The 72,089-nt window shown below is 39.0% G+C and overlaps 3 protein-coding genes across 6 annotated transcripts; all 3 read right to left on the bottom strand.

Annotated features, from left to right (window-relative positions):
- Positions 1-18,052: 18,052 nt before the first annotated feature.
- Positions 18,053-34,838, bottom strand: flvcr2b (FLVCR heme transporter 2b). Of its 3 annotated transcripts, none has more exons than XM_041976040.1 (11): positions 31,464-32,279; positions 30,887-31,028; positions 27,036-27,176; positions 25,942-26,009; positions 25,538-25,641; positions 24,386-24,496; positions 22,905-23,010; positions 22,455-22,566; positions 21,125-21,180; positions 19,877-20,019; positions 18,054-18,595 (listed from the first exon to the last, which is right to left on the bottom strand). In XM_041976040.1, the coding sequence occupies exons 1-10, from the start codon at positions 32,109-32,111 to the stop codon at positions 19,939-19,941; spliced, it is 1,569 nt and encodes a 522-aa protein (XP_041831974.1). In that variant the 5' UTR covers positions 32,112-32,279; the 3' UTR covers positions 18,054-18,595; positions 19,877-19,938. The 3 variants fall into 3 exon arrangements, with proteins under 3 accessions (XP_041831975.1, XP_041831974.1, XP_041831976.1); XM_041976042.1 differs by lacking the exon at positions 31,464-32,279 and adding an exon at positions 33,820-34,838 and having other exon boundaries at positions 18,055-18,595; XM_041976041.1 differs by lacking the exon at positions 19,877-20,019 and having other exon boundaries at positions 18,053-18,595; positions 31,464-32,281.
- A 225-nt stretch (positions 34,839-35,063) lies between these two features.
- On the bottom strand, positions 35,064-40,293 carry batf (basic leucine zipper transcription factor, ATF-like). The gene is made up of 3 exons (XM_041975080.1): positions 40,018-40,293; positions 39,014-39,118; positions 35,064-36,159 (listed from the first exon to the last, which is right to left on the bottom strand). The coding sequence occupies exons 1-3, from the start codon at positions 40,078-40,080 to the stop codon at positions 35,956-35,958; spliced, it is 372 nt and encodes a 123-aa protein (XP_041831014.1). The 5' UTR covers positions 40,081-40,293; the 3' UTR covers positions 35,064-35,955.
- A 6,465-nt stretch (positions 40,294-46,758) lies between these two features.
- Positions 46,759-51,695, bottom strand: zc3h14 (zinc finger CCCH-type containing 14). Of its 2 annotated transcripts, none has more exons than XM_041976613.1 (17): positions 51,537-51,695; positions 51,158-51,200; positions 50,956-51,070; positions 50,794-50,834; positions 50,498-50,666; positions 50,092-50,413; positions 49,816-49,976; positions 49,527-49,627; positions 49,264-49,422; positions 49,069-49,137; positions 48,747-48,885; positions 48,418-48,620; positions 48,162-48,300; positions 47,931-48,070; positions 47,470-47,549; positions 47,272-47,378; positions 46,759-46,990 (listed from the first exon to the last, which is right to left on the bottom strand). In XM_041976613.1, exons 1-17 carry the CDS (start codon positions 51,570-51,572, stop codon positions 46,987-46,989), a joined length of 2,028 nt encoding a protein of 675 aa, XP_041832547.1. In that variant the 5' UTR covers positions 51,573-51,695; the 3' UTR covers positions 46,759-46,986. The 2 variants fall into 2 exon arrangements, with proteins under 2 accessions (XP_041832547.1, XP_041832548.1); XM_041976614.1 differs by having other exon boundaries at positions 47,470-47,546.
- Between the last annotated feature and the right edge of the window lie 20,394 nt (positions 51,696-72,089).

Raw genomic sequence — 72,089 nt, 5'->3', positions numbered from 1 at the left:
GTAAATTGGTGGTCTGTTAGTTTACAACAACAAATGTAATGATGTTTGGGCCAAGTGAATACTGTGTTTGTCCTTATAAACATATTAAATCACTATCAAATTAATTTATTAAGTGAGACTAAGGGAAAACTGCAGCTGCGTGGCATTTTTTGATTAATGTAGCCTCTGTTTATGCTCTATGCTCTAACGGAAATTAGCGCGTGAAATTAGTGCTAGCATGGCAAAGCATAGCAACTTACTGTGTGTGTGAATCATCTTCGCTCCTCATCATGATGTTTGCTGGTGCTAGGTTCTCCGTCCTTCATAGACTGTATAAAAGAACCGTCCACTCACAAACCGGCAACCTACGTAAAAAAGGGGGGAAGAACGCTCTCCGTGTTTTTCTCTTTCGACTGCAGTTCTGATTTGAAACACTAGGTGTCAATGTTACTTACTTTGCCTTAATAGGGTTCTTTTCTATTGGGAGGTAGGGATAATTTGACGTTGAAGCTTCTAACACATCAGATAATGCCAAGAATCATTGGCAATTATTGTCATGATAATAAACCGATATTGTTTGACCAAAATCATGTAAATATTCTGAATCTGGTGATCCAGGTTAGAAATATAAGGGGTTTTGGATGGGCTGTTGGGTTTTGTGGGTTTCTCAGTGACCCTATGACTTGGCTGAGGGCTGCGCTCTGAGTGCTTCTTTGTTTTGTTTTCTTCTTCTAGCTCACGTTTTCTGACAGTTTTTTATATTAAAAACTTGCTTCTTACTGACCAGTAATTTGCGTTTCCTTAACCACCTTTCCCTGGCTTAGCTTGGGTTGTTATAGTTGGCTTGTTCATGAGCAGATTTAGTTTTTTTCTTTATCTGCTCTTCCTTGGGTAGAACCAACTGCACCGGCAGTAAAAGTTTCTCAATAATGAGGCAATGGGATGTAGTTATTAAAAATCTATGAAAACAAAATTGGTTTTCATGTCTGTTTAATGTATTTCTAACCAACCAGTCCTTCAGTCCTTCTTGTTTTGATGTCCATATTCTTTTGTCATTTTATAAGCTGCTTTACCATCTGCTGAACCTCATCCATGCTTGATAGATTTCCCACCATATTATATACAAGTAATACTGAACAAACACAGAATCTGTGCCCCTCTGAACTGTTTCAGCATGTGATTGTGTTATTTGGCATCACTTATACTTCCGTGGGAGCTATTAGTGGGCTGAAATGTTGCAGTGAGGGAACAATTATTTGGTCTCCTCGGCCCACGAGATGATGTAATTAATTGCAATTTTATTCTTGTGATCTCTGCAATGTCATAGAGCTGCAGTAGAGTAAGTTTTACATGGTGATCAAATACTGCATGGATAGAAGAAAACAAGAAAGCTTAGAAATGGAAAGGTGATAGCAGTTTTTCACAGATTCGCTGACATTTCAGGGTTTGAGTTTTCTCAAGGATGAGAAGAATGTGGAAGAGATAGTCTCTCAGATGGTTATGGCGACCCTGGTTTATGTTTTGATGGCCTTTCCAATGAAAGGAAATTTTTTTACACAAATCATTTCATTTTCTTGTTGCTCTGTTGGAGGCAATGACATACAGCCTGACTGTAAACAAAGCTGGAAAAGCAATACTTCATAAGAAAAATATGTCGCTAGTGTAATCTCTCACTTAATCAAAACAAATGTGTCCAGCAAAGTTTTAACATCTTTCATCTTGTTAGCTTGGAACCACAAAATCCATAAAAAAAAAAAGATGACTGGTTTGCTTAATTAATATCTTCCGAGCCTTTATCTGAAAGGCTTCCATTTGTCTTCATTCATTCCAGTTCAAGTACATCACTCCTCAGATGCTCAGTGAAAAACTGTGCTTTTTAAATGTGAGCATCTGACAATGCAGGAGAAGATAAAACACCTAGTGCTGCAGTCATCCAGCTGTTCTCTGTCCCAGGCATGGAATGTGCTGCCATGTGAAGCTCAAGAAAAAGACATTCATTGAAGGATTAGCACCCACACTTTGTACTGACACATGAATGAGGGCAGCTGAAAGGAAAGGAATGAAATGATCAAAATGATATTCAAGCACCATTTTGCACATGAGTGGAGATGCTGGCGGTGTAAGTAGCGGCAATCAAAACAAAGGGCAAAGATCCTCCCTTTTCAGAGCCAGCGGCATGCTGGCAAAGATAACAACTGAGGTGGAATCCTGCCCTGACTAAGCCTCTTTAGTACACTTTTTCTTGTCTTGTTTTAAGGTGTCAAACAGGCTTAGATCAAAGAAGCCATGGCCACTTTGGGATTTCTTTAAATGGAGCAGGGATCAACAAACTCGATAAGCTGGGCTACATTCTTGTCTTCAGTAAGAAATTTAAAATATTAATTCAAAAACAGCTTACCTGTGCCATATTTCACATGAATGCTATAGATCTTCTGGAACCTTTGATTAAGACTGCATGTTTTTATGAGATGTTTGTTTCTTAAACAATTCATTCTTTGGTGTCCTAAAACTGGTCTTAAATTTGTTCAACTGTACTTCCAAACTAAACAAAGGCTTTATATTTCTTTGTTTGTTTATTAAAAGTATCAATAATAAGCAATTTGGCAGTGGCAGCAAGAGTCCTCCACTGAAAACCATAAAAGTGGCAGTATGTGTGGTCTGGTGCTGCTGCTGCAGTAAACTCCAAAGAAGAAGGAAGAGCAGGGCCAGTGTATTTCCTGTAGCATAACACATGCAAACAGCAAGCAGACATGGCAAACTGGACTCCCCTTGTTCTCACACTCTGTGCCAAATTAGAGGAAATTCTTCCAGTGGCAGTATCAATTACTCTCTTTAAACAAACATTCAAAGCTTTTGAATATCAACACGGTCTGTGCATGTCTCTCTTTAGGGCATCTGATACATGGGGACCACACACATGGGGTCACCTTTCAGCATCACCTTACTCCTCCCACTAACTTTTTTTCCACTCATACTCTAATTTATCCTTGTTCATTCTCAGACAAAACTTGAGCATGTTTTCCTTAATCAAGGTAAGAGGTGATGACATCAGCCTACAATCACAAAATCTGCATTTATTCCATGCTCTCCTAAAAGTCATACAGTTAAACACAATAACCACAAAATAAATTATATAGTGCTACCTGACACTGTGGAGTTGAGCTGACCCATGCCTATGATGAGCTGTGCAAAATGAAGCATCTGCAGGGAAAACTCATCCATCATTTTCATTTTAAAATGTCTAACTTGCAAATTGTATGTCAGTACAGTCTACAGCCATGAAGTATGCATCGCTTGGCTCAAAACCATCTGGTACAGATACTCAGGCAGCTTCAAATGGTCAGCTTCATCTGTCTGACCACATGGTCCTTGTGAAGCTGTGCGGATTAGATATTACAGTGTATGGTAGATGTGGGTAGATTTGCACAGCTTGTGGTGAAGAAAATTCACTCCGGACACATAAAATCTTCAAAGGCGGCAGCAACCTGCTGCTAATAATTTGAGGCTTTGGATGAGGAGAATTCATGAGACGATGAGGTCTTATTAGTTCTTGTGTGTGCAAGAACAATCTGCATGCACACAAGAACTCTGAAGCTGTATATTTGAGCATTTTCTGATGCATAATTTTGGCCATATTGTAGTCTGCACTAGTCTGCACCAACATTTTCTAATAATAAATTCAAGAGTTTGTCATGATATGAATACATGAATTAGCATAACATGACAATAGCATAAATAAACCCATGCATTTAGCATATTTCCAGTTCAACAACCAGCTGTTAGAAGTTGTCACTCCTGCTTAAGTTTATAAGTGGAGGTTTACCCTCTCTTTACAAAAGCTGTTTCTCAAATAGAGATTTGTCATTAGTAAATATTTACACTCAGTAGCTGTGTTGTATACTGCTACTGCAAACTGCAGCAGTTTAAAGTGAAAGCCTAGAAGTAATGGGACACAGTCTCTTTACTGACTTAAAACTAAAGTAAGCACATTTTGTGTTCAGTTGTCCAATCAATCTGTCAATAATATATCATATAAAGAGTGAAATATTCAAGTATTGCATGGTTTTTCATATTCTTACATGTTTTCCTTTTCTTTTGTGGGAAGAAAATAATCAGTGACAGTATATATTTTAAAAAAATAGCAATTTTCTTTGTATTTGAAGTGAAATTACATGAAGTACTTATAAGTAATCAATATTCGGCCTTGAGTCAGAGCACCCTCAGACTGGTGCATTGTGGAGGAAGGTGATGGAGGAGCAACACAACATAATGTTCCAGCCTTAGCCCATAAGAGCCTGACGTGACATATTTGTCACATAAAGTTTCTGAGACATTTTGCTTCAATTTATGGTATAAACTTTGCTCAAAATCCTGTTAAACACAATCTGATACTCGTCTTCTGGCCCCTAATAGATACCCAGAAGCAAGAAACCATATTATAATATTTTTAATATATCACATGGTAATAAATGGTAGATAGACAGCAGCTCAATTAGCATTGGTTGCAGTGGTCAACAAAAAATGAAAAATGTGTACATGAAATAGACAACAGAGATATCAAGGCTAAAGAAAAATGAAACATGGGAATATTTAATCATCTTAGTCATAACAGATCAAAAAAAAAACAAAAAAAGAAATGATCATGAGAATAATCTTTAATATAACATTTGCAGCCCAGCTGTGCTGGCCATGTTACAGATTTTTTTTTTCTCATTAATTCATTCAGAAAATACAAGCACACCAAGACTGTAGTGATTTTGTAAAAATAGGGATTATTTAAATGCATTTCTTTTCTAATTCAGAGATAGAAGGGATATGTCTTTGGAGTGTAGGCATTATCTTAACATGTTTATCTAAAAACAGTTTTGTTTGGTTACTTTAATGACAGCAGAGGTCTAGTTGTACAGGAAACATAGAGAATCACAACTGTAATACTGGTGATGCTAGATAGATAAAAAATTTTTCCTTCACTAAATAGACCAAATGTTTTTCTAACAGTGAAATAAAAAAGCCATGACAGCTGCAACATTGCTGAGAACAAGACTCAAAAAAAAAAAAAAAAGAAAAATGAAAGCAGTTGCTTAATAAATATTGGTTCCTTTCAGCATTGATCTTGAGAAGGTAATTCTCCACCCACTGCTTGTGTGTACAAGTGTGGGGGAGTCACTCTCTCTCTCGCTTAATAAATGAGGTGTAGAGATGTCCGACAGAATGTCAGAACAGACCTAAATTACATGTATCTTAAACACTTAGCGTGTGGCTTCTTTTTTCACCGATTGTGACTTACAAATGACGACATTATTAGGCATTTAATGTAACAGCATATATTTAAAGGCTTAAATGCCGAAGTTTAAACCAACAATCTTCTTGTTGTGAGGGAGCACATCATAGCTAAACAAATAGTGCAGAAATTGATATCAGCCTTTGGAAAACTGAAAATCTGGTTATTTTTGGTTTTAGATTTACTGAATGAGATCAGATTTTAAAGCAGATGTTTGTCAGCAACTGATTTATACTTTACTGAATGGTTTAAAAGCTGTGGTATTCCTCACACACCCAGTTTGGCTGTAGCTCAACTGGCTTAATGATAAATGTCTAAACTAGCTAGATTTTACTCCTCTCAACATTCAGTGTTGTTTTCTTCTGGATGAAAAGATACAGGAAAGATATAATTATAAGTACATTCTCAGTTTTGTTCAGAGTGAAAGCATCAGCTTTTAGACAGGATGAAAGTTTTAACATGTGGAAGTTAAAACTGATTCATGTCAGCAGCTCTGCATGTTTCAACATACAGTCTCCTACTTTAGGTATTCTGTTAGTGTGAAAACTATTGTGAAAAGAGTCAAAAGTCCACTACTCACCGGGAAATTAAAAACATAAGGGCGTTTTCACACAGGAAGGGAAAAAGAGGCTTTGATTTCTTCAAGTGTTGACAGAGCAAGGACACCTTATCCAGAAACCGCCCTCCCAATGGCTCCTTGAGCAGCACACAAAGCAACAAAGAGGTTGAAAAGAGCTGCGGGCCATTCATTTCAGTGGGAGAAAATGATGTAATTGCATTATTGATCATTTGCTCTAATGGGATTATAATTCTGACCTGAAGCAAAAGGGCAGTGGCTTAAATGAGCTCCAAAATCTCCATTTACTGTTGCAGTTAAATCACAAATGAAATCCAGGTGTCACCCTTTAACTATTGGCAGTTTAAATAAACTGCCGGTTTGTGCAAAGACAACTCTACAGCAAATCCAAAACAAATATGTTTTTTTTTTTTTTATGTGGTGTGTTGATCAGGGGCTGATTTGAGGCAGCCTACAGATGGGAGGCTGAAAAACTCACACAGTGAGAAAAGCTCTCAACCATGACACTTGGGATGAATCTGGGTTTTCATATCAAATTAATAAGAGTCATATGGTGAGAAAAAGGCACCAGCAGTCCACACCAGGGATTGATGTGGAGAATAGAGTGAGAGATCATGGCAGCACAGTGTTTTTCTAGTGCTGTTGCGAAAACAGACACCATGACTCGTAGACAAGTAGCAGCCACTCTGTAATGTGTGGTTTTGGAAGCAAATGAGCAACATAACCACCAGTGACTTTGAATGCAGACACCATGTATTAGTTTAGGGCTCAATATTCTGCACGCTATTATTCAGATCTAAATGATCAAAAATATATCATGCTGTAATATCTTACATTATCGGAAGATAGTCTTTTTAAAGCATATAGCCACTTCTTTATAGCAATGAGTTCATTACAGTGGACATAAAAATGGTCAGAGCTGCTGTCAGATTACTTTTCACTGGGAACAGTTTGCCGAAGTGCCCTGGAGGCTTCAAGCAAAACCCTCATTTCCTTGCAAATCCCATACATCAATATTGGTTTTAAACTAGCAAAGCATTTTACGTCATCTCAAGAGACGGATGGTGTGATATAAGTATAGGAAATAGGGTTACAGAAGGATTTCAAATTTGTGCTTGAAACCTTAAAACTAGTCCATGAATTTGTGATGACACAGAGCTCAAACTGAGTTTTACCACTATAATAATTTCCTGCATACATGCAGATATGTAGGCCTTTCATTTAGTTTCAGTCTTTTCTAAAATAACCGAGTGCACTGTTTATTTTTAAGTACTGGTATACAGTGTATGTCCTACCAATATGTAGTATTACTTCTACTGTTCAATGATACATAACTTATAGTAAAAATTATTTTACCTTAAATCTGAAGTGAATGGTCAATGAATGATACGGTAACTATAAAATAAGTGAGCCCCCTCTACTTCTTTTCTAAAACCAACAAAAAAACAAACACATAAAAAAAAGCAAAAAATGTCACTAAAATGAACATTTGTGGCTCTGTAAATACTCCTGAAGCTGCTGAAATAATAAACTCTTATTTTTCATCATATTTCACCCCAAGAGATATTTGTTTCAAGTGATCAAAAACTTAAAATGGTTCAAAATACATAATCTGACCTTATCTTAAATACATCCAAAATTTAGTTGGCTGCTGGTTACCAGTGTAGTTCAATTTCTACATGAACTAGTTCAAAGTTAGGTTCACACATTTTAAAATTAACTAGTTCAGTTCATAGTTCTTCATTCAAATTTTTAACTAAGTTCACAGTTCTAATAATGAACTAGTTCATTGTTCTTTTCTTTCCAATCTGTTGCTAGAGCTGTTACCCTCAAAATACTGGCGTTTTGCTATTGTTGCCACACATTCAATCCATGGTCATAGCCAGCTGCAACTTTCACTACTACAGTATAAAAACAAGAGGAAAAACTTACTTGAATTGTCTTTTTTTAATGAGGAATTATTAAACTACCTGAGGTAGGAACCAGGCTGATAGGAACCAAAGGATGTACCTCAAAGTGCAATATTTAAAGTGCAAAACATTTAAACATGATGTATCTTTTCATTAAGTCACTTTTCAATTTTTTTGTGAATGTATATTTTCTGAATTGTTTGTCCAAAGAAATGTTCTGGAACATGGGTCATAAAAGTGCAATAATCAGCCCAAATGAATAAATAAAAAACAAAACAAAAAAATACATGTAAGACCATATGTCTTGCATTTGTCAAGATTATGAAAGCTGAGGGTTCCTTTTTCCTCAAAGGCAGCAATATGCTGAAAAAGGTTTTCCAGCTGCACCTGGGAGATGTAGACAATAGAGCTGCTGCTACTGTACGCTGTTATTTAGTTTTGGGTGATAGAGGATGTGTTTTAGCACACCCTTGCCAAGTCTTCAGATTGTTTTAGTGACATTTAGTTGACATACCTTGGAAGGCTAGCTGGGTGCTTTATTTCAATCTGCTGTTTCAGGTTTAGTGCTGACATTGATGTCCGGAGTTGCATCTTGACACCTGGCAAGCAAAATTTACACAAAAAGGTAAGATTTCTCCCTCCTGGATCATCACTGACCTTTTCAAAGAATTATTTTATGTGATCATACGAAGATGCTGTAGTGATCAGTGGTGCTGCTGCCTTCATTGGATTTTGCCTCCATGATTTGCAATTTGATGACGCATGCGCGGTACTGCTCTGTGGTGGTGGTGTTTTTCGCCTATATATTAAGGCCTGTTTTACGATGTGTTTTAGCTGTTATTTTGCCTGGAAGGCTCCGTGGAAATCTGGCACTCTCTTGAACAAAGTTCAAATGTATATAAATTTATTTTATATTTCATATAAATTTACCAACATATTAGAACAAGCCACAAAATTAGTGGACTGGGGAAGATACAAAGGCCCAGTATTCAAATCCCCATGTTACCAAGTCCCACTTAACAAGAAAGTTATAATTTAGGCATGTGTTATGCTTTCAGGTAGTAATTAAAGTCAGAAAATGCTGGTTCAATTGCTTTCAATTTGCTTGGATTCTGACCACATGTCCTATTTTCTTTGTATTTTTTGTATAGTTTCACGTTATCAAGTTGAATTTCTGAGGTATATACAAATTCATTCAGTATTTTTTTCCAAAGGAAACATTAGCTACAGTATATTTATTTAGTTTTTAATGTAGTACATGCTTGGCTTCAGTTCAGGAAGTAAAGCAGGTCATCTGTTGGATCTACACCTCTCTCTTTTTTTTTTTTTTTCAGTCACAGTAAGCAAAAACTTAAAACTAAGTTGTGGTCTATTTGGTTTTTGCATGAGTGAATCAGGGGCACCAAAAGGCTTTAGCTTGCTAGAGAAGCTCAAATGCAGACCACTTCAAAATTATCTGTTTACTATACTCTTTTGCTATTTGCTGATGGAGCAACCAAAGTTCCCCTTAAAACCCAGAATACTAGCTTCTAAATAGTCTTGCTTACAGCAAGCTCAGCAACATGTGGGAAAACCCCAACAACTAAACGTTGCCTATGTGATGCATCATCAGCTTGTATTTCTCTAAGAAGAATATTTATTGCATCACTTCACATTTTTTTGTGTGATGTCCAACCTTTTGAAATGAATACAAAATACTAATATCAGTGTGGGATAAAACTTCATTAACTCCCTCTGCACTGAGAGGATATGCCACAGTGATTAAGCTCTACCTCTAAAACAACCTTTTTACTGCCAGGAGTCTGTATGATCATGTAAACTCTCATCCACTGTTGAGTGGTAGAAATGTAAGTATTCATGCAGGTAGTAATGTGTTACAAACGTGCTATGCTGCTATTTTAAATGTAAATACCACTGTGCATGCTGGTTAGCTAAACACTGGGTGAGTCAGGAATCTGTCTTTTTTGATAAATTCTTTGCGTAAATCCAAGGCTTTAGAAGCCTGGGGTTCAGTAGTTGACTTAACCAAGCCAAAGTCAGCTCTTGCTGTTGCTACACATTCATTGGGCTTTATGAAAGTCTTAGACTACGGCTGATCACAATTCACTAAGCTGACATACTGAAGCGCTGATGTAACTTCCCTTTTCAATCTAAGTGACCACATTCATAGTTGACCATCTCTAGTCAAAGAAGTTTTGCCAGAAAAATGAGTGTTTCTTTTTCTTTTTTTTTTTTTTTACTTCTCTAGGATTCAAACATGATGAGTATACATATTACGCAGCCAGTGGGATAACAAAGCAAAGAAAACAGGCAGATGATGCAGCAAACTGGCAATCTGTGTAATGATTCATACACCTGTTTCATCCAATAGCAAGATGAACAAATGTGAGTTAGTCAGAGAATTCTGGATCGTATTTAACTTGATAGGGCCAGAAAATGGCTCAACAGCAGATGGACGAACGCAAAAGCAAGTGCCTTAAAGGGTTATTACAATAAATCTTCTTTGTTGTTTTTTTCATTTACAGACTCCTTGCAAACAAAGGAAACATTTGCATGTTAATTAACTGGGTTTACAGACTGTAAACACCACAATATTAATGTTTTATCATTATATGATTTGAGTGGTAATGGTGAAACAAGACTGTGGCAAAATCAAAACAATGGCCTGTAAGTTGCTAAAATTCTGCACAGAACTGGAATCCATCGTTACTAAATTAACACACTGCAGACGATTTTAGTTGATCCCAGTTTAGAGACTGCATGTTGAAGCAACATACTTGTAGGACTTGTCAAATACTGTATTTATTTGTTAGTTTATCTTTGATTTTCTCATATCTTGTGCTTATGCATTTGAATTTTGTGCCTAAAGCTCTGTGTTTTTTTTTTTTTGTACATTGTCCTTGTGTGTTTTGAAAGGCACTTTTAAATTAAAAAAATGTATTATTAAGTGTGAAACTTACAGGACGGACATGTGAGTCGCCCTGTGTTTGCTTCATCATAGTGTCCCTGCAGCTTTATTTGCACCTTCTCAGAAATGTAACTTCCTGTACTTTATAAAATCAGATGATGACTTAATCGGTGGATAACTAGTTCTTAGTAAGTGGGAGCACAAAGATTGCAAAATTAAATAATGAAAAAGGACACACAGTCACTTTTCATCATTTTATTTCTTTTGTAATTCAAGTCATCTGTTCCATATCTCTTACTCATATTTTGTTTCTGATCCGACTTTTCCTGTTTTAGATTGTTTTTCAGTTTGATTTTGCTGGCTGACTTTCATTAACCTTTCATTTTTATACTCTGCTGTCATGTTTTCCTTTTAACCGTGTTGTTTTTAACTATTAATGTTATGAATATGCATCATTAAAATATTGTATATTAAAATATTGTATACTATATAAACCTTAAAATTGGGACAAGAAGAAATTGGAGGCTAGATAAGATCAGGTGGAGAGATGCTCTGTTATGAATGGTTGTTCCCTAGGTAACGAGAGAAGAAGTCTGTTGAAATTGTGTTATTTCATCTCTGTCAGTAGATTTTTATAAATTATAATAGATGGGTTCAAACTTGCATGAAACACTGATGCCTTCTATCACAATTTAAAAGTTCAAGAAACATTTAGATAAAAGCACTTAAAAAAAAAAAAAAAAAAAACAGCCACATAACTAAGTCAAGATGATATATTCAGCTGATTTGCAAAATTTTCAAGTGTAAACAGCATAAGTTACAGTTTTAAAGCAACACAATTAAACAAATCTTTGCACTTCACCACCCCTGACAAAGGCTAATTCACCATCTGTCTTGCATCCTGTCACTCCTCTGAGTTCTTTCCAAGTTAATGTGATGCTGAGTCTTGCCTTATCTCTTGCTTGACATTTGCTCTCTTTCACAATTAATAACATCTTGCATTTCTTTGCTCAATCAGTCACGGTACAGATTTAAAATGCCCAGTGTTTTGATATCCAGTTTCTGGTGTGTGATGTGGTGCTATAAAAGAAATCACAGCTATCATGTGATGTCCTGGACTGAACAAAAAGTGCGGTTTCTCAGCCTCAGAACACAGTAGGGCAATGATGGCTCCAGGATTGTGCATAAAGAATATCAGTTTGCCAAAAATGAATCAGAGGCATAGACTTTTAAAGTTAGAAACTTTGGGTGCATTCACACCAGCACTTTTAATTAGAATCCTAGTTCACTTTGTGTGGGGAATTGTGAATGCACAAACAATCTCTGATTCGGATCAACAGATGGGGGTCTTGGTCTGCTTCAACTAAACCAAACACAGGAGGCAGACTACAAAGCAAAGTGGGTTGTGGGATCAGTGCAGGGCATTGTGGCGAGAAGTGGAATACGTTATTTAAAAGGCCCAGTTTTTTTTATGTGGTGCATCTTGAAAGCAAACTTGGTCCAGGACCCAAGTGAACCACATCCCCAATCATACCTAGTTTAGTGGACGGTTGGTGTGAAAACACGCTCAGTATTGATTTATTGTAAAGGTGTTAATACATATCAGGTAATAAAGTGTAGGTTTTCTTTTTGTGAATATTGCCTCAGTTTGCATGTTGGTGTTGAAGTTACTATCAACTAACAAACACAACCCCTGCTCACCAAAATAAAAAAAAAAATTTAAAAAATGAAAGGGCATAGTTCTGTGTATCACCACTAGTGTTGAGCTTCATGCCATTGGCTGGTCAGTATATCTGCACACTGAAGAGCACTTTGGCTTTATGCACTTTGCTATTGGATTTACCTGCAAGCAAAATGGAACAATGACAGTTTGTACCATGATAGACATCTGTAAGCTATTTCCAACATAACACTCTTTGTAGTTTAGTGAATGCATCAGTGAATGCAGATTGTTTTAGTGCCCTGCTCTCTGGTCTTTCCAAAAAGAGTATTTCCACCCTACATTTGCTTCAGAACTCAGCGGCACAGGTTCTGACGAGGACCAAGAAGGAACACATTACACCAGTTTTGAAATCTGTGCATTGGCTCCCCGTGTGTTTTAGGATTGATTTTAAGGTTCTTTTAGTCATTTATAAATTTCTTATTTATCTGACCTTCTTTTAAGAGTGGAGGGATGGAGGTGTACTCGCGTGTGTGTGTCTGTGTGCGCATGTGTGACTGTATGAAAGAGAAACTAGAATAATTTGAAATTGCTTTGTTATACTTTGTTGTGGCTTGTTTTTTCTTTTTTATTATGCATATATGTTATTAAGTAAAGCACGTTGTGTTGTTTTTTGGCATGAAAAGCACTTTATAAATAAAGTTTAATTTGATTTGATTTGTCAAGAACACATTGTGTCTTTTTGATACAGTCCTTGGTAGAGAGATCAAGGGTCACATTGGTGCATATTGATAGTAGTTTTCTTACTTCAGACTAAGGACAAATGCCACAGAAGGTGATTAAATCCAGGCCCTATGCTTGGACACTTCTGGGGCGGGTTTTCCGAGAGCAAGGGAGCTGGCGCCGGGGATCCTGTGTATTTTCCACCCTGATCTCTGCTTGGCAGTAGCCTAAATAATAAAGCTCTTTTTACAGAGCTGCCTGGGGTTCCCTGTGTACAAACACAAGCCCCCCCTCCATCTCCTTGTCTCTGCTGTTTTAACATGACCTACCGCCATGGGGTTCACCTCACACCCCACTAAGCTGCTGTCCTGCAGTTGTCTGAAACTCAGCCCCCACTCTGTCCCAGACTCACTCTCGCTGGGGTCAAACTAATTTAGTCTTGAGGTAATTTTACCAGGGCATAAGTACACAATGCTGGGATTGATGACTGAACACTGCAAGCAGCTAACAACTGATAACCATCTCAAATTAAACTTGAGCAGAAAAAGTCATGGAAAGTGCTCCAAGCGTGAGGTCATTTGGTGACTTTTCAGACTACAATGTATGTGTACTAATACCTCTGCGCTACTCAGTATTCCACATATGTTTTTGTGTTTCAACTGTTATTTTTAATTGCATCATGGAGTGCAGGAGTGTGTTACTCCAGTGTAATCACGGAAACGTAGCAAGCGGTGATGAAACGTCCATTCATGCGGCCATGCATGGATGTGTGTTTATTTAACTACTGTGTAGGTTAATCTGGGTCCTCAAAGCCTGGTGCTGTGTGTTGGTGCCAAGGCTCACAAACCTTATGCACTCTGATCAGCCTGCCAGCTTTGAAACCTGAAGCAGCCAGAGAAACCTCCTGCAAAAGCTATGGCCCAGACCTCTCATGCCTCCAGAAATAAATTTAAATCAGGTAAATCAAAGAGTTGTTTTTTTTTTTTTTTTTTTTACAAACGATTTCATGAATACCTCTCTTGTCGTAAAAGTGTGTGCTTTACAGTAGAAAATGTTCCACTGAAAGGATTTGGTAGCACCTTTACCTCCACATGCCCGCAAACATGAGGCATTTAATGGAGATCCAGGCTCTGACCGGCTGTGTAGGCGGAGGAGTGTGCCATAAAAGCCAAAACAGTAGCTCGGTTCTAGTGAGGGAAAATTAAGTGATTTTTCCATTTTTGCCCGCTGAGCCATTTTTCCCATGAACAATAAAATGAAAACAACACAAAAGTCTCAGGAAACACTGGAAGAAATTTGTCTCCAACAGCAGCAGCTAATCAACACAGCCGCAACACACACTGTGACACCCTGTTTTGTTGCTGTATTCTCAGCAGGCCAAATTACTCACCATCATTTAAAGTCAGTAAAGTTTTTAGGTAATAGAGTTGTATGTTTAGTAAGATTGTGCATGTTACTGGACTCACTCCAGAAAGGATGACAGATGAGGAATGCTTTGATTAAACCATCCTTCTTAAACTGGGATGTTGTATCTAAAGTGACAAGAATACAACAAAAGCAAAATATAAGCTTTGTGCTTTTTGAAGAAAAAAGAACCAAGCATATTTATATACAGTGTGCTATTTCAAGTGCCCTTCATCAAACAGCTGAAGAAGACCTCACACACACTCACACACTAGAAGTGTGACAAAAAATCATTCATCTTTGTGTGATTTGCGGAATAAGAAAACTGTAGCACCAAGCATAGTTTCTCTGGCTCTGAGTCAGGGTTAAATATCAAGAATACGTCTTGATTTCACAGCAGCACCTCCTTTCTCTGCAGCCCATCTGTGACTGAGTTAGATTGCTCCAGCATGTGCATAGATGAGGTGCTCATTCAGTAGCCTCTCCAAAGTACACCATGCTGCCATCTGTGTATGACAGTCTTTACCACACTTACTTGGATTTCACTTTCAGCCCATTCACCTCCTTGAGATTACAAGGGTCTTTTTTCTGCTTGTCAGCTACAACTTATCACATTTTAGTGCTTCTCTTTCTGTTTTCCTCATCTCTATAAAGTCATTTGGCTTCATCCATCTCCCTTTTTTTCCACCCATGTAGCTGCAAAACTCCCTTTTTACGACTATGTCATACATGGTGAGGGTTATCATTCTCTGTTGCTGTTTGAACAACACAAATAAGAGGCATCATGCCAAGTTCTCTTCAGCCTTCTCCCTCCACATATCCCCTATATACTCCTACAGTTTCTGCTGGTGATATTGGCAAATTGATGGTTGACTTGTCACTTCTAACCAGTTGCAAGAAGGCCCTACAATCTAGTCCCCAAAACTCATTTGTAATAAACATTGCTCAACTGAATTACAGAATGCTAGAAAAGCTAAACATAGTCTTCATGGTTGGAGATGTGTATTTTTGGTTTGCGGGTGCAAGACAGGTCACAGTGTGGATAGATGATAATATGTAAGAAAAGCCAGGAAAAAAGATAGGATAACCACTCTCAGGAAATGGTGCACTTCACCATTATATTGCCATGGAGTCAGCTGCACCCATCCTGAGGTAATGCCGGGAATCTATGGCAAAATGATATTTTAAATGTCTACAGACAGTATATATATCATGAGGTGCAATTTATGTTGAGTTAGCTACTTCTTTTTTCTCTTCTTATCCTTTGTTTCCTTATTGAGATTCTATTGAGATAGAATTTGCATGTCAAACATAGAGGTGGACATGAAAAATAGCTTTTTACATAAATTTTACTTACCAGTGCTTCTTAAGCTTGAAAGTTAAGCAAATGTTTGGCTAACTTTCAAAGGTTCTGTGTTATCAGAAATTTGCAGACACATACATGAAGTCTATCAAGAAATTGTAAGACTTTGATACTTGGCATATGTGTGCAATAAATGTCATCATAATTCATTTTCATTTTAACATAATAGCTTGATATCCCGATGTTGCATTAAACTGTCATTTGTGGTTGGTTTAGAGAGAGTGGCTGCATTTGATGATCAGACATAATTTCCAAGAGCTCAACTACAGTTTTAAAAGTTGAACATTTAATTCTGCCCTACAGAATTCTACTCCCAAGACATTAACATTAATCCTTGATTTATGTATTTCTATTTTCCTTCAGCCTTTTTTTTTTTTTTTGGCTTTTTAATTTAAAGCTGTCAAATTGAATCACTTAAATGCTACAACGTTGCATGAAGTCCTTATCTTTATGCAACTCAATAGCCTTTATAAGGCTATGTATAACAGACCATTGAACCCACATAACTTCAAACACTGCTGGAAGAAACGCCACTCTGCTGCAAGTAATCAAGTGAAGTGTACCAGCCTACGTCTGACTGCTGTCCACTGACAGGAGGCCGATGAGATGAAGACTCTACAAGGAGTCAGAGACCTGATTTCACTACAACTTTATGGGTTGATGCTGGTAAGATAAGGAGATGGAGAGTATGTGTTTTACTGTGTTGTGTAATCATCAATAAAGTTAGTTTTGGAGCTTGAAACTGCAACCATGACCGTGCCAATTCTTTGGTTTTAGGATGTGCTAAATATAGTCTGTAGTTTTAGATACATGGTCAAAGGGATGTGTCTTTTTATAAAATGACATGGCTCGTACACACCAATGCAGTTTTTCTGTTTTCCACCTGTCAGCAATGTTAGGACATGCTAAGGACCTGTTGCTTCTTTACAACTCAAACAAGTTATCAATCAGTAATAAAATATATTTGGTAAAATGTTTTGTGAGGAAAAAAGTATTTTATTCTTTTCAACCTGTTTCCAACTTTACGTTGGAAACTTGCTGGGTTTCAGTGATGAAGGGAAGCAAAAATGCACTTTGTAAGAACCAAATAATTCAACATTTGAACATACAGCATGTTCTTCCAAGTCACTCTAAAATGTCATACATAAACAAGGGGCCTTATTCAAACATTTAATTCTACATTTGGGTAGGCATACACTCAGGAGTTTCCCCAACAAGCATGAGGTCACACACCCTGCTTGTCCTCTGAAAACCTTCCTGTGTACAGTCCACATATTCCCCCATAACAAAACTTAAATAAAGAAACTCGGGTGCTGATGAACCTGTAGTACTAGGAAAGAAGAAAAAAAAATGACAGAAAATTTTAAAACAATTGTGTGCCAAGGATCAGTCATAGACTAAATAGAGAACAATGAGATCATCAGAGAATCAGTCAACTGGGAGCTGCTCTTTCACTGCTGGCTTTAGGTCAGAATGATCTCATAACAGAACTGCTCAAAGGCAAATTTATCTTTTTATGCCAATGGGAACTTCTCTTGTATCTCTCTCAGGCAAATCTGCATCTTACATTTTCAAAGGTAAGATTAAAACAATAAATAGGTAATATGACATAACTACAAACAACAGAACCATACCTTGTTTTTCTTACAATCTGCAACTAACTTGACTCATGTGCCCTGAAATTCACAGCTCAGGCAGCAGCTTTTTATATAACAATGCTGCCACCATGTGGCTAAAGAGTATAATGCAGTTTGGTTTTTCTGCATATTTGAGATTTGAGACTGAGGATAACGTCAGAAAAATAGATGGTTTCTTTTATCATAGCAACCCGTTTTTGTTGCTGTTGTTTTTAATGTCTAACGTGACTAAAAATCATCCAAAATGTGTTTGCTGTTTCATTTGTTCATTTTGAAACAAGATAAGTAACAATAGCTCCAACCAAACTTGCAAACTACTTCATCTTTCCACCAACACTTCCAGCATGACTTCATGCAGTGGCTATGGAGAGATGCAGCTCCTTTCCGTGCTTATTGCATTTATCTCTGAACATGCCTCATATTGTAATTAGCGCCATCTGCACCCTGATAAGAGAATGATAGTGAGGTGCAGATATGCTAAATCTTAAGACTGGATGTGGTGGGCTTTGAGTTAGCAATACAATTGGTCTTGCCATAAAATAAAATACACAATGTAGGTGTGCATGATAAACAAAAATTACAACTCAAAAGTAGTTTTATTTCATGTTACATAAATAAATAGGAAATGTGTTACAAATACAAACACTGTAGTTCCTGGACATTTTTGTTCTATTTTTAAATTACTGCAAACTGCTTTACATAGGAAAATTTGTCACAATCTTCTACAAAATATAATAAGAAAAAAATTTACATTGTATTTACATGGACCACTGTCTATGTAATGACCAAACTAGTACCGACTCATCATGGTAGGCTAATGGTATTTGTATATACCTAAAATAAGTCATTGTGCTAGCAAACACATATAAAACTGTCAAGGCACAATTGTTTTCTAGATTTGTCTTGCAGATTTAGTGAAATCACTTATCTTGAAAACTTTCATGATCAATAAATCTTATTCAATTTTAAAACATTGTACATCTCGACTACTCAGAAGGGAAATGGACCTAAAAGTATTCTGATCCTCAGTATTTTAGACTGTTGCAGGAAGGAGATGACGGTCGTTTCTGAGGTTTATTGTATGTGTTTAAAGATGAGCCTCTTTGATGATAGAAGGTGCATCCAGGTTTCCAGTCTGACGTTCAGGAGGTTCCTATTTGATTAAAAGAGACAGGTTAAGTCAAAGGTTTTATGGACTTGGAAGAAAAAGAGTAAGTACTGAGCAAATGCAATGATTTAACACAAATAACACATTTTTTAATATATGTAAGCATATTCAGACATTTTCTGAAGAAAAACATCTAAAATGAACTGAAGAAATATGGGTTCAAGGCTGAAAAAGCATTAAGTTTAAAATTAAAACAGGTTGGAGCCTCTACTGGTGAGAATAAAAAGCTGCTGATGTTGCTTTCACAGTTATATTGATTTTGTTAGACACTGGTGAAAACAGGCTGTTCACTAGATAGTATCAAGGTTCAATACTGAATGGAACCAGATCAAGAACTTGACTATATGGTTGAGAGGTGACAGTGCCAAATAGTGTTCAGCTGACCTAATTCTTTATTTAAGTCAAAGAAAGAAAAAAAACATGACTTATGCAAAGTTTTCAGGATACTCGAAATCATCAGAACTTGATAAACTCTTCCAGCCATCATCGACTACTTAGGACTTTTGATGGTTGACTGAGAATTGCACCAGAGCACGATTTTTCTTACTCACAAATTACCATGTTAAAATTCCTACATGTCCTCCAACTGAAATGATAATTTCTGTCTGCTCTTATTCTTAAATATAACACCCAATTTTCTTTGATGAATTACTACCTCCACAAGGAACTATAAGGGGAAAATATCCCTCATATTAGCATTTCCACATCAATTTCTCTGGACTATTTTCAAGAAAAACAAAGGCCTTGCTCTTCTGCAAAAACCTACAGATCAAACTTTAACTATATATATTTATATATATATATATATATATATATATATATATATATATATATATATATATATATATATATATAGTGGTAAGATTAGGAACAGAGACTCTGCAGTTTTGTAATGTCTTCTATCCAAATCATTGTGTAACTTAGCCCGAGTCAGTCAGCTTTCTACATTTCACATCAAATCATTCCCCTACGTGGCAATGTTTATTACTGGGCAGTTTTTATCAAAGACAAACAGTATCTGCTGTATAGGATTAGATGGGGTTAATGATTATCTCAGCCATGTGAATACATTAGCTGACCTCGGTGGAATTTCATGATGCAAAGAGAGTAAAACGGTGAAATAAATCATATTTTCATTCTTTTGTGAACAGGTGAAGGTTAATCATGAGACACATAAAGTCAGAAGAGGCAGGTTTAATAGTACAAAGTGAAAGGGTGTGCAGCAGGTGATTTACATCATGTGTGGTGATTGCTCTGTGCTCCTACCTTTGTGCTTCTGTGAGTTGAGCTAAGATTTGAGGAGATTTTTTTAAACAGAAAAGTTTTGATCAGGCTTGAGAGGGAGGAGTCTGCGGGTGGTAGATTAGTGTTGTTGCTCCGTAGTCTTGTCTCGACATCTGCCTCTCCGCCTAAAAGAACAGCTACTGATCACTTCTAATTCAGCAAATATAGAGGTGTGAGGCTCCAGCCTGGGGTGAAATAGCTATTATAAGCTCAAAACCAGCCCACCTATAATGCTGCAGCTAATGGAATAGTTTTTGGGGAAGTAAATTTATTAGATTTATTTCTAAAAGGTATAGCGTATATCAATGATCATGTCCAACAAAAAGGACTTCAGTAATTTCTCAAAGGATCAAACTGTAACTTTAAGTGAATCGAGGAATTTATGTTTTGTATAACTGTAGCTACCATTTATAACAGGGTTTAATTTCAGCATTTATTAGTAACTGCACCTCAGAGCTTGGAGCCTCATACAGAAATAGAAAAAATGACAAAGAAGGTAAGAAGCTGGGAAAATCCGAGCAGCATAAGTTGTAGATACACTTATAATTGTTAATACTTTGTGCTGTAAACATATATGCATTTATGTGGCCTTTAATCATTTTAATGCATTATTTGTTTTTGTACAGTTTCTTCATGTGGACAAATGGCAGAAATCAGCCCACAAAAAACATGTGTTATGTAGAAAGGGCACAGACACGTAGGCTGACTGAAGATGGCAGTGAGGGTAGACACAGTAGGAAGCATAGGACTGGTTATTTCTGGAGCAGCAGAAGTGGCACATGTGACTTTGCCCTGCATGCAAACTTATGACAGGAAGACAAACAATACACAAATTCCAAGCAGACATTTTGACTTGTCACAGCTCTTGCACGTGTTAAGCTTCATTACTCAGAAATTAGCTAATACTATTATTATTTATTATTATTAATAATAATAATACTATAACAATAATAATAATAATAATACTATAACAATAATATTAATAATATTAATCATTTTATTTAACTTATTTACTATAAAATGTTAAAATTTATTCTTAAAAAAATGCCATTTTCACTTAAGCTGCAACTACTGTTGTTTAATTGAGTTTATTTATTTTTAAAAAAAGTACAGAGCATATAAATATACATATATAATGAAAATATGGAGGATTATAGCAAAGCTAATTTCCATCCATAGTTCCTCTACAAACAAGCAAGCACTACATCTTCAACTTGTTTTAATACTTACGGCTGCTTTGGCGAGTAGGTTTGCGTTTTGTCTCCGTAGGTTGGACTTAATTAAACCTGCAGCAAAATAAAAACACAGAGAAAGTGGTAAACTCTGCATAAGATAATGAGACATCAAACACTGTTATTCTAAAGAGAAAAGAGACAAATAATATTGTAATATTGTATATTAAGGTCATCCCAGTAAAGTCAATAAACTTGAAAGTGATATCCAGTACATGTTTCTAGTGAAGGAAAAATTGTGTCTGAATGAACATAATGGAATAATGGTCACTATCCAGTAGGTGGCTCCAGTGAACAGCCTTAACACCAGCTCCTTTCAGTTACAATAAACTTGGTTGAATTTTTCCAAAAACTGTGTGGCAAGGAATGCAAATCTAGAGGTAATAATGTTGGGCTAACTCAGGTCATCTACAATTATCTAAACAGCTTGAAAATTAACTAAACAGAAAGTTAACAGCAATTTGGAACCTTTGTGACTTTATATAACACAGAAAGAAAAAAATACATGTGCATTTTGATTCACAAGCTTCTCACGAGAAATTGTGTAACAAATCAGAGAAGCGGGCACGTTTACAAAAACCATCCTATTGCTTTTGAAACTGGCATGACTAACACAACCCGATGTCCACTCATATGTCTAAATGCTGAGTAAGTTATGAAGACAGTAAGTCAGTTTGATGACCTTTGGATGCAGGAAAGTCTCATTTAAAATTCTTGATTTTTTATTTTCTGAACACAAACTTTAGTGCCTCGGTGGCTAATGCAAGTTACACGTTGCTTATAAAGCTTTCAAGACACTTTAACAGCTCTGTTTTGACTGAAGCATGAAATCTCACCTTTAATGGCTGAAAGCACATGGCTACTGTGAGCATAGCTGAGTGGGCAGCTGCACCAGCTCTTTTTAAATCCTCCACCTGCCTTTCAGATTGCTACTCCACATGGTCTTTAAAAGCTATATTTGAGATGGTTGGTTGAAATATTTTAGGTATTGTTAACTACCCTGAAAGAGCTCTTGACCCATCACAAAATTGTCCATCATATAAAAATTTTAGAAAGTCTTCTTCTTCTTAGATAATTATTTAAAATAATTTAACACTGTTGGAAACATTGTACATGACTTGTAACGTTCAACCCTACAGCAGTTCTTCAACATAACCAGGGATAAGGTGTACAATCTTGAAATGCAACATCCTCTAACAGGAACATTAGTAAATTATTAAGAAAAACACCAGAGAATGAAAAGGCCTATGCATCTCTGTATTTCTGACTAGAAATCAACAGCCTGGAATGAGTCACCACATTATTTTCCACATTCAGAAAGGTCATACCTGTCATTATTGTGCCTATTAGAAGAAAGACACACAAAAAGATGTTTCCTGCCAGTGTGCTGAAGTTGTCGATGATCTTCCCCTGGCAGATGGTGAATATAATCCCAAATACCTGTGTGTAAAGGTTGTGCATAGTTAGGGATAAGGCTGGAGTTTGCTTTCATATCTTTCTGAACACATAAATATAAAGCCACTTTAAAGACTCAGTGGCTCTAGTCTATAAAAAAAACCACAGACTCTCCTCTTGGGAATCCTGCTGCATTCGAGTGACTAAATGTGTTAATGATTGAGCAATCAGTTTATTTAATGTAGACATCCAGGCATCTAAGAAGACTGAAACTGAATCAATCTTTTAGGATAAAAAACGTTGATCCACTTCTCTGAAGCAACCCAGTTTGTGGTTCTTTAACACTATTGTGTATAATGTCTGTACTGGTAGTCGAGTTGTACCTGTGCTGAACAGTTAAGTAGTCCTGAGGAAGTTCCCTCTGACTCTGGGTATGTCAGCTCAACTGCAAATTCAAAGCCTAGAGGCAGGTAGCCCGTCATGAAGAACCTAGACAATAACACATACACAAAAACACACAAGCACACAAGCAAACTTTTACTTATAGAAAATCACAAGTAGATTTAATTGCAGCTTCCTTGTTTTTGTACGAACAGTAGGATACAAGCTGATGCCTCACTCACGAATGAAACTTTTTACAGACTAAATCTAATCGTTTCTCAATAATTTAGGATCAACAACCTTTTTTACTGTTGAATGACAGTGATGACGTGAGACTTAAATAAAAGTTCTGAAAGCCATCCAAGGACATCAGCCACATTTGTGAAACAACTGCAGGATGTTGTCATTCCTTTTAAGTGACAACATCTGAAACTTGGTTAAAGGTTTTTACATGGCAGCAGTAACAAAACACATCAGACTGAGTCACTACAAGCTGTAGTTCCAGGCAATATTTTGCTATTGCCAATAAAGACTCTTTAATTACAAGAACACAACAGCAAATATGATGCAGCCACAAGTTAATGGATTTGTTTGCACACATAAAGAAAAACTAAAGCAATGCCATCAAGTCACATGAATGCCGCCTACAGTCTGGCAAACATACATGCACATTACATACATCTAATAAGTGCATCTTCACAGTAAAGTCACTGAGTAACTGAAGGCATCCAATAATTTGAACTAAATTTAGATGAAAAATGTGGTTTTAATTCTGGGCAGTGGTTATATATCTTTCATACTGCAATGCTTACACATAATTTAACTATGTTTGCTTTAATATATAACATGTGATGCCATGGAAAGCTGTAAAGATAATGAGAAGATTAAACTAATAAAATTAGGTAAAAATAAATTAGCTAAGAAGAGTGTGTCCTATATTCATACATCTTAAACCTTTCATGGAGAGGAAGCAGCTTTACCTTTGCCTCATCTGAATTTAAATACCAGGTTAGTGGGTACAAAAGTAAATCTTTACTCGAAGCCCTACTCTCTGTGATCTATATGCAAATACCATATTAAGTCAAAGCTGAAATATCATGGCTCTAACACGAAGCTGCAAATATATAACAAAAGTGTTTAAATAGTAAATGCTCCACATCTGTATGTTGACTTTTAGCGTTAGTTAAAGCGTGCTGGAATGCATTTCTCATTCACTGATTCACATTTAGAGCGATATATCTGGGGCAATGTGGGGTTCAGTGTTTTGTCCCAGGATCCTTTATCATGTGGAGCGGCTGTAGATTATCTCTGGATCTGAGGACAACCAGTCTACCTGCTGAGCCACAGATGCTGCATGACAGATCAACAAAACAGACTGCATCCCACGCTTTGTTTTACTTACTACGAATATAGTTCATCTTAAATTAGATCATTTATAGAAAAAACAGAAGCAAAATAAAATTGGGAAGAATTAAACGAATACCCAAGAGCTCCAGCGGTGATGAAAACTACCCAGAGGTGTCCCAGGTTGAGTGTGGCAGCGTAGACAATCATCCCCACCAATGACATGAAGTAGACAGCGAGCGTCGTCTGCCTGGAAAGGCATACAGGAAAATGAAATGCTACATTTTGATTTGTCAGGACAATATCCTCATGCTACAATACATGTTATAATATTTTATTAGACACATTCATTTTAAATAGCTGAACAAATATATTTCAGTTTTATATAATATAATATATATTATAATTTTTGTTTGCAGAAAATCACCCATTAAAAAGTTGGTAAAAACCAATGCAAAGAAATATTATTACATAATATCATTTGGATTTAGGAAAACCACCTAATCATTTATTAACAGGATGAAAAATAATTGAAACCATTTAAGACTTATAAGAAAATTAAGATTAACAGATAGACTGCAAAGGATTTGTGAACTGGAGACCAGATTGAATTTAACCGATTTACCCATTTGAATTTTTCATTTGCAAACTTACAAAAAGCTGTAAAATTTTAAAGTTAAAACTGAAAACTTTGAGCTCTTCTTTGAGCTCTATAGACTCTGGGGCCAATACCCAGCAAACAGAGAAGTCATTGCACTTGTCTCTACCACGTTCAATGCAATAAAACCAAAGCACAACAAATTCTCATTTATTTTAGTAAAAGTCTGCGGTTTGCTTCTTCAGAACAAAAAAGATTGCTGGTAAGATGATTGCACATGGATTAAAAAGCAAAAATTTATTATCCTATTTGCAGTACAAAACTCATATAACTAAAACAGCAGGAGGGCCCCTGGTGTCAGTTCAAAGCTTGAGAGCCTGTGAGGCAGGAGGGTTAGGGTTAGATCAGATCAGAGAGGTCAACAGCATCCTGCACCTGGATAAACAGCGACAGACCAAACATTGCAGGCCAAAACACTGACACCAGTCAGCGGGAGGAGGAAAAAATAGACAAACAGAAGAAGAACAGCTTGTATAGCTGCTTTGTGACAAATAAGACACATAAAAGAAAGAAGAGTTACAAACTTTAGAGTTTTTCTCTTTTTTTCTGTTTCGTTCCACATAAGTTTAACATTGTCTGTATCTCTGCACATCATATCCTCTCATGTCTCCCTCGTTCTGAACACTTACTTACTTGTAAGTTTTGGTTCTGTCAAGCCAAACTCCACAGATAAGGGAGCCGACCATCCCTGCGATGACGATGGTGAGGCCGATCCTCCCAGCATTCACCTCTTCTCCCTGCAAAGTTAAAGAACACGGGACAGAGCAAGAGGTGGTAACCTTATGGCCTCACAAGCCGATGAAAGACAGTCTTAAGACCCACCATTTACAGCATGGCAGAGATGAACTGGGGTATTAATTCATCTTCAGCAGGAATAATTTAACACAATTTCAACTTAAGTATCTCATGCTCCTGTTTAATGTTAATGCCATGGATCATCATTGAAGATGAAACTGGGTGGGGTAGTTGCACAATAATAATAGATGAGGTGAGAATTGTGTGCAACAGACATGACTTCAGGTGCATCCTGTGCTTACAGGGTAATGTTCGATGATCATGCGGTTCAGCAGGGTTCCAACAGCATAGAAACAGCCAACATTCAGACCTGCCGGAGACAAGTGCTTTTAAACAGATAACCACATCACAAAAGTATTTTTTATTTAAAAATCAGAGCTAACCTAGAATATGGATGTCTAAAATAATAAAATGAAAGAAACAGAATAATAAGTAAAACACTGAAGAGATAATTAATAATGTAAAAACAATTTTATATCAAATTTTCCTTCACAGTATCAGCAAATATAAAGTCTAAAGTGACAACAGCTACAGCTCAGTCAAACTGACAGGGACAGGTGGAGGCTGCAGCCTGCAGAGCCCCATGAACTGTGCTGCATTATCCAAAGGTTCACTTACAGGATGGAAGGACAGGGAGAGCGACACCTAATTTCTCTACCCACACTCTTAACTACTGCCTCGTGATTGTGTCATGTGAATTGAAAAGAGGAAGGTCAAAGCAGAAATGTTTCCTTAAACTCTTCACAGCTGCTGCACTGTGCTGTTTATAGATTTAACAACCCAGCCTGAAATTAATCTGGCAATTGTTTTCTGTAATAATCAAATAGTGGTTTAAAGTGTTGTCAGATGCTTACTATCTCAGAGTCATAGTGAATTTCTGATCTTCCAGCCACATTGATTCAACGCAGTTGTCAAACATTATCAGACTATGAACAAACTTTGGACCTCTCCAGGACACGCTCACCATGACCTCTATGAAATTTCAAAAACATATTACTTTGTGCATTTATAGGAGATTGAATTAGATAAGATAAAGATTGTTACACATTAAAAAGAATGTGTTGATGGTTTCACAAAGATTCTCAGTTAATATTTCTATTGTTTTATAACTACTGTATAATACAGTGAGTGCAATCATGGACCATGAAACTTACTGCCTGATTAAAAATAAACCATTTTACCACCCACCTGTTTCCAACTACATCTAATATAAATAATGCCTAAATTAAATCAGAAATCCCCTGTTTTAAATTAATTTAAAATCTACCCATAATAATAATTATCATTCATTATAGTGATTAATAGCACATTAGCACAAGGAGAAGTCATGACCAACCATAAGTGATGATGAGGAGGATGAAGGGCTTGTTACGGAGCAGCCTAAGGATGGAGGCTGTGTAGGAGTACTGCTCTGGTGGAATGCTGCGAGCTGTGGCCTGAGCCTGAGTCGGAGGAAGTTTTGGACGCTCCTGGAAAACTGAAACGTATGGCAACAGTAAACAGCTAAACAAACAAGGCTTAATGCTGGATTTCATTCCTCCCCTCATTTCTCAAGAAAACAAGGTTGCAAACTTTCCTTAAATAAGGTATCAAGCCAAAATAATTTTGTACAGACACACTCACAGCATGCAGTGAAAATACCTAATTAATTACATTTGTTCCAGTGTGTATCAGCCAACATTTTCCCCTAAAGACTGTCAGTATCTAAGTGACTTGGGTGGAGGCGCGTGCCCTTAGGCCTCATGTTTGTGTTTTTCATTTATTTTCTTGGGGCAGAGTCAGGCCAGCAGACTCTCTCCTCCAGCAAATCTGACCTGAAGGTCTGTATATGTTACCTAGCACCCACTGACACAAAGAAACTAACTACTTATTGACACAGCTGTTCAACCAGTGGATGCAAAATCATTTACATGATTACATAATTGCATGTGGCTTTTTTTTGCTGGTGTTTTACAAGTGAGTTTAACAAAGAACCTTTTAGAGCGCTCAGACTGATTGTCTGTAAAATTGCTCATGTTCTTGAACACCCTGATGAATCATCTTATTCATCTACATCTCATTGCAACAGACTGTCCCTGAGGTTAACTCTGTCTTTTAACAAAAACATTGGAGCCAAACGTGCTCTGTCACCTCTCTCTACACAGTTTATGCAAATCTTTCAATCCTGGGACTTTGTCTGGCCTGCTGACTCAGAGGCCTGAGGGCTACAGATGGCCCTGCCAGCAGGACAACCCTCACACATGGCATCTTGCATGTATGCGTGAGAGGGTGCTATGTGTATGAGTATTTATGCGTCATATCATGAAACTACTGCAACCAACTGCAACTGTCTCGCTGAAGTAATCAAGAGCAGCTCAAGTCACATTCGTTGCTTAATACCAACATACTTTAAGGAAGAGGATGTAAGTCTTTCTGCCCTTTATAGAACCAGAACATCCAATTTACCCACCTACTATAAAAAGCTTATTAATAAATCTTACTACTTATTAACAACCCTTATTGTCTGAGAACTAAAATCTACTTTGAAATGCAAATTTGATCTTCATCAGTTAATCTTCCTTTTCAGTTAACTACCTATGTCACTTTCCTTACAACCGTTCTGTATCATAATGGTGTTACTCATTTCATTTTACTCTCCATTTAAGCAGATATGCGGAAGTAAAAAAGATGTTTAGCTGATTTAGTGGGTCACGGGCAGGATAGGTTTGCAACTACTAAAATGTAAACGACAAAAGTAAGCATGTCAGATTAAAAACCGACATTGTCCAGTCAGTCACATGAGCCATTAAAAATGGGCTGCAGCTTGCATTTCACCATAATATATTAACAACAGAAGACTATAGTCACAACACTAACTGACAATACAGCCAGTGTAAATGTTGTGCATGGTACAACATGGAAATGGCCCTCACAAGCATCCTTTTGTTTTTAGGAATGCAGAATGCTTACGAGCATACCCCCACCTATCGTCTGCTCAGACATCACAACAGCATTCTCCTTAATCAGTCAGAGAGCCTATCATGTTATCTTCTCCCTAAATGATAACGCTATAAGTTGAGAGTTCTAAAGAAATATATCAAGAATATATGAGTTGTTTGAGTGAGCTTAAATGCAAACTCTCAGGGTAGAAAAAGAGAATAAAAAAACACAGTGTCTGGAAATATAAAGACAAGAGCTAAGCATTTTTTCCAACAACTCATATCCTCTCCTTCACATGTAGTCATGCTACTTCCTTCTAAACACAATGTGCTGAGTCTTTTTGTGGCCACAAGTTCTCCACTTCTGATGCGTCAATAACTAACAGAGAATTGACAAATTAATAATGGTGATGTCAGTGCAGGAAAGCACTCGGGCACATCTGAGAGTGGATATTTCTCGTCACTTGCTTTGTACTACAACAATATATTTTGTGAATCTCCCTGGTGTGAACATGCAGGTCATCAGTTTTTCTTGTCCATTGAATGGTGCTTTTAGTCAGAGGGTGTAAGTTAAAACCATCAATGAATAAGGATTTCTCATTGGGATGAGTGAGAAATAACCCAAACCATACATGTCACAAAGGGAGTGAGAGGAATGAGACTCCAGTGATGATGCCGCTGTGTTGTCATTCACTCCACTGCTTCAGTTATCACTTACTGTTGCATCAGTTTTTTAAAGGTTCATAGTGACACGGTGCAGTCTGATCTCATTTACATGAACTCAAAACTGATAAAGCTGCAAAACCAGAAATACTATTCATGGTGACTAGCCAAGATTAGGTTTTATCTGCAGAGGTTTCAGAGCTAACTGCTGTCACTCACTACAGTACAGCTGAGAATGAAGAGAGCAGTCTCACAACACATTACAGAAGTTACTATTCAGGGTTGTTTCTTAATATCAAGATTTAATTTTAGCAAAGGGCAAATTGAAAAGAGTAGTCTGTCTGAGGACTGAAAGAGAGGTAAAACCTAAAGTTGGAGTGATGAGACATAACAATAAATCACAGAACCAGATGAGCTACTCAAACTTGATGCTCCTGATGAGACAGAAGAGATAAATGAGCATCAGCTGCGTGATTCTTTTTTTTTTTATTATTTATTCCTTTCTTTTAAACAGCTCAAATGCATTTCCAACAGCAGTGTGTCACAACTCACTAAAATCTCACTAAACATGTTTCTAAAGAGCCGTTTGGCAGCAGTAGGTGAAACAAGCTGTATATAAGTTGCATGCTGCCAACTAGAAGCCTACAAGACATTGTAATATTAGAACTTGTGTGCATAAGTGTAGAAGGAGAAAAGATTTTTACGGCTGCTGCACAGAATCTCTAAGCAGCACCTAGCGGGAAGATGGGACCAGCTGCTCTTCGGATAAGGCAGCAAAACACATGTTGAGTTGGTCCTAGTACTCATTTCTGAGGTGCTTTCTATTTTGCACCATCAGACATGGTAGAAATCAGTTAAGTAAATTTATACAAAAGTTAATGATAAATTGCTTCAGCATTTTTAAAGCAATTGTATACATTAATGTATAATTATTCATTTTTTTACAGTTGTTATACACATATTTAACTATGTAGAAGCATCAAGCATCGTGTCAGTATTGCTCATCAGTTTCCAGTTGGGAACTAGGAGATTGTGATATTGGTGCTTCACTGTGACACTTGTTCTCTTACAATAAATTTCTGGGCATGACTTAAAACAAGTGTGCGTGACCTGATAAGAACCATTTGATAACATGAACAAATGTTCATGTTATCTATGTTCTGCTTGCTACGATACTGGACAAGTTTTAAAAAGAAAATGATAACATGAACAATCAGTGGGCTAGGACTGATATGAGGGCATGTCCTGGGGTGGTTGAATTCTAGTTATAGATATATTCAGTTGGTTTTTTAAGAAAAAACACAATCTTTTTACTCTGACCAAGTAGTTTTCTGCCTGAACTTAATCAAATAGTGATGGAGAGTGAAAAAAAAGCCAGATGTGAGTCCCAGATGGACCAAGTCCTTGGCAAGACTTAATGAAAAAAAGGTTAATTATACTATAATTAGATATTTATTCGGAGCAGCACTAACCAAATTCATTTCCATCTGGGCTTGGAGAAGTTTCAGTATCAAAAAAGTCCCATACAAACAATAAATAACAAGTCAGCAATTCCTTTTTGTGTGATTTGGATTGACCGACCCATTATGTTGCACATGTATCTTACCAAAAACAACAAGAATGAAGAGAAACGTTGCCACTCCTGCTGTTATGTAGAACATAATTCTGATGTGGTGAGCCAGCTCCTCCATGTCATCCACGTTAGGCACCAGGATAGGAGGCACGAGGAACCCAATGGCAATACCCAGCTGTATGAAAATGGACACAATTAACACTGTATGAAGACTAAATGGTTCAGAAGTGAGAAGGAGATGCACGTTATTGTCTAAATGATTCCAAATGGAAAGATAAAAACAAAAAAAAGCAACTGCATACAGTTTGACTCATTTTTTCCAACATATTCTAAGCTTTACAGAGTTTGACTAAACTGTAAACCATGTGCATGTAGGGGTAAAAATTGCTACCTGAATTCACATAACGTGATCAGAAGAGAATGCTCCTAAATTTTAACTTTGAACAAGACTAAGTATAATAGGAACAAATAGTTCACAGAAGATGTTAAAAATCCTGTGTGACTCTGGCATCCAGAGCATCCCTGCATAAACAACAGGCAGCTGACACAACCTTACTGTGCAATACTAAATATTCAATTCTCATTTCTTAAGCTGACATTTTAGACCAACCTGGTTTCCCAGAACTCCTATGGAACAAGCAGTGGAAACCTCTTTTTCTCCAAACCACACTGATGAGAGGTAAGAAGGAATACCGAGGACAAACACTGTAGCTACTGAGCATACAAACTGGCCAAAAAAGGTGACTGGGAACATATCAGGACTGGCACTGCCAATTTTTATCCAAGCACCAATGCAGTTAAAGGCTGAACCAACAAGGACAACATCTCGGATACCCCTGTTGTCCAGGAGCCAGAGGACAGGCAGAATGAATGGAATGTAGGTGAGCAAGTAGATCATGGCCAGCCAGTCAATAGCCAGAGAGTCAATGTTGTAGAAACGAATGAATATATTACTGATAATGCCATACTGGAGCCACATGAAGGCGTTGCTGGCTGAAACAGCACTGAAGAGAAACAGCATAACCCAGCGACGATGGTAAAGCTTGGTTTTAATCTCTGAGACCGGCTGTGCCTGGTCACCTGAACTCTCAATGTCTAATTGGGAGCCAGTTGAGAGGGCCCTACCTAAAGGCCCTGGACTCCACTGCAGCGAAGCAAAGCCTGGAGTGAGGTTCTTTGCAGCCTTGGAACATGGCCATTCTTCTCCACTGAGTTCAGAATTTGCATGGTTTCCTTTCAAAGTATTGTTTTGTGGCATTTCAGCTGTCCTGAAACGGGCCCCTGCCTGGAACAAGCGCGGTGAGAGGTCTTAAGATTCCAAAAGCTTGCGTAGTAACAGCTTTCTGTCCAGTGTGCACGCGGCTCTGTGTAAAAAGATGTGAGCGCAGCTGGAGTTTCTTGCGTCCCTAGCCCCTCATCTACTCACTGCCTGTGATGATACTGAGCCTCTTCACCACATGTCTGCACATTCATTACCTTCAGTTCCATCATGTGATGTTAATATAGAAAATCTACCAACTATGCTGAAACCACTCCTACTAACTCAGACTTACTTTAACTACTTCAACTAAAGTCCCACTTAGCACTTTAACAGCAAACTAGATGAATATGAGATAATTCTCAGTAAAACTATAAGATCTCCTGGAAACATTCACTCATTTAAATGGGATGAAGCTACTGAAAAGGTTAATATTTCCAAGTTTTTGTTATTGTTCACCAAATCCTGGTAAGTATAACCATTTGTGTGCACCTATCTGAGGTGTTTATCCCACAGTTTCCCACATGAACACCTCTTCTGATGTTGTGAGAAAAGCTAATTTCCCTGAGTACGCACTAGATCAATGTAGATGTCTGCAGCAACAATGTAAATCTACAACTGTCTGCTAATATCTGTTTCAAGAAAAATCCAGATCCTGCTTTTAGTGACAACATTTTCAGCACTACATGACAATTTACTGCAGAATTGTGGCTTAAGTGTTGTTTGTTCATTAACTTTAAGTTCTAACCCTCAGTGTACTTTAGTTTGCAAAATATTAAGTGTGATAAATTCTGCTAAAGACTTTATTTGCTGTTAATGTGAGCTTGTACACATAAACAAATGTGTTACAGCTTGAATAACAGGCAATAACTAATGATCATGTTCAAAATGTCAGTCTGAAATAAATAATTTGGTTTTTTTTTAAATTAAGAAATTAAGAATTTAAGAAAGTACAATTCTATGTGTTTTGTAAATATCCCTGATTTTGGAAGCAGGTTGGGTGCGATCCCTGGCAGGTTGAGGGCAGATAAATAAATCCACAGATACAAAGACACATATGTAAAGACTGATATTAAAATGATGACTTGTTACATCTATCTGGAATTCGTGCCCTTTCAAAAATATTTTTGTTTGTTTCAACTGTTCCCCAAGGCAGGACCAGAGTCCGCGGAGCAGCAGCTTTACACTCCATGCACCCACTTTTTGAAGACTAATCATTTCATTGTAGTTTTAACTTAATGGCATGTTGTGTAATAATGGCCATGAGCGAGAGATAAGACACTGTAGAAACCCGCCTCTTGAAAGAGAGTTTTGTTTATCCAAGATTTTTCCTTCTGTCACATGCTGATGAGATTAGAGCTTCATTTAATAGCCTACAAAATTAGAGTGCTACATGTATAGTCTATATGATTAAAGACGTTTGATGACGTTTGATATGCATGAAGGTATACATATAGATGTTACAAATGTATTTTCTCTGACTTATTGATCATTATTTATTCTCCCATATCTCCAGTCAGCGATGCCGTGGGATTGGGGGCAAGAGGTGAAGATAGGTCGTGCGTAATTACGCAAACGTTCCAAATGAACAGGAGTGTGATTACTGATCTTTGCAACAATAGACTAAATCATTAACCAAGTAGGTGAAGAGTTAATATGACCAGCTCATTAATAAATGACAGGTATCCATCACCTGACTCTTGATTACCTGATTCCCAAAGACTCCTATTGAGCAGGCGGTGGACACCTCTTCTGAACCAAACCACACTGAGGCGATTCTTGAAGGCATCCCGAGGATGAACACCTGTGCAAACGAGCAGCAGAACTGTCCCAAAAAGGTGACGGGGAACAGTTCGGGTTGGACGCTGGCCACCTTGATCCACGTCCCGGCGCAGTTAAGCGCCGTGGCCACGAGTGCGATGACCCGAAGTCCCTTTTTGTCCAGCAGCCAGGTCACCGGGAAGATGAAAGGAATGTAAGTCAGCATGTAAATCATAGACATCCAGTCTATAGTGAAGGCGTCCACGCCGTAGAACTTCATGAAAATATTGCTGATGATTCCGTACTGGATCCATTGGTAAGAGTTGCACAATGAATACAAGCTGAACAGGAGAACAATCAACCAGCGCCGCTTGTACAGGCGGGTGGGTAGCGGCGCTTCGTGAACGTCCTCCGGGATTTGATCACCAGGAAGCTTCGCCTCCTCACCCGCTTCCAGCTTGACATGGTTCTCCAAATCAGCTTTACCTTCCTCGTTTAGTTTTGTGTCTTCCAGCGTTTGTTTCTCAATCATATTCATACAGTCTTCTCATGTAGCCACTCATGGAGCTCAATCTCACCGTCAAACTACTGTCACTGTAAACCAAACTAAAAGTGATCATTCAGCGCTTTCCAAAACTGCTCGTAAAACGGATCTACAGCTTCATGTCGTCAGCAAAATTGAGGAGTACAATACCAAAGTTGTGTGAAACCTTTTTTATCTGAGGCAGTGAGGAAAGGTTTAAAAAAAAGAAGAACTTGCAGTCTGTGCGACATTAATACATTTCCTCCACGACTAGAAGTTACTTCAGGAATTAAACTGTAGCTCGAGGCATTAATAAGTCATATAATTTAAAGTAATACGTCAATTCAATGAATAAATACAGGTACTGGAGGTCGATTTTTCCGAGTGTGAACACGTGCTGGGTCTCCTGCGGTGACCCTCCACCCGGACCTAAAACTGCCGCTTTGAGATCTTCGAAAAAGTCGGTTAAACTCGGCCACAAGGGCGGAGTTTCATCAACACTTCATTGTAGTATCTGATCAGCCTGTAACCAGGAAATATATTTCACATATACGCTCTTAAACGTCCTTATCTTATGGGATTTCCTTTTGGACGTAATGCTGGCAAGTCGGTAATTAAATATATGACATATAATCACTTCATTACACTTAGCCCACTTCCTGTTTTAAAACAGTACAGATAAGAGGTTATTTATTCAGAATATCATAAAATGAATACAAGCAAGATGTTACACAAAAGTCTCAACCATGTTCAAGGACTTAAATGAACTCATATCCACAAGGAACAGTTTATATCTGCTTTATAATATAAGCTACTGTAAATTATTTATTCACACTGGTAAACAGCGCCATCTGTAGGATCTCTTAGAGAAATTAAACATCTGTCAAATGTTCTTGTTATCAGCACCTTTGCAGACTTTAAACACCCTTTAAACAGACTTTAAACACCCTGACAAAGAAAAGTCCCCATGGATTGTAAGAATAACAACGCCCTGGAGGTCCTAGGTGGCTGTCCAAAAGGCGTCACATTTAATAAATACATCTGCTGGCTATTTAACACATGAGTCAAGACCTGTTGAATGCCCACGTGCCCACATTTGGTACCATTTTAGGATCAAGACTTTACATTCTCTTTGTCCACAATCAAGTCTGTCAAAAACTCAATACACTAAAACACATGAAGAACAGGAGTAACACAAAACATGAAAAAGGATGACAAGGGTATTCTCCATGATGTTAAAAATAAGCAATTTACAAAAATATTGCCTGAGTCACCTGAAGGTATACTATGGTGGGCTATTTCTTCCCATGTAAACATGGACTGGTTTATAATTCTACTCATCAAGCCATTTAACTTCACAGACAGATTCACAATCAGAAAAGCAAAGAGAGGAGCAGAAGCTAATAAATAGTTTTGAACACTGCATGTTAAAGTCTGGTTCCGTACTTTTGTCATTTGACAGACATGTTGGCCTGTCATGAACAATTAAAGACTCCGGTCAATCTTTCTCCGTTGAGGTCAGTCATCAGTTTCTCAGCATATCCTCTGTAGTCAGGCTGGTCAGTGCTGGTAGTGTGGCACAGAGATGTGCTGGTGGTAGCTGCTGTGATGAGGAGGGTAGAGGAGGTCAGGGGTCTGAGGAGCCAGGCCGGTGCAAAGAGGTTCATGGCTGCTCAGCACAGAGGACAGGTACTTGGCCTCCTCTGTCAGCTTCTTCACCTCCTTCCTCAGGGCAGCATTTTCTTTTTCCAGGTTCTCACTCTCCTGCAAAAAACACACACTGGATGTTAGAGTTGAGCTGCTATTGATTAGGGCAATAAAAATGATTTTATTGTATGTCCGAGCAGGACTGGATAATGTGCCCTTTAACTGCAACTAATGATTACTTTAATTGTGAATCAATCTGCTGATTATTTTGTCTCTGCTTGTTTGGTTAGTAAAAAACGTTAAATAGTGAAAAAGGGTTGTAACGATCCAATAAACTTATTGCCACCTATCTGTCCTCAGACATTGTTTCAGTTGTACTTGAATAAATTCTTCAGTCAGGGATTTTGTCTATAGTCTAACTAAAACTCTCCAAATATGGAATAAAATACAGTTATTGCCACAGAGGGAAATAAAAGGAAAAGACTGAAAGCAGAAGTATTTAATATATTTAGGCAAAATAACTGTCCTAAGTTACATCACTGTATGAAAATGTCCATCTTCTGATCAGTTAGTCACCTGTCATCACTCAGTACCAGATACCTTGCATAATTGTGATATTTCCCCTAATTTTGGTGATACCCTCTTGTTTGATCTTAAATTTATTTTTTCTTTACATTTTGGGTCATGCATCTATTTCTCCCACTAGAGTGCAGCAAATTCTTGTTTTTTTGTCATTAGGTCAAGTTTAAGTTTAGTTTATTGCAAAATACGATACAACTTAGTACAATTATTACCCACATCAGCTGTTGTTTGTGCTTGATTACATCAAATGGATGTTAGCATGTTAAAGTGTGTTTGGTACCACATTTAATGTAAGCCAGTTTAACATCAACATGCTAACTTTGCAGCTGCTAGCATGTTAGCATGTTGTAAGTAGCTGATCTCTCTCACTCATCAATAGATGTTTCTTTTTCTTTTTAAACATACTTTAGCTCTGATACAAATCTGCATTTCTTTTGATTTGCAAAGCCTGGTTTTGGACTGTTTTTTTAAACACAAACATCTACAGAAATATGATGTAAATAACTTTCAGAAAGTGAGGTTGTGGTATCATTGCTTGATCATTCAAAAGGAAGCAGTCTATTTTGAAGCAAGTTTCTTCAAAAACTACATATAAGCTGGCTATTCAAGAACATTTGGGAAATATAAAATATTATATATTAAACTATTTTTAAATATATAAAAAAAATTCTTTGTCAAAAGTAGTTCAAATATGATAAAATTCATCAAGTGGAACATTTTTCAGAGGGCACTTAAACTAGTTAATTAAAAAATAAAAAAAAAATAAATAAAAAAATAAATAATAATAATAATAATAATAATCTTTCAATGGTTTCTTGAGAGCTTGCTTTTCCTATGTTGTAAGTATATATATATATATAAAAGGTGTTGCAAAAGTGTAAAAGAGACAAAAGCCATCTGCAGCTTGCCTCCAATAATACCACAGTCTGAGAAGCTGCCATTCACAAAGTTTGAGTGCCTTGTCTTTCAAATATCATCCAGCTAGGGTGTCTTTCTTACTGATCATCAACTTTGAGATCCTATAAGTACAGCTAAATGTCAGTGCCTGATACTTTTTTTTCTATTTGTGTGGGAATAGTGGAGCTAAATCTTCCACTTGGTTATTTAAAAGGTCATCTCACCATGACCAAAAGCTTGCAGGGCCTTACTGTCATACAACCCTTGGGCAAACCCCATGTATGTGCGTCACTTAGCCAAATACAGCCCACTGCTATCAGCTCTTTACAAGAAGTGACTACCTTTTTCTCCCTTTCTGCCCACGACATACAACATTCAAGCTCATTTACACAGAAGAAAATACTACTGAAGAAACAGGAAATAAGCCACAGTGTCACAGTGAGGGAAAATTCACCTTCCTGTTTATCTAGTGAAACGATGAAAGCAAAACCACAGAGCGTGCACTGTGATCCCCTGGTGTTCTATGTGAATGTAACAAGGTTTAAAGAGGTTGAAAATGTACACTATATTTCTCTGGAAAGATTCTCACACATTTAAGTCTGTTACGCAGGATCTACTACAGCCTACGATGTGGCTTCTTTGAATGTTATAATCGCTTTAATTTATCTGATAAAGTTCAGAGAAAGATGCTTTGAAAATGGCATGGTGACAGATTACAGTACAACACAAATCTTGTCTGAAAAAAGGATGTCACACAGTAAGTAGACGCGTGAGTTTAACAGATAAGTGCTTGAATACTCTCAACTGTCTTGTCTGTAGAACCGCTGTACACAGAATAGACAAGAAGCACTCAAATCTGCAAATCCATCTGAAAAGACAGAGATGCCAGGCATCACATACAAAGCTGCAGCATCAAATAAAGCGGGAGATGAACAAAGAAGAGAGTCTGTACACGCACTCTGTCATCAAACTCAACAGCACTGCAGTCTCTGGCGCTGGATTCTGCTGCAAAAGGGAGTGATTGCCCACACGTGCTAATTTATTCCTTAATCTTCTGAAAACACCAAGCGACATCTAAGTGTGCTGCCCAACAGAAGCCATGACACATCGCCACATGGTAGAAGGTAGCATTTTGTAAATATAGTACAAACCCATTCCCAGAGGCTGCTTGTAAGTTCATGTTCTTATCTTACTGAAATATTAGAAATTGACCTGCTGCCAGGGGCTTCACACTCTACAATCATCAGTGCCCCTTTCTCATTATTCAGAGTTATCTACAGTGATGACAACTCTGACATATCCTCTGAATAAATGCCACTTGGTTATTTCATCATTTGCAAGAGGGCACTAATCTACAAACCTTCAGTATTTACAAAGGAAGATCTGGAATAAGTTTTGTTCACTTCTATTTGTTTTACCACTACCCTTAAAGTTAGACCTGTATGACTTTTGGTGTGAGTGAGATGTTTGTGGTGATAAAAAGTGTTCTCACCAAGTGAAGGCTATCAGCTTTCTGGGTTTGTCTCATCCTGCTCTTCTGTGCAGCAATGCGGTTCTTCTCCCTCCGCATCACTTTCTTCACATCGTCTGAGGAGCTCTAGCAAAACACAAATATGTTAATTTGTGACAAGAATGTAAACTGATATTAAAGGCCTCATGGAGTTTCAGATACATCTGTGAGAAGACGGGTGAATGGATTTAACATCAAGTCTGTGTCATCTGGCTGCTTTATATGTCAAAATGGAAGTGTTATTTGTATTAACGGCAGTTTGACAGAAGACTTGCACCTTATGTGAAGGACAGGGCATAGGGGAGTGGCTGAGTCATCCGTTAGGTGTAACGCACACCCTGTTTCATGTCCTGAACGTTTGATTTTCTTGGTATCATAATAACTAATCCATTTCAAAATACTGAATCAGTTGTACATCAAAGCGATTAAAAGTTATTTACTTAACATATTTCTGCATTGCCTGTTAATAAATCAGTGGAAATCCCCAAAGCCATTAGTTGTTTCTAACAGCTTACACCTTGTATCACACATATAACGCATCCCTTGAGCCGTTGATTTCCAGAGCATGCTTAAGACTTGCACAACTGAAAGCAGTTAGCTCTGAGGATGATGTACCTCCACATGATGTCTGTTCCTGACAGCTCTCAAATCTTTCACAGTTTAGGACTTGCAGAAACAAAGGATCCCCACAGTTGGGCAAGCAATTCATTTTGCGATTCACAAAAGCCTACACTTGCAACGAGTCATGCCTCCAGCCCATGTGTGCGTGTGAAACACTGAGAAACTGTGAAGAGTGCCAACAGAGACAGGACGGGTGATGGGTGTGTTGCTGTCTACAAAGTGTACATGAGACTAAGCATCCAGTGAGAGATTCAAGAGGCAGATGTTACATTTGTTTGTACTAAATGCTTCTACATTCCTCAGTGACAATAAAAACAACTAATCAGGGTACATTCTCATGAAAGTAAATGAACGTGCACACTTACCGGTCTGCTTCCAGGTGATGGGGACTTGTAGCTTGTGTCATTACTATCAGAGCCCTGAGCCATAGCCAACCACAGCGACTGAAACCCTCTGTCTTTGTCCACTTCTGCTTTGTGTTTTTGACTGTGTAGATGTGTGTGTGTGTGAAAGAGAGAGAGAGAGAGAAAGTCTTTGTAGAAGCACAAGCACTAAGAGCAACTTGGCTAACCACTTAATGAGTAATGAGTCTCTTTCTTCCCTCTTTTCTGTCCCTCTTGACACTCCTCCTTCTCTTTCACCCTCTCTCGCCTATGCTCTCTTCCCCTCTCTCTCTCTCTCTCTCTCTCTCTCTCGCTCACACACACACACATACATAGTGTGAGACTAGTTGTCTGAGTAGCTGTATCTGATGTAGCTTCTGGTAAGAATCTGGGTAGGTGACATTAGACTGGAAGTCACATGTCTAGTGGTAAGTTAAAGCATATAAGGTAATCATGTAAACTCCAGAAAAAGAACACAATGTGTTTAATTCAGATTCTGACTAAATAACAAGAGGGTATTTAACACTTCACATAATCTTTTGAGTAATACATTTCCCTACATTTGAAAACCGACTTCATGTCCTTCATTGCTTTTATATTTAACGGCAGCATGATTGAGATTTCTCAACTAAACCTCTCTCAGAGAAAACAAACTTCACCTAGCTGCAACCCTTTTTTCATGTGCAATCGTGTGTATGTGAAGGTACTAGAGCGTAAAGCAGACAACAGGGCATACCCTCTTCCTCTTTTCGTCAGCAGCCACATATGATGCTGCGTTTCGACTTAATCCTCAAGAGACAGCACATCCCAAAACTCCTCATGGATGACTGGGTTGTGAATATCTACACGTTTCATGGTAATTTCCAAAACTGTACCCACTTGCACTGTGTTTGACAAACCAGCTGCAAATACATAAGGCAATTTGTATTGAGAAATGCTCAAGGGGCTCCCCAAAACCCCACTCATAATTCCCTCATTGCTTTTCACTGTAAATAAGTGCATGAAGGTGCTGAATCGAGGGGGAGTCTTCAAGAAAATGTATGTTTTAAGGACACAGTAGCAGGAGGGGAAAAACGCTGGAAATGTATAAAATTTTTTAACTCTCAGACTATGACTTAAGTGTCAAATAGAAAAATCTTTTGTGTGTGTCCAGATAAAAGTAAAGGCCTGACAAATGTAAAGCCGCTGTGCCCTTTACTTGTCAGTTCTTTTCTTGTTTGCCCCCATCACGAGAAAGCATTTGGTGGTGCTAGAACAAGATTTTCTTGTGTGAAAAAAGAAAAAAAAAAAAAAAAAAGAGAAAAGAATCAGGACTAAAACAGCTTTGCTTGGCAGAACAGTCCTCCCACACAAAAACATGTTCCACCATCACAGGAATTTTGAAGAGCTTGGGCAAGGGCAGACATTTCTAATACTTGGCATTTAACGTTGTCCAACAGAGTTAAGACTGTAAAAAAATAAAGAAACGAGAAAAGCTGATTAGTCCAGTTATTTGCACAGAAACACAACAGTGTAAATAGGGAGAAAACAAACATGTAGCCATGATTCTATATTCTGAGATGCCTCAAAAGAACTTAAAGATGCTCAGAAACTCACTCAGACTTTGCATTTATGTCAAATGTGCAATTCAAAACTGTATAATTACTTTACAATCTCTTTCGGATTATTCATATTTTTGTTCACTTTTTATTTCTGGTGCTTAATCAAGGTCCGGGAAGCAGTGCAGAGGCTGGAAAGAGGTTTATTGACAGCAGCTGAGTTCAAACTTTACACAGCTGCTCACACAACATCCATCCTGTGTCATATTTATTCAAAATGACAGCAGTTTTAATAAACTTGAACTACAGCTGCACAACAGCACTCATTCCTTTTCATCAGGCCTTACTTTCTTGGAAAAACCCTTGTATAGGTAAGACACCCTTATTTGTGCTCTCTTTGCTGGAAATGACCGTGGGAGGTTTCTAATGAATAATAAGTTATTGTCCAATCTTTGAGGTACTTTTGAAAGCAAAAATAACATATTTGTACATAGTGTGTGTTGAATATTGGCTTAAAAATAAAGAACATCAATGAGTCATTGTACCAAATGTGTGAAGTCCAGTCTGTGAAAAAAACAAAAGGAAAACCTTCTCGTTTTTCACTTTCATTGAAAGTCAAAATGAAGTGCAGTTGCAAGAAATATGGGGGGGTACTGTTGATATGAAATGACATAAATCAAATTGCTAGAAACATTCCAATGTATCCTTTAATCTTTCAATTTTCGCTATCATTTCATACAGCATAACACCATATTGTATGTCCTTAAAATGGGTGGAAGTAAAGCTGCCTTGGTGTTTGTATGGTCTGTATTTATATGGCGCTTTACTCTACCTGAAACGATACCCAAAGCGCTTTACGTTATACATCACATTCACACACTGATTGCAGAAGCTGCCATGCAAGGGGCTAACCACGACCCATCAGGAGCAATTTGGGGTTTGGTGTTATGCGCAGGGACACCTCGACATGAGCTCCACAGGCCAAGGTCGAACCGGCAACCCTCGGGTTACAAGACGCCCACTGTTCCCACTGAGCCATGTAATTTATGTAATGCTACAAATGATTATATGAAGCTTAACCACAAAAACAATTTGTGTTACATATTATTGCACCAAAGAAGTAAGATACATGCAAAAATTTCCATCACTTTTAATCTCTGTGAGGTTGTGATATAAGTCAGGAGGATTTGCAAATAGGAAAAAAAATCAGCTGAGCAGAATAATTAGGGCAGCCACCAAAACCATAGCTGCCCCCCTCCCGCTCCTCATGGAACTATATCAGCAACGCTGCATCCATCATGGACCCACATCACCCCTCTCACCACATCCTCTCCCTGTTGCCATTTGAAAGAAGATCCAGGAGCTTCAGCTACCAAACCAGCAGGAAGCTGAAAAGCTTCTTCCTGCAGGCTGCCAGACTGATCAACCCTAATCGCTGACAGTCAGTCTGAGTGAGAATCAGCCACATTTTGACCTTTTAGACAGATAATTTATTTATTTTAATTATTTTATAAAGTTTATTTAAAAGTTCTTATGAATTTTTAAACTTTAATCAATTTTTTTGTATTGTTTTTACTGTGATGTCATTTTATTGCACTGCATTAGAGAAATATCGTTTCATTTTTGTGTATATACACAATGACAATAACAAATAAAGGAATCTTGAAAAGGTTAAAAAGAGGAATAGCTTTATTTAAAAACGGGCAATATAATTTATTATAATCATTCATGGCTCATGCCTTGAGAAAAATCTTTTAGTTTGTTTTATTATTCCTGCTAATCTGAGTGGAAATCCTCTAGGCAATGAACCACTTTTATAGTTTATTTTTACAATTAGAAACATTATAGGTTTGCAGTTTTAAATTTTGTGCACTTTAAAATCTTCCAGTGATTGCATTAATACGGAAAGAGACATTTAGAGCTTGAGATGTTAACTTCCTCCTGCTGGGGCTAACATTTGAAGGGTATGTGTGTATTTAAACTATTGCAAGGAATCAGAGGAAACATTTTACAAGGGAACAGGTTATATTTAGTGAGTGAATTGTTGAAAATGCGTTATTGTCAATTAGAATATTGGTTTTTTTTTTCTATAAAACTGTTTGATAAGTGTAAGTCTGTTGAATGACTCACACAGATATTCTGCAGCAGTGGGGGTGGTGACATTCTCCTGGAGGAGGTGCTTTGTGATAGATAGATAGATAGATAGATAGATAGATAGATAGATAGATAGATAGATAGATAGATAGATAGATAGATAGATAATTACTCCACCTGACCTATTACGACCCCCTCCCTCCACTAGTCTTGGACAAAGGGGTTTTCTGTCCAAAGTCTGTCAGCAGAGGGCGTCCGACGGTCACGATGGTTTGATGTGAATAACCATCATAATGATATGATGGTTAGTGGTGGTGTAGTGTCAGTTATTCTCCAGGATGAGGTGCTGAAGGACAAACAGTGCAGCTGCTTTGGTGGGAATAAAAAGACTAATAAGGACAGACAAGGCTGTTGTGATGTTTAAAAGTATTATTGTATATAGTATTTTTTTAAATATATGTTGTGAGAGTAGTTTAGTGATGAGTATAAAAGGACTGGGTCTCGCTGTCTTGCTCAGGCTGAGCTGCAGCGTCTATTCTCAGGCGCGATCCCACTACTGAGCGGCACGGGGGCTTTCACCTGCTCCGTTTCCGACCTGGGCCGGTACACCCCTCCTTAGACGACCTGGTGGTCCCGAGCTCCCCCGGAACCACCATATCGATACCGAACTTAGTGCGGACACCCGATCGGCATAGTCCGCTGCGGCTCAGAGCTCCTGAACTCAAACGATCCACCAACCTCAGCCTCCCGGTAACTTGGATTACAGGCGCGCGCCACCGCACCCGGCGAGAAGCCAGCTCTCACGCAGAGCATTTAACTGTAGACAACTGGAGCGGGAAAAACGAAAAGCACAACACTGAGAAAGACTATTAATGAATAAAGACTGAAAAAAATCGGATTCAGGAAGCCTGAAGTCCAACTGCAACTAGATTACTTACTTCCATCAAGGTATAAAAACTCATGCAAAAAAAAAAAAAAAAAAAAAAAACTAATTCACTGATGCACAACACACCCACACACTTGTTTCCAGTCACTTCTTTGTCAGTTTAGGCTATATGAACCACAACAAACCCAAACCAGGTAAAGTGAGATAAATGTCAATCTGATCCTTAATCAGGTAGAAAATCAGTCACTTACGTGTAGGTGTGCACCGTGTGTGGAGGAGTTTTAAGTTTACTGCAGTTCACAAAGAAAGCAGTCAGAGAAATGCAGTGATATATATATATATATATATATATATATATATATATATATATATATATATATATATCGGACTAAACAAACATCCTGGGGTTTGCTTCCTTATTGAAACTATTTTGACCATCTGTGAGAATGCATCTGCAGAATTAGAGATGTACATATAATAATGACCTAAGCTAACAAAAAGCATTGATAGGATTTGAATGCATCCAGTGTCACTCCATGTGAAACAGTCCGCAAAAGATAGACTCATTTATAAAGCAGTTTTTTCAGTTAAAAACACAGTAAATTAATTAATTAATAAAAAAAAAAAAAAAAAAAAAGATCTGCGTGGGGCCAGTATCTTATTTATAAGAAAACTGACTCAACCAACTGTTTCATTATTATTATTATTTAATTATTACCTCCCATTATTCTGAATTGACTGAAGCCTCTCAAGCTGAAAAACGTTTTGAACCAGTTTAGAAGATGTTTCTTCGAAAAATAATAGAAAAACATCAACAAACAACTCAAATTCACTACTAAACATCATCCAGTGAGGCGAAGCAAGGCTCAGTATGGGGAATTAGCTGGTTTTGAAAATATGGTTAAAAAATCCCACATTTGGAAAATTTGAGGTGTCATAAGTGGCTCAGAACACCTCACATTTTAACTAGAAGTCTCAAGAATAACCTGCAAATAATTAGAGAATATTTTGAACAAACATTGTAATTTGCAAAAAAACCACTGGGTTTATATGTGGTGCTTTAGTTATTTGATTCGTTGTTACGCTTAAACAGGACTAAAGAAATCACCATAATTGTAGTTTGTCTTAATGGGTGAGGGTGGTGTAGTGTCAATTCTTCTCCGGGAGGAGGCACTGAAGGTCAACCAGCGCAGCTGTTATTATGATGGTCTTTTACAGGGCTAAGAAGACTAATAAGGACAGAGAAAGTTTCCGAGTGACTCTTTGTATGTGTTGTGAAAGTAGTTTAGTATAAAAGGACTGGGTCTCGCTGTCTTGCTCAGGCTGCGCTGCAGCGTCTATTCTCAGGCGCGATCCCACTACTGAGCGGCACGGGGGCTTTCACCTGCTCCGTTTCCGACCTGGGCCGGTACACCCCTCCTTAGACGACCTGGTGGTCCCGAGCTCCCCCGGAACCACCATATCGATACCGAACTTAGTACGGACACCTGATCGGCATAGTCCGCTGCGACTCAGAGCTCCTGAACTCAAACGATCCACCAACCTCAGCCTCCCGGTAACTTGGATTACAGGCGCGCGCCACCGCACCCGGCGACCAACTAGTACTCTACAGTTGAGGATTAACTGTGAAAAACATTAAATGAAGCAAAAGTGAAGTAGCGAGACTTTAAAACTTTAGTTATGTCTAATTTTCTCCATTTAATGGCCACTTTCAGGTTGTCACTTGAGACAGATTATCATTAGCTGACAACAGTGCATTCAGGTAGATAATCCAATCTTCTACATGTCCCCATCAGTTTGTAAAAGTACTTCGAGTATTTAAGTTTAAATCTCAATCCTGATGTATACAGACAGAAAGAGGTATCCCAGACATAAGATGTTTAGAAACCAGCAACACATCTAACCATCATTTATGTATTGAGCACTAGCTCAGAAGTCTCTATTTTCATGTTTTAGTTGGATTAAAAAGTCATAGCATGGTGCTTCTGTTTTAAGAGCTCCTGGGCAACTAAACAAAGCCTAATTGGACCTTTTTAAATGCTGACCAACTTATAACTTCATTTAAAAGATCAGAATTTAAGTACCAATGCATGAATTATGCTGCTGTGCGACTTCTGCACGTGATCTCATCCATTTGAAAATAGGACTTTCCCAACGAACCAACATTTTGAAGAACAGGAGACAAATGACGACAGGAAATAAATATAAAACATTGTAGGCAAGTATTTAATATTTTGTGCACATCAGCAAAAACTCAAACTTTCAACTTACAAAACGCTTTTCTTAAAAATTTTCCCAAAGGAAACAACAGTTTCTGCTAATCAGGTTCCCAAAAAAAAAAAAAAAACAAACAAAAAAACGAAAGAAAAGAAAAACAAAGACAAACACCCTCTAATATTGACCGACAAGTTTAGGACAGACTCTCTGGACTCCTTAGCTGTGAGACAGAAAGAAAATATTTAGTTAGTGCAGTACATAAACCTGCATTACTTCACAAGCTGCACTTTTGCTATGTTTATACTTTTTGTATTTAAATAAGTAGCAACTAAGAGAACAAATAGAAATACAAAATTCGATAACTAATAACTAACATGACTTAGTTCAGCCTAATCCTTGTGGTTTGGTGAAGATTCCCATACACAGATTTTTTTTTCTCCAAAGGCTAAAAATGTTGGAAATGAAAATGGGTGAATTTCAGTGAATGCTGCAACTGTTTACCTGCTCTGTGCTTTTGTCCACTTCAGGGCATGTCTTGGAGGCACAGCTGTGGTAGGATGGTAGAAGGTGCATCCGACTCGTTTACACTGCGTCGTGAAGCGACATGGCTGTAGCAGAAAAAGTAAAAAATACTTTTGAGTTTTAAAGAAACAAATCCTTTATGTATTAGCATGGTGGCAAAGCTACACTTGCATTTACCTTTGGATGATAAAATGGACAGTCCATCTTCTTACACTCTGGGAAGAAGCGGCACACACTTGTTTGCACTGGCTGCACTGCTGTGAACACATAGATGAGTTAGACACTGGCAGCAGCTAAAAGGTGTATTCCCCTGATTTATCAGAGCAGTTCTGTAATTAGTAAAGTGGTTAAAATTAAACTGATCTGAGATTTTGCTTTCTATACTCTTGAAATAATTGTAGATTACCATAAACATGACACTAAAACTGCTACGCCTGCAACACTGACAAGCCAGTGTAAATGCAGGCCTGTTTTGGGGTTATTGTATCATTGTCTGATTCAGATTTTCACCTTGTATAACATGGATGCACCTTTTCCCCCTTAGGAATCTAATCAGTGAGGTAGAAAGAAAAGCCCAGCAGACATGATTCAAGACTATCATATGCAGAGACAGGATGTGCATATCAGCGAGAGGTTACCTGGTCTCGGTGGTGCAGCAACACTGTTTCTGCGGCTGACGTGAGTAAAGGGACAGTCTGGTTTGGTACAGCGGGCATCATATTTACAATTAGGATGCACAAAGAGGCATTTATCCCCAAACTTGCAGTTGGGAAAAGTCCTTCAGAAAAACAAAACACAGAGAATCATAAATTCTGATTTGAAAGCATCCAAACATCATCATTTGTACCACTTTTTACACAGCTACTTACTTGCACTGTGTTGTTGGGTGATGGTACACACACTCATCTCCACTTTTACAAACTGGCCAGAACTTGCAGCGCTCCATAACCTTCTGTTTCTTCACAGGCATGGCATCCTCCTCTTCCACCTCAAAGTCCATCCTTTCATCTGTCAAAACAGAACATAATGTAAAGTGACTAATATGTGTACTAACTGAGAGCTTTAAAATATGGTGAATGACTTAAGTTCGATCCCTGGGTAAGGTAAAGAAGAACGACTGCACACCTTCTGATGATGCGATTGCTCCTTGAAGCCTATGAAGGATGCCAAGTTTGGACTCTCTTTGGACATGGCTGGATGTCTCATTAACTTTTGTGGGCGGTCTCACATCATCCAGCTCCATATCACCATCTCCAAGGTTACCCATTGGGCTTGGTACTCCATCTAATGTTACTATGAACTTGGGGCTGGCAGAGTCACCCCCCTCCCTACCAGTGTGAGACAGAAATTAAGAAAAAACCATGGAGAAAACGTCAAACCTGCAGTGGCAAATCACTGTACAGACATATGAATGAACAGCTCAGAGAACGTTAGAGTATAATACTTTGGCGTACCTGGCCTGGACAGTTCGAAGTAATGCAGACTGGCCTTGCTGCCGACTTCGGACTGGAGATTCTTCCAGCAGCGGGCGACTCATTATGAAAGAGCGTGTATCAAATGTCTTTGGCTCACAGCCGGTAGTGACTTCTCCACCTAGAGAAATGAAAAACACAAATGTATAAAGCAGAATGTTATGAAGCAACTTTAAAGGCATTGAAGTTTGGGGTTTTGTTTAAGTTTCTTTATGGGAATAAAATGCTAACAAACGTTTCAAAGAAAATTCACCAAAACCTTTATGTTGACTGCTTAAATAAAGTCAGCAGGAGCAGCACTCACTATATTCGTTCTGCTCTCTTCCGTCATTGCTCTCCAACTGAAGGCGAGAAGCTAAAGATCTGGTTGGAGCTGGAAGGAAAACAACATAAAAGGTACAAACTCTGATGTAAGATACATTTACTCATGGCTGTCATTTTGAATAACACTTAAAAATAACATTTAAGTCTCTAAAGCCAAATGAAACTTTCTACATACCTGTTGATCTGGAGGGAGGTAGATCTGCACTAGTGTAGGTCTGGACTCGAGGGGCTAGGCTGTGGAGGTGTTCCTGAACTAACTGGATGGCTGCAGTCATCTCTTCATTGCTGGCTAGGCGAGTACGAGGTGCTACAGGAACAGTCTGTCTCTGTGGCACTATCGGGAGAAGGTCAATGTCAGACAGCAGTACTCAGAACAGATAACTTTATGTCCTCAAGTTGAACTAGAGTGTGTTTACAGTTTAGAAGTTGGAAACATACTTATTGGGTAGGCTGTAGTTTTACTGATTGAGTCTTGTGCCTCAGAGATGGCCTTCAGTATTAGATTTCTGTTGGCTTGCTTGGCAGGTGGGAGAGTAGGTCTGAAACAACAATTGCAATACTGTTAAAAGCCAGTAATGCTTGTTATTGACTAATGGCAGTCCCATAAATAAAAGATAGAGTAGTTAAGAACTAGGGTATCATAAAAGGATTTAAAAAATAAGGCATTTTTCTACAATGTAGAAAAAAACATTAATCTTTAACAACGATGTGAGGTTTTGACACTGACTTCCGTTCTTGTTTGGAAGGGAGAGAGACTCTGCTGGACAGGCCTCTGCCACTGTAACTTGTCTCCTCTTCTTCAGCATCATCGCTGTCTTCATCTGCTTCCCGGCTCACCCGAATCACTGAACTCGCTACCGGTGCCTTCCGCTTCCGTGACATTTCTTCCTGTTGTACCATATAAGCATAATACTACCATTATGGACTCTCCACCACACCAGTCTGACATGTTGGCAACAGAAACTGAGAATTATAGGCAGACATTATAAAGACCTCCCAGCACCTTGGTGGATCCAGTTCTGGAGGTCCTGCCACTCCTACTATCCTGCTGCCTGATGTGAGAGGATCCTTCCATGGATCGACACATGTCTGCAGAGCTAAATGATGTAAACTTGCTTTGGCCGGGTCTGTAAATTTCAGCGGTAGGCTTGCTAGCTGCACCGTGTGTACGACCGTGGTTGTTTCCAATTTCAATAGGTTCATCAGCAAAGAGGGCGTCATCCATCTCTGGTTTGATATCAATAACAGCCTCTGAGGGGAGGGCCTCTACTAGGGGCTTAATAGTTGTGGTAAGTCGGGAGGCGCCTTTATCCAGGGCCCCTTTCCTAATAAAGAAATGCATACTATAAAAGAGAATCAATGTCTAATCACTGTGATGCAAAATGTAAGTACAAAAAAATTTCCTGTACCTGCTATTATGAGCAGAACTGGACACACGGGCTTCAGTCTTATCAGAGCGTGAGCTGGAGACAGTCAACACCTTCAACTCCTCTGCTCTGCCGTTTTCACCCACAGATAGGTGACTCTTTCCAGTCACAGTAACAGTGTCAGACTGCAGCTGCCTGAGAGATGCAGGCTCTAAAAAACATGCAGATAAGCAGAAAAAAATATGGATTATATCTCATTTATAAAACAATGTAATATCATGACATAAGTAAAAAAAAATGTAGAAATTCTTGTTTGGATTTAGCAAAGCCTAACTTACCTCCAGCAACAGATCTTAATTTCTCCAGGACACCATGTAACCTGAAGAAAAGCAACAAATGATTTGTTCCATTCACAATCATTTGTGCTATTGCTATTATTAGTTCAAATAAATAAATAACACAAGAAAACAAAGAAAAATAGGTCTCTGCTTCGATCGTACCAAGCTGTGAACTTAACAGTGTTGTTTCCAAGGAACAGAGAGAGATCGTCAGTCATCTGTTGGGGGGTTTTCTTGTTTGCTACCATTACCATGATATAGTCAGGTAGCTCCTCATCTTAAAGAGATAAGAAACAAATAAAGAATGTTAGGTTGGATCATACACTACCATTCCTGAGGCACCGGTTGAGTTTTATGCGCTTACCGATATATGCACCAAGCTCTTGAAGTTTGCCTTTGATAGCAGCCTAAGACAGATCAGATGTATACGTCAAATAATGTAGTCCGTACATATGTATAGCATGCTAGCTACGCTGATATCAGTCATAAAAACACAATGTGTTGCTCACTGTTTCACACAGCAATAGATTATGCTTACATCAGTTTAAATGAAACTAACAAGTCTACAAACCTGCCTATTAGGCACTTTATGAAACTAAGTATGAAATCCTCGGCCTTGCAAATAATAACAGTTTCTGCTCGGCAGACACCGTTAAGCTAGCAAGCTAATAAGCTAGTGACGGCTCTTTTACGTTACTGTAAACTGGCCTAACAACCTAGACTCAAAATGCATTGTTACTCACTCTTATTTTCTTGCTTATTTCAGTCCCGATTTCCATGTCTGCTTTTCAATCTAAGCAAAGTAGTTAACAAAGAAATAACTATTTTTTACTCCTCCACACTAATAACCAACCAGGGACATGTATGAGACAGATCACGTGACTGTGTCGAAGGAAGCCGAGTAGGTAAGAAATGTATTTCTTGTTCCAGCCTATGGTTCAAGCCATAGACTGTATAAGATTCCAGCACATCTTCTTATCCAGGAAATATGGAGAAAGAATCTGCTCTGTGCAATCATAATATTTCAGTCTGATTTCGGATTTTGTCACAGCTAAAGTTTTGAAAACGTGTACAGCCATAGACGGATTAGCCAGTTGTTCTCAGTGCTCATAGCTTTAGGGGGATTTCATTGTTATTTTGGTTGAAACCATCTTAGTCTGAGTCAGACTAAGCTGAAAAAAGGAAGGAAGGAAGGAAGGAAGGAAGGAAGGAAGGAAGGAAGGAAGGAAGAAAGAAAGAAAGAAAGAAAGAAAGAAAGAAAGAAAGAAAGAAAGAAAGAAAGAAAATTGTTCTTTTACTGAAATGATCTCATTAATCCAGAACGACTAAACAAAAATGTTTTAATGTTAAATTATGTCATTATTTCAGAGAAAAACATAACTTTTCCCTTAATGTAAAACCTTCTATAAATCATCTACATTAAGAATGTAACTAAATACTTTATCCACAGGATGGCGTAAGAGACTGTTAAGTACACTACACGTTAAAACTAAATCCATCGTTTGAAATTATGTTCAACTTAAAGGATATATCATGACTGATATTTATTGCATCTTTTGTTCTGTTAAAACGGCTAATTTATATTACATTTCCTGGAAAACCTGCTATATATTTTTAGTAACAGATACCATGGCCCTCAGTGGTTGTAGGTGTAATACATTTATGTAATAAAAACATTTACTAAAGGGGAATGAACCCTGCCAGCTGTACTTTGTCAAAACCCTCATACTATATCTGATTTCAACACCCAAATGCTGCATGTTGCTTTATGTGTCTTGGACTTTCTAATGTTCATAGCTCTATGTTTTCACTCAGGCATTATTTCCTGTTTTGCAGACCCTCAATGCCAACCAACAATGACGGGAAGGATCTTGCTTGCTGTCTAGACAAACGTCTAACACGTTCTCTGTCGCAGCCGTCTGCTTCATCTCTTTATGCTTTTTTACAGCGATCATCAACGCTCATAAGGAAACTTTGACTTTGACTCCACATTGACTGTTCTTATAGGTGTTCTGATACATTTTGTGTCAGTTGGACTGGATGCTGACTTTTGTAACATTCACTTTGAATTTCTATAATTTCCAGTAGTTATTTATACTGTTGTGATGTATTTTCTATTAAGACTTTTAGGTAAAAATACATTTATGTGTTATTACAGGAGCCTAATGTTCATTTAGTAATCATGCAAACTGCAGCTTACAGTGCTTCCCATTCATCTTCAAGGGTAAGCAGAGGTGTGAAGAGAGCAGCGCTTTTTTTTTTTTTTTTTTTTGTCTGCCTTTAGTGAATAAGAGAATCGTGAATGGCCTCAGCTGAAACTCTGAAGCTCAGTTGAAACAAATCCAACTGGGGTCAGGGAGGTGTGCTATCTCATTGTTGTTAATTTCACTACTTAATTGGATCAAGGGAGAGACAAGACCTCTGCAGTGACCTATGTAACACTAGTCTTGCAATTACATCCATCAGTAGAGCTGAAATATACTGTACCTCATACATCATCATACACAGCCAGTTTGTTGCATGTTGTGTGTCGCATGCTCTCTTATGCTTTAATGTGCTGGTCCCTGTACAGTATGTATCTCTGCTGTGTTGTGTGCATAAAATAGTACATTTCACTCAGTGCAGTTTGGCACCAAAGCTGAATGATTATGTGTTCAAACAACAACAGGAAGATAGGATGATGATGACAAGACATGAACTACAGCAAACCATGTGAACCTGAATACCTTCACTTATTTACTTTGTTGTTCCTGGCAGTGACTTTGGTGAATATTTTTTTTTTTCAGCTTTTCAAAGCGTGCTGTACTCCAAGTGTCACAGGATGTAATTTGCATGGAAATTTTCTAAGCCACAACTAAACCACTTACAAAAGATAAGAGTCCTGTGTGAAAAACAGTTCTGAGAACACTGATGTTAATTTCATCAAAAACTGTTTTGAGTTACTATCTGCACTGTATGCATGTAACCACAAATCATCTTTTCTGTGGCAGACATTGGTCTCCCTGACACACCTTCATAGCACTGTGGTTATTGCACTTCCCTTTTCTTAGAAACATAATGAACTAAGAGACTTGAGTCGTGAATCAACTGATCAACTTCTGCAAATTCTTAAACCACATGGGTCTTGATGACGATAGTCCTGACACCAAACCCTCTTCCTGGCCCAGAGATGCAGACAGTGAAGCTCTGCACTAATCAAGCTCTGAAACCCAGAGAGTAAACCTCTTCAGTGTCACATTACAGTTAAGATAAGTCAAAATCTTGCCGTGAGGCTGGAAAAGAGAAAGAAAGGAGCCAAAGGTGGGAGGTTACAGAGGAAAGCTTTTAAAAAAAGACATGACTGAGGAAAATAATTCATTGCACCTGCTCTGACAATGTCTAGAAACCTTATACTGGCTTCTCTGGACAAGATGACACATGCATGAATGAGGCTGCTGCAGCTGGGTGCCAGCACACAATCACACTTTTATACTGCACACACACATACACATATACTTGCTTGCAGTCACACAGTGCTCAGAGTTGCTCAACTTTTGTGCAAAAACAAACAAAACGACAGAAAAGATGTCTAAAGAATTTTAATAGAATTATTGATTAGCTGCAAATAAGAAGAAAAATATCATAGGTGTATATAAATGTTGTTTGTAGCAATGATCAATGGACAGCACACCATAACCCTGCACCCAGACATTTGAGGGTTAATCTAGTTTTTGATTAAAAAAAAAAAGAAGAAAAAAAAAAAAAACAAAATTAGTGGTGAAGCTTTTAGTTGTTAGCCTGGCAAGGAAGCAAAAGCCCATTAAGATTTACAGCTGGTTTAAACTCCGCATGCCAAACCTGCTGGAAGTTCAGTTCAGGGACTTTGTGGGTGACTGCAGGCTTTCCAACATGATGAGTCAGTTTTATGCAGCTGGAAACATTTTAAAACATGCCCCTTTGTGTTGTGTAGGAGTACAGGTCAGGGCATGATTTTGTTTTTAACTCCACACTCCGCAACCCGGAAAGTGGTCTTCACATTTTAGCTCCAATTTAAGGAACTTTGTTAACTCTATAGTATGCATTAGTTGGCTTCAGTCTCAGAGGTATTATGAGAATGCATCCACTTTTATTAGTAATTGGCCCTTAGGAGAGCAGTATCATTTTTTTTTTTTTTTTTTTTTTTTTTTTTTTTTTTTTTTAACTTGTCTTGTCCAGCATCGTTGCAAACAGAATGATTGTCTGGCTGCTGTCTGGTGCTGGGCAATTTTACTCTATCAAGCAGGGATTTATACTACATGTATAAAGTCCCTCTTGATGACATGAAAAACTTTATTAAATCAGACTCTTAATGCTGGACTCGACCGGAGGGGACAGAGAGAGAGAGAGATAGAAAAGAAAGTAGAGAGAAGAGGGAGGGGAGAGAGAGGGACAGAAAGGGTGTGGGGAGTGCGGGTGGGGACTTAAAACATTATACAGAAAACCATGTAATCCATACTACTTGCAACATATATAGCTAAGATCATCCTGGCCAGTAGGTCATTACACAACTAGTTGATAATAGTAACAATAATAATAATCACAATAATAGTAATAATAATAATAGTAGTAGTAATAATAATAAGAGTAAGAGTAATAATAATAATAAGAACAGAAATAATAAAAAAAAAAGAAAAAAAAATATAATAATAGATATAAGTGAAACTGCTGTATTCAAGAACACGCGCAGAGAAACCTGTGTGGATATGCTGGAGAACTCGGCCACATGGCGACGCAAAGACTGTGTGGAGACGTTCAGGAAGGAGTGACCATGCAGAGTGATCATGCAGATGCCACCTCACTTGAACAGAGGCCAGAGTCAGGCCAGCGGTCCCGAGACCCAGGCCACCAGCCCCCCCGCAGGCAACAGATCCCGACCGGTCCACAGAGACGACCACTCGCCCGCCCAGGAAGGCAGCAGCAGGAGACCCCAGCAGGAGCCGCCCCGCGGACACAGGGCACCGGCCCCGGCAGGCCGAGGCCAGCAGTCCCCGACCCCCCCGGGCACCGGCCGCCCGGGACAGACGGGGCAGAGGGCCCGGGCCCAGGAGCGCAGGGACACCCCCCACCCCCACAGGCCAAGGGCCAGCACGCCACCCGGGGGGACCCCGGCCCGCCCAGACGGCCACCGCCAGAGGCCAGCCCCACACCCCAGCGCCCAGCCGCACACCCCGAGAACCAGTCCTGCCCCCCCCCCCCAGACCAACACACACAAACACACACACTCTCCTTCCACTCCTCCATTCATCCTCCCACACATACACCATCCAACCCTTACATACTCTGTCCTCCCACACACACACACCATCCTTCCACCATCCATCCTTCCACACACACGCCATCCTTCCACCATCCATCCTCCCACACACTCACCATCCTTCCACCATACACTCTCCCACACCTACCCCATCCTCCCACACACACATCATCCCTCCACCACTCATTCTCCTACACATACACCGTCCTCCCTCTCCTACACCAAACATCCACCTTCACGTACCCCATCCTCCCACACACACACACACACCACCCCTCCATCACCCACTCTCCCAAACATACACCACTCCCCCACACACACACCATCCTCCCTCCCATACACCATCCATCCTCCTGCACACACACCATTCTTCCACCATCCATCCTCCCACACACTCCCCCTCCCTGCACCATACATTCTCCCACACATACCCCATCCTCCCCCACATACATCATCCCTCCACCATTCATCCTCCCACACCCACACCACCCCCCCTCCCACACACCACACATCCACCTCCACACACCCCACCCTCCCACACACACACACCATCCCTCCACCACCCATCCCCCCACACACACACCACTCTCTTCCCCCCCCCCCCCACATACACACACACACACAAACAAACACCATCCCCCCACCACCATCCTCCCGCCACCCCACGCCGCGGGGGGACAGCCCCAGCCAGGAGGCGAGGAGACACGAGCCAGGCCCCCACCCCCCCCCACCCCGCCCCAGTCCCCCACTCCCCACCCCCAAAACAGCACCTTCCCCCCAGGGCCAGCAGCCAAACCCCCCGGGACAGCCCGCCCACGCCCCGGGCCAACGCGACAGGCCACCCGGCCCGCCCCGCCCCCGGGCCATCCATGGAGACAGGGGCGCTTGAAGACCCCATCGCCCCTCCCTCCCCCACTAGTGAGGGAATATATTATGTGCTGTTTGCAATTAAAAAAAGAGGGTTAAAATTGGGGGGCAGTAACTGCATTGAGGAGGGGGTGGGGCCACCTGAGCAGTCCCACCCACCTGACCTCGCATGTTCCACCCCCCAAAACGTGTTTGTATGTTGCAAATGTTATTTGTGCTCAGTGACTAAGTGGAATTAAAAGCTGGGAGGCATGCTGCCGCTCGGCGAAGCAACGGGGCCACTATGATGACCCCCCCTGCCCCGCCCAGCGCAACAAGCACACCCCCCACGGCCCTACCTGTGTATGTAGTGAAGAGTGGGGAGGGGAGGGGTCAGGAGATGTAGGTCCAGAGGGGGGTAAGCCTCCCCCCTGGAAGACGACCCGCCAGTGGCTTAGGGCGCCCCCGTCCCCCGCCTGCCCCGAAGGGCGTCACAGGCCCAGAGCAGGCACCCCAACCCAGGCACGCCACGAACCCCCCCAGGGGCCAGCCACCAGCCCAAGGGGCCACTTTCCTCTTTCTGAGTGGGAGGGGGGCGAGGCGAAGGAAGGGAACCCCAGGCCCCCGCCCCCAACACCCAGCCAGGGCGCCCCCCAGAGGACACGTCCTAACCCCCTGCAAACGCACACACTCCCTTTTTTTTTTTTTTTTTTTTTTTTTTTTCTCCCCAGCCACTCACACACACTCTCACACACCTCTATATACCAACACCTCAATACGTGCACATACCTCCACACACACACGTCACGCACATACCTATAAACACACACACCGGTGCCCACATACACACACACTCTCATACCCCTCCATACACATACACCACTACACACACACTCACATACATACCTGCATATACACACAAGCACCTCCATACATACTCACGCCTCCACCCACTCCTTCACTCCTCCACACACACCTCGACCTCCACGTGCACACACTCATATATACATACCTTCACACACACCCACATCCCACATAGACCTCCACACACACACCCGCACACTACTCACACACACACATACCCGCACACACCCAGACCTTCATACACACCCACACACACATACGGCACACACGTCCCTCTACACCCACCCACACACCAGCATACCCACAGACACACACACACACACACCCACACACAAACACACCCCCACCCAGGTTCCGGGGCTGCGACCAAGCACCAGGGCACGGACCAACCCCCGGCACGGCACATCCGGACGGGCCCAGCCCCCCCCAGCAGCGGCAGACCCCCCACCCCCAGGAGCGGGGGGAGACCCGACGCCCCAGAGCCCGGGGCCCCCACCCGGCCCACCCCGGGCCCGACCGGCCACCCGGCCAGGGGCCGACGGACACCGACCCAGGCACCCCGGCAGCCACCCCCCACCGCCACGAGGCAGCCCCACCCCGGGGCCCACCCAATGCCGCCCGCCCAGACCGGAACCCCCAGCCGACCCAGCAGCGGAGCAGCCTAGATCCCCACCCAGGAGACAACCGGAGACCTGAAGCCACCAGGGACCCCCCACCCACATCCGCCCCCATCCCAGCGAAGCCGCAATCCTCCACCTACATTAAGTGATGTAGCCAGTCACAGGGGACCAGAGGGAATGAAAGTCATCTGACTGGTTCCTGGAGGAGGCAGACATTGTCTCAATGCTGATGTGATCTAACAGGAGATTTCTAAACTGCTGGATAGACAAATTATTCTTATCTTTCCAGTTCACAAGAATAGTTTTCTTTGCGATGCATAAGACTGCGAGGACCAAGTTTATGGAGTGTATTCCTATGTTGGTGTCACCCAGGTCGCCCAGTAGGCAAAGTGTGGGGTTTGCAGGAAAACTAGTTTTAAACCATTTTGAGAGATCTTCACACACCTTAATCCAGAACCTTTGGACAGGTGTGCAGGACCACAGCGCATGGATGTAGCTATCAGAGGTGTTCTCAGAGCAGTGTGGGCAGATATCTGATGGTGAAAGGCCCATCCTGAACATCCTGTGTCCTGTATAATGAGTTCTATGGAGAATTTTGAATTGTATTAGTTGTATATTTGAATTCTGAGTCATTTTAAACGTGTTTAAACATATTTGTGACCATCTTTTCTGATCAAAGTTATTAGATAAATCATCTTCCCATTTTGAAGTCGGGAGAGATATCCTGTCTTCTAGCTTTGCAAGTAATCTATATATTTTTGATAATAATTTTGGAGTATTATGATTCAGGAATTCTGCTATTCTGACAGGAAGCTGCAAGTCTAACTGTACAGGGGTATACTTCTTACATATAATTGATTTTAGTTGGTGGTACTCTAAGAATTTATTGCTGTTGATTCCATACTGTGAGACAATTGTGTTGAAAGATACAAAGTTTCCATTTTCTATTATCTGTCCTAACTGTTGTATTCCTTTAGTCTTCCATTGAGTGAAGTTTATCATCTTTTTGTTCTGCAGGATGTCAGGGTTGTTCCAGATGGGTGTAAGTCTACATGGAAAGAGGGAAGATCTGGTTATCTTACAGAATTCCCACCAAGCCATTAAGGAAAAACGGATGTTAAGGCTTTTAAAGCACTTATATGGTTTAATGGTTGAGCTGATGAACGGCAGGTCAGAGATGACTAAGTCCTCACACAAAGCCTGCTCCACATCTAGCCACGGCTCATCCAGATAACTGGGTTTGAGCCACTTGGAGATGTACTGCAGCCTGTTAGCTATAAAGTAGTTATTAAAGTTTGGTAGGTCCAGTCCTCCTCTATCTTTAGTCTGCTGTAAGGTTTTAAGACTGATACGTGACGGCTTGTTTTTCCAAAGAAACTTGGATATGAAAGAGTCCAGAGATTTAAACCAACTGGTGGAGGGTTTAGTGGGTATCATTGAAAATAAATAATTAACTTTAGGTAGGATCATCATCTTAATGGTGGCAACTCTCCCCATTATTGAGATGGGTAAGCGCCTCCACCGTAAGAGATCATCTTCTATTGTTTTTAGTAGCTGAACATAGTTTAATTTTGTTAAATCTGATAATCTGGGGGAAATATTTATACCTAAATATCTAATGTTTCCTGTCTGTATTTTGATATTAGGGATGTTTTGTAGGTCACAGTTGATGGACATGGCTGTAGTCTTAGACCAGTTAATAGAATAATCAGATATTGATGAGAACTTATTAATAACCGTGATTGTCTGAGAGAGTGATGTTTGTGAGTTCTGAAGGAAGAGTAATACATCATCTGCATAAAGACTTATTTTATGTTCTATATTTTTGCCCTGGATTCCTTTAATTTCTATATTTTGTCTAATAGCAGCTGCTAACGGCTCTATGAAAATGGCAAAAAGTGAGGGGGAGAGTGGACAGCCCTGTCTGGTGCCTCTCTGTAAGCGGAAGCTTGGAGAAGTTTGATCGTTGGTTTTCACACATGCATTTGGGTTATTATATAATATTTTAATCCACTCTATGAAAGAAGGTCCAAACCCAAATTTGTCTAGTGTTGCAAATAGAAACTTCCAGTTTACCCTGTCGAAGGCTTTTTCTGCATCTAGAGAAATGATTGTGGATTCTAGATTATGTAAAGTAGAGTAATCAATGAGGTTAATTAGTCTACGTGTGTTAGTAGATGAATGTCGACCTTTTATAAAACCTGTCTGGTCCGGATGTATTATAAGAGGGGTTATTTTTTCTATCCTTCTGGCAAGAGCTTTACTAATTATTTTCAGGTCTACATTTATTAAAGATATGGGACGGTAACTGGATGGAAGTGTGGGGTCTTTGCCTGGTTTTAGCAATAGTGTTATATTAGCTAAGTTCATATTTTGCGGTATTTTTTGTTTTTCCTGTATTTCTAACAACATATTATAAAATGTAGGAGCTAGCGTTGTCCAGAATTCCTTGTAAAATTCTGCTGAGTAACCATCTGGACCCGGGGCTTTATTGTTGGGCATATGTTGGAGAGCTTCGTGGAGTTCATCTACAGGAGCAGTATCATTTTTAAGGACTGGTTGTTTTCTCTCTGACAGTATTTGCTTTCTATTTAGTCTCACACACTAACCACCCACACAGACTGGCAATGTTTTGTTAGGTTCTTCAGGAGATTGGTTGACTAAATTAAATGCAGATTTTATGATAAAAATGAGAACAGCAGTCGATTGCTGATCAATACATGGGCGTCACCAGCTCTTGGATTTGGGTAGATTTTTCTTACTTTGGTTGAAAGTTAAGTTGAAAGATAAATGAGAAGATTCCCAGTATGATTATATGATGAATATGAAGCTGCAACAAACAGTTCAGAATCACAACAGGAAACAGCAAGCCTGGCCACATCAGACAGAAGCAAATCCACCTGCCGGTATCTAAGGCTCACTGATGGATACACTATTTCTATCATTTCATAACATGTTGTGAATTTACATTGTGATTGTGTAGCTTATTCGTTCGCTGCTAGCTAAACATTAGCACATCAGGAATCAAGTCTGTCTTGGAATATGCATTTATCTGTTAAGGAAAAGCAAATTTATTTCTTAAAGCATTCAGACTAAAAGTAATTAAAATGCATTAAAAATTAATAGACCAAGAAGGATTAGGTGTATTTGAAGTCAAAATAGGATTTAAGTTTAATTAGATCTTACAGTTTCAACTTTCAGATTTTTTCTTAACTTATATTCTAACTAGTGCTCAGATTTAATCAAAACTTTTGACCATCTTGAAATGCAGGTATACACTTTTAGAATATCTCCTAAAATAAATTAAAATAATCCAATTTTGTATAATGACATCTTAATAAAATGGCCAAAGCTGATGTACAACAACAGCAAGGTTTTCATTTAGTGAAATAGATTTGCTGGCTTCTTTAACAGGAATACCTTGGAAATGTCATGTTGCACCTGTTGCATCCTCTTTTGCCTTTAGAACTTCATTGATTCTTGACTGCATAGATTAAATAAGGTGTCGGAAACATTCACAGAGATTTTAGTCCAGATCAACATGATATCATCACATAGTTGTTGCAGATTTGTCAGCTGCATATCCATGATGAGAATCTTCAGATCCACCACATCTCAAAGGTGCCCCTTTGGATTGAGATCTGGTGACTGTGGAGGCCACCGGAGTACAGTGAACTTATTGTTATGTTCAAGAAACCAGTTTGAGATGATTGGAGCTTTGTGACCTGGTGCATTATCCTGCTGGAAGTTGCCATCAGAAAACAGGTATACTGTGGTCATAAAGGGATAGACATGGTCAACAACAATACTCAGGTAGGCTGTGCTGTTTAAACAATGCTCAGTTGATACTAAGGGGCACAAAGTGTGTCCAGAAAATATCCCCCACACCATTATACCACCACCAGCCGGAACCACTGACAGAAGCCCTGATGGATCGATAATTTTGTTTTTTACACCAAATTCTGACTCTATCATCTTAATGTTGCAGCTAAAACTGAGACTCATCATACCAAGCAATGTCTTTCTCATCCTCTGTTGTCTGATTTTGGTGAGTTTATGTGAATTGTAGCATCAGTTTCCTGTTCCTGGCCTTCAACCAGTCCATCCACTCTTCTCTAACCTATGATAGAAAATGAACATTTTTACTGGATATTTTCGCTTTTTTGTACAATTCTCTGTAAACTCTAAAGATGGTTGCCATGTTCAGGGTTGCTTAAACCCTTCTCCTTACTCCCTTCCCATTATGATGATCCATTTGAACTTTAGCAATTCATGTTGACCATGTCTACATGCATAAATGTACTGAGTTGCTGCCATCTTATTGGCTGATTAGCCATTTATGTTAGCATGTAACTAAACAGGTAAATGCATACTGGGAATAGTTGCTGTCATCCTTTTGAATGATTTAGTTTAGTTCTACAATAAAATTAAAACAAACAAACAATACAACACTTAGCTGAGCTTATTTGTCCTTGCATGTCCTTAATAAACCCATGAATGATGGTTTTATTGACTATAAAGCGGCTGAAGGTTTCCAGGTTTTTGTTATAACAAGAGAGACACACATAGACACACTAAAAAACACAACACAATTCTTTTTATATATCATAACTGTAAAAGCAAATATTTTAACACCAGCTTCTGCCTGGTGATACTTTTTTGGGGACAATATTTTGCATTCATTCAGAATAGACAGTTTTATGCAACATACTGAGGGTGTGATGAAGACAGAGCACAACTCCACAGAGGGCCAAGGGGAAGAGTTGGGCATATATTAAAAACCTGAAACAGTTTGTTAAATCTTTCATAGATGTACTTTATTTGGAATTATGTTTGATAAGACAAGAGTAAACCACAGTAAAACATTGTGGGGCTCTAGAGCGTCAGTTTTATTAAAGGTGAGAAAACAGGGCCCCTGAGGAAAATGACTCACTAGAGTAAAACAGGATGAAGGTTGTGTCTTTCTGCTGTGGTGCTGGAAGGATTGAATAAAAATAGAAAGCAGGTGTTGGGGTTAGATCTTTCGTCAGCCCAAAGAAACTCCAACAATACAAAACAACAGTGGTAAAAGAAAATATAAAGTGCTTTAAACTGACAAGCAAGGCATTCAGACCTAAACTGACAGAAAACTTTCAGACAGCACTGAAGCCATCCTTTACAGAGAGGATTCCTGAAAACTTAAAAAGAGAAAGATTACACAGACGTGAAAGACAAAAACTACCAGCAGACAGGTGCAAAAAGCTTCCAGGTGGTCACAAGAAAACAGGTTATCATTGTTGCCAAAGTCTCTGTTGTTATGGAACATCAGGTGCTATGAATTATGTACTTTAAATTTAGGAGTGCCAATAATTCCCTATTTACTGATGGATGTTGCAGACCCAATAAAAATGTGTTTCACTGTGGATTTTATGGAGATAATGAGCAATAAATTAGCATATATCACTTAAAAGAAGGACAAAAGCACATGTTTTCAATCCATGCACAGTCTAGATGACAGAAATATGTAAGAACAATGTTCTCAATGTCAGAATATATCAGTCAAAACAAAAGGTCTTGAAGCAAAACAACAGAAAGTTAGCATCAAGAATGGTGGTTACATGTACAACCAATGTCAAGGGCTAGACATCACATGAGGTACATGTGGCATATTAATGTGGAAAAATGGGGTAAATCTGGTAATTTTGCATACATGTTAATGAGACCTGACAGGAAACCAGACTCTAAAAAGCACCACATATAATTTACATATCATCAACATGCTCTGCAATGTCAGTTTGTTTTCCATCTACTGGCTGCCTCTGACTACTGAAGAAGTTACATTGAGGACACAGTCAGGACAGCTGTATGATCACTGTGTTGACTTAAGCCCATAGAACAGAGTAGCTGCAAGCGCTGCATCTTTTCTAACAGATTTGTGGAAGGATTCCTTGGGGTTAAAGCTGGCCATGTGGTTTTCTTGGCTTTTATTACTTCTGCAAAAATAGTTCAATCTTTGCTGCATGATTCTCTCAGCTGATGCTTCAGTTTCTAATATCAAAAGAAACTTTGCCTCAAATGAAAAACAGATGATCCCCTTCGATATGCTGCATTAAGAAGTGTGTTAGCTTTTGTCTTTGGGATATGTAATGACTCCTTTTCAAGAGATCAAGCATGACATATGCATAATTACAGGTACATTTGTTGAATCAGTGGTACTGAGGTGTGTTGTTTGCAGCTATTCCGGTAAAAGATCCTCACACCTTGGCGTGCCTCGTCAAAATGTGCAACAACCTCAGATAATTACACTTGCAGCTGGTTGGCTTCAACAAGTGCATTTTCCTGTTGGAACTGACAGCATATTTGAACTCTGTTTGCAAGGGCTGAAGACAGGTTTCTAACATATTACAGCATGACAGAAGTTAAAAATCTGAAATGAAACTTGGAAAATATACACGATAACATTAATGTCTGATGTGGCAAGCACGATTGTTGAAACATTTCACAGTCAACTGCTAGGCTTCTGTTACAAAGCTTTTTCCTGCCCTCTTGCATCAAAACACATTTGGTTGAGGCTAATTTGAGTTATATGTAAAGACAGAACAAGGGTGGCGAATGAGGTGTTGTGAAAGTAAGCTTTGTTAAGGGGCTGACTGGTTATGTGGTGAAGCAAGCTGTGCGCCCATTTGGCTTTAATTAGAGTATTAGCAGGAAGCCGAGCTGTGCTTTTCACCACTGGAACAAAAGAAGGGAGAAGTTACATGATGAGGCACTACATGTGGTTAGGGCTAACTCCATGAATGTTCACAGGTGATCATCTGTGAAAATCTTAGAAGTGCTCAGAGAGTCCAAACTGTTTTGGACTGTGATTTTTTTTGTTTGTTTTTTTGCCGTTGATTGTGGGCATTATTTTTGAGTTAGGAGCTCTAATTGCAAAATTATCCCTATCTTCCCATTTAGAAGAATCCTTAAAAAAAATCCTGGATCCAGGCAGTAATCCGGATCATCCCCAAAATCTAATCACTTCTGAGATTTTCTGAAAATTTTATTGAAATCCGCCCATAACTTTTTGAGTTATGTTGCTGACAGACAGACAAACAGACAAACCAACACCACCGAAAACATAACCTTCACCTTGATGGAGGTAATTATTTTGATTATATTTTGTGGATATTTGTGAGCTTCAGGATAGATAAAAAAAAAATAATAATAATTTCCTTTCTCATTTTCAGTACAGGCTGTGATTAGTAGGATCATTGCTTCCAGCTTCCCTATCATTATAGTTTATTTATTCTCTAGTTTGTTGCTTTCTAAAGTAACATATTTCTCTTATGTATTAGTGAATACTAAATCACATGAGATGCACCTACACCCACATGGAGGACTTTTCCTGCAACAGGAAATATTCATTTAGACAAGTTGTGGGTGTAGAGTTTTTCACTGTGAGTGACTCACTGCAAATACTCTGAGACTGAGAGCTGCTACTATCCATAGCTGTATGAAAAGCTGCTCATGTTTTTATTGTATGGAAATCTGTTAAAGTGCTGCATGCACAATAGTAACCACCCTTTCTACATTTTCTACTTTGATTACTATCTCAGAGATGTTACAACTTTAAAAATATTGAACTGTATTTTACAGGTCCAGTCTTGTAGATAATTAGATTTCCATGCAAAAATGAGAGTTTTGTGAAATGTATTTAAATGTTCAAGCCAGGAAGAAATGCATGGAAGAATCAAATAAGGACAATTTGATAGGACTCCATTATATTGTTTCTCTTCTATGACGTCACTGTGCTCAGCCCAGTTGTCCCCAGCATGACTTTCCCACCTGATGTGTTATACAGTATCTTATCCAATCTGTTCTCACTCTTCACACTGTTGTTTTGTTCATGACTCCATCATGACAAATCAGTGCAGAGGCAAATCTTCAGCATTAGCTTGAACCGCTAAACAATGTGAAATGGTATATGTTCTATCTCATGATCTTTTACTCACCCAGATGGGTTGGATCCTATAAGCAACAATAATAACAAACACTTATGTGTTGCCTTCACTTAACCATGTAGGCACCATATAAATATACAGCCTCACAAAAACCACAATAAGACAGGAGAATAGAAACCCCCCTATGCCCCCCATTCCCACCCCAGGCTTTTTTTTTTCTCCAAGCTGTTCATTATTTAACACCCATAATGTCCAACGCCTGTCATATGAAGTCCAGCTCCCCAATGTTAGCCTCTCCTCTCCTGTCAGGTAGTGTGTCTGACAGCTTTATTCATGAAGTAACACCAGCAGTGAAATTCACACAAAAGTAATTAAGCTGGAAACCTAAGGCCACTCCTCATTCATAGCAGACTAGATACATAATTATAGCTAGAGGCTTTTGAGGGTACAAGGGCAATGAAAGTGCTGACAGACGGGCTCAAATGATAGACTGAAAACTTATATTTAATTTACTCTCTTACCCTCCAGAGTTTCATTTTCTGCTATAGCAGCTGTCCTTGTGGGACTGGGTAATTAACTTGTGGGGAGACCTGTAGGAGTAGGAGAAAAAGAAAAGGAAAAAACACAAATGAATCCATTTGTATTTTTTTTTATTTAAACAAAAACTGAAATCCTTAAAACCAGTGATATTAAACATTTGCTTACCCCACTTTTGCAATAAAGGGATTCGGCAAACGTTTGTTGTGGTGCAGAAAGGGAGCAGTGTTAATGAGAGTGCTGACAGATAAGTTGGAAGCATGAGGTCACAGTTCAAACCCAGAGGCCATGACCACAAAATGACCACTTTAACCCATATGCTGTTTAGACAGTCCTCGACATTTGTAGGATTCCAGATCAGCTAAAATCCATCTGCTGGGCATTTTGACAATGTGAAATCTAAATCTCTTGTAATTGCTGTTTGGATAAAGATAACTGGTTGCTGAAACGGTAACGCATCAGCCTGACACCAGAGTGTGATGACTGTACACACCAATAGCTTGGCAGACAGACCGACAGAAGAAAGTTGTTTTTAAACCACTTTTGTTAGGCTCTAATAGTAATGAATAGTAAATGTGTACAGTGTATTTAATACTTCTCACATTTTACAAGAAGGTGGGAAAATAATTATGTCTTTTGGGTGTTTCTCCACCAGCAGCTATCCAACTTGTGACTAGTTACTTAAAGTAAAAAATCAAAGTGATACAGCCAGCCTGTGATGAATTATGCTGACTGGAGTTCCATATTTATCAGGTTAATTTAAGTTTAATGGTCACTTGCATGGGTACCCTTGTTAAACTGATTCTTTTATTGGAAGCTCAAGAACAAAAGCAAGAGAGAATCTCTTCAAATTTGCAAAGATTTATTCTAATTCGAGTCACAGGTAAAGCAATGCAGCACTGGGCTCAGAGGAGAAATCATCCTGCTGAGCCCCAAACACTGGATGTGACCATATTTTATCTTCTTAGGCCGGGAGACTGCCTTGTACAATGGGATGGCTTCACATGCAACCGGTTGTAATTGGCCAGTTATCATAGATGTGAGCAGGCCCCCCACTGCTCACGCAATAGATTAGGATGTGCTGTTCAGTGCGTGTGAATATTGAATTGAGGTGTGTATCTAATGCGACAGGCCTGACCGATATCTAACTCATAATTCTTAACTACATCTGGTTCTTGCTTATCTGTCACTATGTACTGGATGTTCTAGCTGAAGGACATACTGAGCCAGATGAGTTCTATTAAAAACACAAGTTTTAAACATTCACAGCTGAGGTAAAACAGTTCAGAATGTAACCAAGTATTACAATTCCCCCTTTTGACATGATTTTATCATGTCAACTAACAAGTAAGGAATTTAAAACCCGTATTCAAAGCAAGCAACAATGTAGAACAACTAGGAAAGGAAACATTGTCCCCCTTTTGAATTCTGAGTCATGTAAACAGTGTCTCCAAAACATTTCGCATCTATGTGAGCCATTATGTGAAAGTTGGTCTTCACTGCATTAACAGCAAAGATTCTACATTACAATCAATGTCAATCAAGAGCTTATAAATGTGAAAACAGAACAGGGTTATTAAGCAAACATCATGGAAACATATTTGTTTCAAGTGGTCAAGTAATCAAGTGGTATAAATACCTCTAATGACCATCCTTGTCCCCCATTCAGAAGTAGAAAAATGTCTGTTTCCCATACCCAAATGTTGTCTCGTGCTTTGACTGAAATACCCCCAGGGGACAGTCCCTCCAAAGTCTTCAGCCTAATCGAGTTATGGTGACTTTAAAGGGGAATTCCTTCATAATCTTATTACAAATAATCAAAAAGTATACTTTAAATCCAGCTAAAAATATGTAACTGGTTACTGATAAAAACACAGTTGCTTGATTTCATACCACATCATTATATCAAAGAAATAATTTAAAAACTATCAAAACCACAACCAGGCAAAATCATCCACTAATTTTGGAGCCAAAGGAGCCATCAATGTTAAAATTTCACTATAAACCAGCAAGTTCTTCAAAAGAGCACAAGATCAAAAACAGCAGGCAATCATCACAGTTAAAAAAATGTTGTATATACATTCATGAAGAATGAGTTTCAAGTATGTTATTCACCCTAACCTGTCTAATTCAGTATGTTCTATTTATGTACTTGTGTAAAATTGTGTATCAAGTCTGCTCCTTGTTACTGATCTGAGGTGAAAGTTCTGCTTGACTGTGGTGTGAGAATGTCTCAGGCTGTTCCCTGGGGAATATATCAACCATCAGGGGTCATTGCTTTGACTGATAATTACAGAGCACACACTCAGCAGCTGTATGAAACATGCCGGTGCAAAACATACAATTGCAAGAGCATTTATCATACCTGTCATAAATATGACTGCAGCATTGTTCAAATTGTATTTTTACCTGGATAGATTCTAATCTATGAAATGCCAAAAATCCATCATGCATTGCAAATGAAATGCTTTCCTCTGAGCCACACGGGCATATATGGTCTTGCAAGATAACAGGAGAAATGTGCCTTGATATTTTCTACAAGTTGCACATAAGTTGCTACATAATGCATGATTACTCACTACACCATATGTTCATAATTTGTTTATGTTTGTTTGTCTCATACCTTCAAAGTAGAAAAGAACCTGCCAAAACAGGGTGAGCTATGGCCTCACTTCTCCTTATTCACCATAGACACAGAGGTCTAGATCAACACACTGTGGATCTATCATGCAGACAAAAGAGAGTCAGAGGAGTCATAGGAAGTCATCGCCACAATCTGGACCCAGTCTGGGAACAACAGAGTGAGAGAACTCATTGTATGTTGCCTTCCTACAGAGGAAACAACTGTCAGTAGCTATTCACTGTAGTTTAACCTCATCTATCGACACTGTGCCTCGGAGCAGTAATAAATGAGTGGAGGATGACTAACAATGGCCACAAAAGCAGATTCACATCTGCACCATTTCCTACCTGAACTTTGGCATAAAGACAACAACATGATGGACTGATGAATCATTGGATTTGCATCAACACCCCCTGTGACCCTGGACAGGATATCCATGCATGAGAGATGAATGGATGGATGGAAGGATGTATGGAAAAGTGACAAACAGATTATCCACTACCAATTACACTTTCAAAGAGATCTAAAGAAGGGTTATCACCCAGCAGAACATCTAGGATTTTTCCATGACATGGTCCATGTAGGGACCACATTTTAAAATTGAGGTCAAATAAAAGGTCAAATGTCCATGCACACCATGACACTTCATTGGACTGCAAGTGTACCTCGTAGTTAGTCCTTGCAGCCTCATACCACATTCTGTTTGTCAAAATTTGACATTGAAAATGACTTCACATCTGAGTTGCCTGGGTCCCAGTTGTAAGATGGAAAACCAGGTAAAGTTGCGCATGTCTAAATAGTTCATGAATGATTTCTCTTAATGGAAGAGCAGTAAATCTTGCATACAACTTGAACACAAATCTCTGACAATTAGAAACACCAGTATCTCACCTATAAATACAATTTTTCAATATCCAGTTTTTTTTTTATTTTGCCATATTAAAGACATAAACACAGCGTCTCTATTGTTGTGAGTAGTGTTTAAGGTGCTGCAGTTTGTACCTTTTCTAGTCAGTACAGAATCAAGCCACAACTGAATAAAGAGGGCAATCCAATTTCTGACTGGGTCAGTGCCTCTCTGGCCCCATCCTTGAATCCACTCGTGTTATGACCTCATCCTGTATTAGGGTGTAGTAGGAATATGAAGTGCCGTGTTCTTTGCTACCTATTCTCTTCCTTTAAACAGTCAAACTGAAGGCTGCACCCTTATTTGTGGCAGAAAGTCAGTCTAAACTCTTACAGAATTAAAAGGTTTTTTATTCATATCAATCACTGTGAGTTTGAAGTTGTTGATATATTTTGTGGGAAATTGCAGGTGATCAACAGTGTTTTAAAAAAAATAATATCCAGAATTCAGATACATCTGTATTAATCTTATCTGAATCTAAAATAGGTTTAATAAAAAAGTTGCATGGTTTGGTCAGTCTGACATCACTTGTAAAATCAAACCCACTTTCTGCTTCTCTCATAATGACTGACTCACATTTTTTTTTATTGTAACCACCATTACTTGAACAAGATATATTGGAAATGTATTTAGAGAAGAAGATTGAAATTTCTCTGCACATGGCACTTTATTTGAACATGTTATGTGCCTATGAACTGAGATGTATTTTACATAACTTTTGTTTTTGCTGTTCAATTTTTCAAACATCGATATAAGTGATACAGTGTGGATATGCCACAACTTGGCTGTTAAAAGCAAGGCCATGAAAGGCAACTAAAAGCTTTGGTCTCAGTTGCTGACAGGGGCTAAACCTGAACTCATCAATATTTGATGGAAATGACAGGTCAAATGCTGCTGTATAACATGAATGTTGATGCTCATAGTGACAAATCCAGAGAAAAAACATGACCTGCCAAAGATGATCTCATCTCATTTGTTTAGTTTGCTCTCTGCTCTTCCATCAAGGCCACTAGCTGCCACAGTTAAATGTTTGATTAGCTAAGAAGCTGGGTACTGCCATAATCAGAAAGATTAAAATAAGTCAGTAAGAATATTACACTTGTTGGGTGGCTCAAAAAGTCAACTCTTTACACCCAGGAATCATTTGATCTTGATTTATTTTGCACATGTTATAATGTCTTTATTCCTACATAACCATAAAAGTTCTACTTCTTGTTTTACACTTGCAATATTGCATAGAGCATAGTACTGGACCCCATTTAACTGCCATGAAAGACCTTGATTTAATCTACTTACTGGATGGACCTAATGAAAAGTTTGTTACAGACTCTCATTCTTCTCAAGGGCTAATTATTTATAAGTGTCTGCATGTGTAACGATTGTTTTGTGTGAAGTTATTTATGTTTATATATCATATCTTTATCTTTGCAAAACTTACAAAAAAATTAAAAAGATAGAAATAGATGTAGAGGTTGAGTGGCTTGTCTTTATGCTGAAATTTCTTCACTTATTTAATAAGTCAGCAGATCTTTTACCCCTCTCACTTAGAGTAATATCATAAACTATAACACTGAGCCTTTCTTTCATCTGGTCATGAAACGTGTCACAGAAGAGGAAAAATCAGCCTTGCGCCTGTGGCGTAAATTCCCCCTGACAGGATTGCTGAGATAGCTGCGTCCACGGCAACGCTCAGAAAACTGTCTGC

Source organism: Melanotaenia boesemani, chromosome 22 (genome assembly GCF_017639745.1).
Source record: "Melanotaenia boesemani isolate fMelBoe1 chromosome 22, fMelBoe1.pri, whole genome shotgun sequence".
In the NCBI taxonomy this organism is placed as follows: Eukaryota; Metazoa; Chordata; class Actinopteri; order Atheriniformes; family Melanotaeniidae; genus Melanotaenia; species Melanotaenia boesemani.
The sequence above is the reverse complement of the archived record's forward strand: the minus strand, read 5'-3'. Positions and strand labels throughout refer to the sequence as shown.

What these genes read in the sequence shown, in the direction of transcription:
- flvcr2b (XM_041976040.1), bottom strand. Translation starts at nt 32,111, where the DNA reads ATGCCACAAAACAATACTTTGAAAGGAAACCATGCAAATTCTGAACTC. An exon ending in CCTCCTCATCATCACTTATG is followed by an intron (nt 26,010 to 27,035) that starts GTTGGTCATGAC and finishes TGTCTCCGGCAG; the next exon opens with GTCTGAATGTTGGCTGTTTC. An exon ending in TACTTAACTGTTCAGCACAG is followed by an intron (nt 22,567 to 22,904) that starts GTACAACTCGAC and finishes CTTTACACACAG; the next exon opens with GTATTTGGGATTATATTCAC.
- batf (XM_041975080.1), bottom strand. Translation starts at nt 40,080, where the DNA reads ATGGCTCAGGGCTCTGATAGTAATGACACAAGCTACAAGTCCCCATCA. An exon ending in CATCACCTGGAAGCAGACCG is followed by an intron (nt 39,119 to 40,017) that starts GTAAGTGTGCAC and finishes GTGTTTTGCTAG; the next exon opens with AGCTCCTCAGACGATGTGAA. An exon ending in AAGCTGATAGCCTTCACTTG is followed by an intron (nt 36,160 to 39,013) that starts GTGAGAACACTT and finishes TGTTTTTTGCAG; the next exon opens with GAGAGTGAGAACCTGGAAAA.
- zc3h14 (XM_041976613.1), bottom strand. Translation starts at nt 51,572, where the DNA reads ATGGAAATCGGGACTGAAATAAGCAAGAAAATAAGA. An exon ending in AAGAGAGCAGAACGAATATA is followed by an intron (nt 48,886 to 49,068) that starts GTGAGTGCTGCT and finishes TCATTTCTCTAG; the next exon opens with GTGGAGAAGTCACTACCGGC. An exon ending in AGCAATCGCATCATCAGAAG is followed by an intron (nt 48,301 to 48,417) that starts GTGTGCAGTCGT and finishes CTGTTTTGACAG; the next exon opens with ATGAAAGGATGGACTTTGAG.